We start from the raw sequence: 72,089 nt of genomic DNA, 5'->3' as shown, positions 1-72,089 counted from the left end.
AATTTTAAACAGATAATTTAAATAACCCATGACACCTTTTGTATAACTCCTCAAAAAAAGACAAGTCTCTTCACTTCTTTGGTACTTGGTGGCCTGTTTTACAAAATCATGTTGTTGGGAATCACAAATTGATTCAATTTGCTTTTCTAATCTTATCAAATGCTATTGCTCTTTCAACACTCTTTGGCCAAACTGGCCATGTTTGTATTCCTCACAAATAGCCAATACTTTGTATTGGCTTTCTCCCACTCAGCTGTACCTTTAATGCTGGTCTTTGCATCCCTAATTTCCTTCAAAGTTCAGCTCAAGCATCATCACTGCTATGACTTTCTTGTCCTGTTTCCTTTCCTGCTCCACCCCAGTCTCATGACACTTACAGAAACATCCACATCCATACACATTCACATGTAGTATCTTCTGATAGAATATAAATTTATTGAGAGCAGGATCTGTTTCATTTTCATCTTTGTATTCCCCCAGGTTCTTAATAAATCTGTAAGGACACATGATTTCCATGGTTCATCCTTAGACTAGTTGGGGAGATTGTGGGAGGAAGCTTGAGTTTTTCCACATTTCTGTGTTCTGGGAAGTAGAAGGAGTCTCTGACTGAGAGAGTCATTTAAGAGGAAGTGTTTCTTTCACAAACTAACAAGGCAGGAATTAGAGGTAACCTGAAAATTCTAGGAGGGGTGGAAAAGGAGAATCCGTGACTTGAGCTCTTAGCCCCTGCTTGTTCTGAGGCAGCATTCATAGCCCAAAAGTAGAGAAAATGTTAAGTTGAGCTCTTCTTACCTGTTTTGGAGTTGAGCAGACTTCTTAACCAGGTCCTTCATAACCTGCTTAACTTGCTGGTTTCTGAGGTAAAGGGATTCATGAGGAGGGCAATAATTGTATTGATCAGTGACACTCCCTTGTTGAGATCCACCCCTTTGCCTGGGGAGGGTTTGACATACATGAAAAAACAGCTGCCATAGCACATGGAGACAACAATAGCATGAGAGGAGCAGGTGGAGAAAGCTTTCTTCCTCTTTTGGGTTGTTGGGATTTTTATGATTGTTTGGATGATCTGGACATAGGACGGGGTGATCAAACACTAAAGAGGGTTGAGGAGGGCCACCAAGGTCAAAGTGAAGTCAAATATCCCCAGTACCTTTGACCCACTACAAACCACTTCTATCAAAGGTGTGTAGTCACAGAAGTAGTGGATGATGTGAAAGTCACAGAAGAAGAGTTGAATGGTCAGGACCAGAGGGATGATGAAGACAGAAAAGCCAGCTACCCAGTAGCGGAGAATAAGCTGTGTCCAGATTTTGCTGCTCATGAGGGTTGGGTAGTGAAGAGGCTTGTAGATGGCAAAATAGCCATATCATATAACATGGCAGTGAGAAGGAAGAATTCAGTGTCCCCCAGGAATATATGGAAGAAATCTTAAGTGATAGATACAGCTAGCAAAGCTAATGGTTGGCAATGTTGACCAATATTTTGTGGATGATGACTGTCTGGAACCAGATCTCTAAGCAGAACAGGTTCCAGAGGAAGAAATACATTGGAGTCTTTAGACAGGTGTCCAGTAGTATCAGAGTGATAATGGTCAAGTTGCCAGAAATAGTTACCCGATAAGATAGCAGCAGATGCAGGAAAACTACCATCTGCAGGTCTTCAGTATCTGTAAGTCCTTGGAGGATGAACTCAGTTATTTTGCTTTCATTGCCTGTTATGGACTTTGGTCATTTCACTGTCATGTACAAAACAGAGGACAAATGAGATAGGTCAAAAGTTCTTGCCTCCTCAAACCTTTCCCCCTCCTTTAACCCTCACTGCCAGTCAGGGAATATTGATTTATTTGGATTATTAACATCAAGATCTGCAGAAAGCAAAAAACAAAATCATTATTAAAACAGGACAAGGAAATTCACATTCCAACATTAACATTAACATTATTCTTTAACTTCTCTGTAAATTCTAGTGTATGGAAAATACTATTACTCCTTTCACATAACAACTTTCCCCATCATGATTTCTATATACAACAGGTCTGCATGATTTTTGGGAGTTTTGCAAGTATAGCCAATGACATAGAAAAAAGCTTTGAAATTCAGAAATGCATAAAATACATATATAATATGTATAATATAATATAAGCACAGTTTATCTTTTAATGCTATAATAATTCAGACTTCCTTTCTGAAATGTGAATTTTGTGTATTTTCCAGATGGGGGATGTCACACCCTGCCCCCCATGATGTGGAATGAATAATTGTAGATAAACTTCAAGCAGTTACAGAAATAGAAAATATGTAAGTATTGGTGTGTGTGTGTGTGTGTGTGTGTGTGTGTGTGTGTGTGTGTGTGTGTGAGAGAGAGAGAGAGAGAGAGAGAGAGAGAGAGAGAGAGAGAGAGAAGTCTTGTCTTATTCTACTGACAGCCCCATTCTATTCAGGAAAAGTTATTTGGAACTAAACCCCAAAAGAAAAAACAAAACTGTAGAAGCTGAGGTTTCATTGTAAACTCTTCCTGTTCAATATCCAAATGTCTGGAGTAGCTAGATGGTGCAGTGAATAGAGTACTTGCCCTGGAGTCAGGAGGACCTGAGTGCAAATCCAGACTCAGACACTTAATACTTGTCTAGCTGTTTGACCTTAAGCAAAGTCACTTAACACTTATTGCCTTGCAAAAAAAGCAAAAAAACAAAAAACAAAAATAAAATACCCGAATGTCTCAATGGGTCTTATAAGGAATGCTGATGCTGAGCTGCACTGAAGAATTGAAGTAGTATTTTAGGTGAAGAAATGCCACTAATATTCTTTAGATCCTGTCCTATGTATCTCAAAGCCCAACTTTTTCTGTAATCTTTGCACTCTAAAGAAAATCATAATGTACCTTGTTATTTAGGGAGAAGAAATGTGGTTACATGGGCTGAAGCAATGTTCTTATAGCAACGGGATTCATTTGGGCATCTTAGCATCTGAAACTTCTGTACAGGAGGCTTTATAATAAATGGAATCACAATTGTTTTATCTCCTCTGATCATTATAGACTAGGGATGAAAGAGGGTAGGAATCAACTGAGGAATAAACAAGCAACAGCCTGGGGACTAATTTTCAAAATTCTCTAAGGAAGGTTGTGTAAATATCTTGCACAAGATAGGGATAGTCCCCAAGGGGTTGGGGGCAAAGAAGTGGAAACTATCGGGAAATGAGGAAAATTGAATGTTTTCCCAACAAACTTATTTCTGAGTGAATTTTTGTGTTTTTGTGAGTTTTTTAATTGGCATTTTATTTTTGTGAATTTTTAAATGATATTTTATTTTCTTCCCCAATTACATGTCAAGACAATTATTGAGCCTTCGTTTTTACAAGATTTTGAGTTCTAAACTTTTTCTTCTTCCCTTCCCGTCTTCTGAAAATATAGGCAATTTGATATAGGTTTATATATATATGTGCTATCATGTAAAGCCTATTTCTGTATTAGGCACAGTTGTGAAAGAAGAAAGAGATCAAAAGGGAAAAAAACCCGTAAAAAAGAATAAAGTGAAATAATATGCTTCAATCTGCTTTTCAGGTGTCTTATAAGAAGGTTCCTTGGGAAACCTTCTTATGTATGGAAGATTTTCTTTTTTAGGTTTTTGCAAGGCAAATGGGGTTAAGCGGCTTGCCCAAGGCCACGCAGCTAGGTAATTATTAAGTATCTGAGACCGGATTTGAACCCAGGTACTCCTGACTCCAGGGCCGGTGCTTTATCCACTGTGCCACCTTAGCTGCCCCATGTATGGAAGATCTTAATAATAATTCATTACAGAGATCTTCCAGTACTATATTTTATTTTCAGTGACAAGTCATCTATTATGACTTACAGTTTAATTACAACCTTGAAGTCTTTTATATATCTCAGATGGTTGCCATCAGAGCTGGTGATTTATGTACATATATGTCTGTAAGTTCTAGAAGTTCTCATGCTTTCATCACTATTCAACAGAGTATTTCCAACCAATCCACTTCAAAAGATAACTGGGAAGTAGTAGAATCACCAATGCCTTTCTCAGTAAAATAGAAGATAAGGAAGGTCTCCTTTTCATGCCTGAATATTTCTTGTATGTTTTATCAATCAAAGAGTTTCACAGTATCATAGTATCATCCGAGATCTAGAGCCATACAGGTGGTCAGTAGTTGAAACATAGTTTAAATCCAGTTCCTCACCTTGAGCCAGGGTAACTTCAATTACACCATGATTTTTGATCACTTCCCCCCAGCTCCCTTCTCAGAATGACTACTAGATGTGTGATCTTGAGTAAATAATACGTTTTTTATAAAAGGGAGCATGAAGGAAAGAGGGATGAATAGTGGGACCACATGTTATATCTGTAGAGCTGCTGAATTTCTATATTATGAAATTCAGTGTTAAGAAGTTTGTAACCCAACATGATATTAATGAACATAAGTCATTGGTGACTCATCCTACCTAAGATTTCTCTCTCTCTCTCCCTCTCTCTCTCTCTCTCTCTCTCTCACACACACACACACACACACACCTCTTTACTTTTGCTTTCTCTTCTCTCTCTCCCCTCTCTCTTTCTCTATTTCTCTGTTTTCCTCTCTATTTTCTGCTTTTCTATCTGTCTCTGAGACCACTTTTTAGGGAATTACCATCATCTATGCCTCTTTTTCTCTTTGTCCTTTCAAGGTAGACAAGCTTTAGGTGGATTTTATATCCTGAACCCTGGAAGAATCAGAGAATCAGAGTCTTGGAGAAGAGGGAAAGGTAAAAAGAATTTATAGATTCACTTTCATATCTAAGCTATAGTTAACATGATCTCCACAAGAGGGACACAGATCTTTTCTTTCCTTCCCTGATGATGTTCTCAAAATGTTCTTTTAAAAATGGGAGATACTCGGGAATTGGCATCAAAAACTTTCATATTTCTAAGGACATGAAGTAAAGAACCATCATTGGAATCCAGCAGATATTTGTAAAGGATAGTAAAAAAAAACAATTTTAAGAGTTCAATGAAATCCAAAAAATGAGGGGGATTGTCTTACTTGCTTTTGATTAAGAAAAGCAGAATCTCTTTTCTTTCAGAATTTTAAGAAGAACGTAAGTAATATTTGAGAATATTTGAGAAAAAAGGTTTTGTGAAATTTCCTTAGAAAGAAGTTGAGACTCTAAATGGAAAACAAAATAAAATAAAACAAAAGGTTTTTCTCCAATATTGACCATAAAGGAAAAAATTCAAACATATATGTATATATACATACACATGCATAAACAAACACATATGTTTATGTAAGTATGTGTGTGTGTGTGAATGTGTGGATATCCTTTTCAAATTTATAGTCTTACACTTTCATACAGCAACCCTTATGATTTAGACAGAGTGCAAGCTACCTGAATGTAAGGACTATTTGTATTTTACCAGATGTGCTGATTAGAATGCTTTATGTAGAAACATAAAGATCTGAGTTTGAATCTTTTTTTAGTCACTTGCTAGCTAGGCAGATCATATATACTCTCTGAGATTCAATTTCCTTGTATGTAAAATGATGATGAGAATATCCAGTTTATGCGGTCGATGTAAATAATCAAACAAGATAATATATATTATGTTCTTTATGAAACCTTAAAGTACCAGTAGCTATACTTGTTATTTATTTTACTTAAGGCAATGGGGATAAATGACTTGTCCAAGGTCACATAGCTAGTATCTGAGGTCAGATTTGAACTCAGGTACTCCTGACTTCAGGGCTGGTGCTCTATGCATTACTCCACCTAGCTGGCCCCTCCTTCTATAATTCTTTGTACAAGTTGTGCAAAAATCATGTTGTAAAAAGAGAAATGGAACCAAAGGTGAAAAAAACAAAGAAAGAGAAAATAGTATGCTTTAATCTGCCTCTAGGCTCCATTAGTTCTTTCTCTGGATGTAGATGGCATTTTCCTTTTGGAATTTTTAGATCATTGCATTTCTGAGAAGACCTCATTCAATCAGAGTTGATCACTGAACAGTGTTACTGTGTTCAATGTTCTTCTGACGGTTCACTTCACTCAGCATCATGTACTGAATTTTAAAACCTTTGATTTTTCATTTCTAAAATTTGAGGGTTAGACTACACAACCTCTAGGGCTCAAGGTTCAAGCTTAAGAGTAAGAGTTCTTTAACTTCAATCACATACTCTGCATAGATTTTAGGGGGTTTTGAACTTTCATGGGAAAACAATTGCATCTTTATTTTCACATTACGTTGATTCCCTTTGTTATTTTATGCTTTTAAAATTATTTTGAGGAGTCCATATTCTTCAACAGATTGCCAATGGGTCTTTTTTTTTGTTTGGAAATACTGATATTTTATTTTTACAAATACATATTATAAAAGTTTTTCAACATTCATATGCATATGTATTTTTTTTAATTGCAAAATTTCCTTCTACCCTCCCTTTCCACTCTCCTCCCCTTAGCTGTGAGCAGTCAGGTTAATATTGTACATACATATTTGTGACAAACATGTTAATAGCTTAGTCATTTTCTGTATGAGGAATTAGGATTAAGGAAAAGAGATGCATAAGAGATATTTTTTTATAAAGTGTTCATCAGATTCTGAACTTTTTCTTTTAATTTTTTTTGGATTTGTTTTGTTTTGTTTTTCATCCTCTGGATGGGGCTAGCATTGTCCATAGTTGGTCTAATATGGTTGTCCTAGCTCTCTGAACTGCTGAGAGGAGTTGCTTCAATGAAGGTTGATCACCTTACAATGGTGTTGCTGTTAATATGTTTATTGTTCTCTTGTTTCTGCTCCCTTTGCTCAGTATCAGATCCTGTAACTCATTCTATTCTTTTCTAGACTCTGACCATTTATGGTTTCTTAGAGAGCAATACTATTACATTATATTCATGTACCATAACTTGTTTAGCCATTCACCAATTGATGGGCATCCCCTTGGTTTCCAATTCTTTGCTACTACAAAAAGAGCTGCTATGGATATTTTGGAACATGTGAGACTTTTCCCATTTTTTTATGATTTCTTCTGAGTATAGGTCTAGAACTGGAATCATATTGCCAAAGGCAATGAACAGTTTTATTACTCTTTGGGTATAGTTCAATATTGATCTCCAGAATGGCTGAATCATTTCACAACTCCACCATGCATTAATGTCCCAATTCTCCCACAACTTCTCCAACATTGATCATTTTCCCTTTTTTCCATCTTAGCCAATCTGATAGGTTGAGGCAATACCTCAGAGTAGTTTTCATTTGTATTTCTCTAATCAATAATGATTTGGAGCATTTTTCATATGATTATAAATAGCTTTAATTTCTTCATTTGAAAACTATCTATTCGTATCCTTTGACCATATATCAATTGGGGAATGACCTCTAACCTTATAAATTTGATGCAATTATCTATATATTTTAGAAATGAGACCTTTATCAGAACTCCTAGTTGTGAGGCTTGTTTCCCAGCTTTCTGCTTTCCTTCATATTGGCAGCATTGATTTTATTAGTGCAAAATCTCTTTAATTTAATAAAATCAAAATCATTCATTTTGCAGTCTATAAGGTACTCTATTTCTTGTTTGGTCATAAATTTATTCCTTTTCCAAAGAGTATTTCTTGGTCTATTAATGTATCTATGGTGTTGCCCTTTATGTCTAAATCCTATACCCATTTTGTCATAATTTTGGTATAGGAGGTGAGATGTGAGTCTATAACTATTTCTTGACATACTATTTTCTAGCTTTCCCAACAATTTTTGTCAAATTGTGAGTTCTTATCCCAGAAATTAATATCATTAGGTTTGTCAAACAGTGGGTTATATTAGTCATTTACTACTGTTTATTTTGAACCTATCCTAATCCATTACTCTGTTTCTTAACCAGTACTAGACAGTTTTGATGATTGCACTTTATAGTGTAGTTTTAGATCTGGTAGAGCTAGGCCACCTTCCCTTATATTTTTTTCATCAGTTCCTTTGCTAATCTTGACCATTTTTTGCTCCAGATGAATTTTGTTACTATTTTTTCCTAGTTTGGTAAAATAGTTATTTGGCATTTTAATTGGTATAGCACTAAATAAGTAATTAAATCTGGATAGAATTATCATTTTTAGTATATTAGCTCTAACATGAGCAATTAACATTTTTCCAGTTATTTAGATATGACTTTATTTAAGTGAGAAGTGCTTTATAATTGTGTTCATACAGTTTCTAGATTTGTCTTGGGAGGTAGATTCCCAAGCATTTAATGTTGTCTACAGTTATTTTAAATGAATTTCTATTTCTATCTCTTGCTCTAGGGCTTTGTTGTTCATATATAGAAATGCTGATGTTTTATGTGGGTTTATTTTATGTCCTACTATTTTTGCTTAATTTATTAATTGTTTTAAGTAATATTTTAGATGATTTTCTTAGGTTCTGTGAGTATACCATCATATCATCTGCAAAGAGTGAAAGCTTTGATTCCTCATTGCCAGTCCTGATTCCTTCAATTCCTTTTTTCTCTTATTGCTAAATCTAACACTCTAATTCTAAGTTGATTAGTAATAGTGCTAGTGAGAATACTGGATCTACCCCTGATTTTATTGGAAATGCTCTGATTTTATCCCATTACATATAATATTTATTGTTGTTTTAGACTAGATACTATTTATTATTTTAAGGAAAAGTCTATTTATTCCTAAACTTTTGAGTGTTTTTTAATAGTAATAGTTATATGTTATCAAAGGTTTTTCACCATCTATTGAGATAATCATATGACTTCTGCTATCGATATGTTCAATTATGTTAAGTGTTTTCTAATATTGAACCATCCCTGCCTATCTGATATAAATCCTACCTGATCATGGTGCATTATCTTAGTAATAATGTGCTAGCATTTTTTATCATCATTTCATTTTATTTTTTTTATTCTCATTTTGTATAAATGGTTTTTTTACATTAATAAAATATTCTTGTTTAAGAGTAAACAAAATACCCCCTCCCCCCATAAATATAGACTTGCTTGAGCAATAAAGTAAAAGGGAGAGAAAAAAATTAAAATTAAGAAAAAATAATAGTAATAATTGTAGGTATAGCCAGGTAGCACAATGGACGAAGCACCAGCCCTGGAGCCACAAGCACCCGAGCCCACATCCAGCCCTGTAGACCCAACAATCACCCAGCCGTGTGACATGCAAGCCACCCAATTCCTACTGCCCTGCAAAAACCAAAAAGAAGAAAAAAAATACCCAAAATAAAATAAAATAGTAATAATAGTAGGGGTGGCTGGGTGGTGGATGGAGCATTGGCCCTTGAGCCAGGAGCACCCAGGTCCAAACCTGGCCTCAGACAACCAACGATCACCCTGCCATGCGTCTCCAAGCAGGCCACCCAGCCCCATTTGCCCTGCACCCTCCCCCCAAATAATAATAATAAAAATGTGCTTCAGTCTTTGTTCCAACACCAACAACTCTGTCGTGGGTGGATCACATTCTTTATGGTAATTCCATCGCAAAAGTTACTTCCATATTTTTCCAGTGTTGCCACTGCTGATTGCAACTCCCTCCTTTCTTATTTCTCCACTACCATGTACTATATTTTCTCTCTCCTTTCACTCTGACTCTGCTGTAGGGTAGCTGAGTGGTGCAGCAGACAGATCCCTGGTCCTGGGGCCAAGAGGCCCTGAGCCCCCATACCACCCCTTAGGCCTAGCATCCACCTGGCCCTATGGTCCTGGACAGGCCTTCCAATACCAACCCCTTGCAAGAAGTGAAAATGAAATTGTGATATATCTGATCACTCTCCCCCCATGGTCCATCCTCTCCTCCATGACTCATATCCCTACCCCTTCCCCCTGCTCCCCCTCCTTCTTATTCCAGATGTCTATACCCCATTGAGTATATATACTGTTTCCTCTCCTAGCCACCTCTGATGACAGCAAAGGTTCCCTCATTCCCCCTTGCCTCTCCCCCTTCCATATCATTGCAATAGCTCATTCTAATAAAGAAAAATCTTATTATATGAAATATCTTGGCCTATTCCCCCTCTCCTTTTTCTTTCTCCCATTATATTTCCCTTTTTTTCTATTGACTCCATTTTTACACCATATTTTATCTTTGAATTCAGCTTTCTCCTGTGCTTCAACTATAAAAGCTCCCTCTACCTGCTCTGTTAACTGAGAAGGTTCATATGAGTATTATCAGTGTCATTTTTCTATGCAAGAATACATGCAGTTCATTATCATTAATTCCCTCATATTTTTCCTTTCTCCTCCACTCTCTATGCTTCACCTGAGTCCTGTATCTGAAGATCAAACCATCTGTTCAGCTCTGGCCATTCCAAAAGGAACATTTGAAATTCCCCTGGTTCATTGAAAGTCCATCTTTTTCCCTGGAAGAGGATATTCAGCCTTGCTGGGTAGTTCATTCTTGGCTGCATTCTAAGCTCTTTTGCCTTCCGGTATATTATATTCCAAGCCCTACAAGCTTCCAATGTAGTTGCTGCTAAGTCCTGTGTGATCCTGACTGCAGCTCCAAGATATTTGAACTGTGTCCTTCTGGCTGCTTATAATATTTTCTCTTTGACTTGGGAGTTGTAGAACTTGGCTATAATATTCCTAGGGGTTGGTTTTTTGGGATCTCTTTCTCAGGGGGATTGGTGGATCCTCACCATTTCTATTTTGCCCTCTGCTTCTAGAATATCAGGGCAATTTTCCTGTAGTAATTCTTTGAAAATGATGTCAAGACTCTTCCTGGTCATGACTTTCAGGTATTACAATAATTTTCAAATTATCTTTCCTAAGTCTGTTTTCCATATCAGTTGTTTTTTCAATGAGATATTTCACATTTTCTTCTAATTTTTCATTTTTTTGGTTTTGAAGTATTGATTCCTGATTTCTGGTAAATTCATCAATCTCCCTGAATTCTATTCTTTGTCTGAAGGATTTGTTCTCCTCAGAGAGTTTTCTTATCTCTTTTTTCCATCTGGCCAATTTTGCTTTTTAAAGCATTCTTCTACTCAGTAATTTTTTGAACTGTTTTATCCATTTGACCTAAGCTGGTTTTTAGCATGTTATTTTCTTCAGCATTTTTTTGGATTTCCTTGACTAAGCTGCTGACTTCATTTTCATGTTTTTCCTGCATCTCTCTCATTTCTTTTCCCACTTTTTCTTCTAACTCCCTCATTTGATTTTCAAAGTCATTTTTGAGCTCTGTCATAGCCTGAGCCCAATTTCTGTTTTTCTTGGAGTCTTTAGATGCAGGAGCTTGTGCTTCCTCATCTTCAGACTGAGTATTTTGATCCTTCTTGTGCTCATTTGCAAAATATTTCTCAATGGTGTTCCTCTTATTTCTCTGCTTGCTCATTTTCCCAGCCTGGGCCTGGTTTGGGAGTGCTTTCTGAACTTTTGGGACACTTCCACAAGGGTCTCAGTGTGTGAGTCTCTCTCCTCCCTCCTGGTCTGTGAATGACCATAAGCACCCCCCTCTGCCACGGGGCTGAGGTGGGGGGGCCTGCTGTTCTATGGGGGGGCCTAGACTGGGATCAGGATCTGAATGTGTTCAGAGCCCCAGAGTCCTGTTCCAGGGGCAGAGGACAGAGCTCTGTAGTCTCTCTCTTCAATGGGCTCATGCTCTGGGGGCTCCTGCTTACCAGTTCCGCCTGCTTCTGTTTCTGGATCTGGGCTGCAGAAAGACCAAGCTGCTCTCTCTGTGCCCTGAGGGCTGGGCTCCATGTGCTAGCTCTGGCACAGGTCCCCCACTGTTCCCCCACTTTGTGCACTGTGCTCCCTGGGGTGTAGCTCAGGAGACTCTTCCGCTGCTGTGAGCCATGGCTACCAGTGCCCTGGGGCTGCCTCCAGGAGGAATTTTTCAGGTTATATGGCATGAAGAGTTTATCCCCCAAGAATTCAAGTATGCATACATCATCCATATCTGTAAAGGAAAAGGAAATAGATTTGTCCTGTGACAGTCAGAGGAGTATTTCTCTTTTGTTCATTGTTGTTAAGATTCTTTCCAGAGTCTTTCTCAATAGACTGATCTTTCCCCTGAAAGATGATAAACTTTCTGAGAACCAGTATGGCTTCAGAAAGGGTTGAGAAACAGTCATTATGGTGTTTGCTGCCTGACAACTCCAAGAAAAATCCCAGAAGCAGAAAAGAGGTGTGTATACAACATTTATAGTTCTGACCAAGGTCTTTAATATTTTTAGGCTTGAGGGTTTATGGAAAATTATATCAAAGTTTGATTGCCCAGGAAAGTTCATCAATATTGCACATTAATTTCATGATGATATATTTGCCTAGGTTCTGGATAGTGAATGATGCTCTCAGGATTTCCCATTCACCAATGGAATGAAGCAAGGATGTGTCCTTACTCCCATGCTTTTTAATCAAGGTGTTTTCAGCCGTATTATCAAGTGCCTTCATGTACACAGCATCAAGGTCAGCTACAGCATTAATGTTAAATTATTCAACTTGAAAAGCTTCAAGCCAAGGCCAAAATGAAGGGAGTGTTGGTGTAATATCTTCTGTTTGCAGATGATTGTGCACTCAATGTAGCTTTTAAAACTGAGAAGCAACAAACTATGAATCGATTCTCTGCTGCTTGTGTTACTTTTGGTTTAACAATTAACACTGGAAGAAATTAAAGAGATAATTCAGAGCTTCTTTGCTGAACTGTATGCCAATAAACTGGACAACTTGAGTGAAATGGATGAACATTTACAAAAATACAAACTGCCCAGATTAATAGAGGAGGAAATAAATTACTTAAATAACCCCATCTCAGAAAGAAGAAATTGAAGAAACCATCAATAAACTCCCTAAGAAAGTCTCCAGGTCTAGATGGATTTACATTTGAATTCTATCAAACATTTAAGGAACAATTAATTCTTATTCTATATAAATTATTTTTAAAAATGGGAGAGAAAGGAATTCTGCCAAACTCCTTTTATGACATCACATGGTGCTGATACCTAAATCTGGAAGAACCAAAACAAAGAAAATTATAGACCAATCTCCCTAATGAATATTGATGCAAAAATCTTAAATAAAATTTTACCAATGAGACTACAGGAAGTTATGACCAGGATAATATACCATGATCAGGCTGGATTCATACCAGGCAGGCAGGGATGGTTCAACATTAGGAAAATACTCAATGTAATTCAACATATCAAAAACTAGGAATAGATCCAGCTCAGATCCTATACCAAAATAAGGTCAAAATGGGTATAGGATTTAGACATAAAGAGTGATACTAAAAATTAATTAATAGACCAAAAATGCTTTATCTATCTGATCCATGGAAAAGAGATAAATTTATGACTAAACAAGAATTAGAGCACATTGCAAAATGAATGATTTTGACTATATTAAATTAAAAAAATTTTGCACTATTAAAATCAATGCTGCCAAAATTAGAAGAAAAAACAGAAATCTGGGAAAAAATCTTCACAATCAGTAATTCTGATAAAGGTCTCATTTTTAAAATATAGAGAGAATTGCATCAAATTTATAAGGTCACAAGCCACACATTTTCATCAAATATAATATTTGTTGATGGTTTTGACCATTTGATAAATGATCAAAAGATATAAACAGACAGTTTTCAAATGAATAAATTAAAGCTATATATAAGTATATGAAAAAATTATCCAAATCACTATTGATTAGAGAAGTGCAAATTAAAACAGCAAAGAGGTATCATCTCATACATATTGGAAATGAGGAAAAAAAGGAAGATGATGAGTGTTGGAGAGGTTGTGGGAGGATTGGGACATTGATGTATTGCTGGTGGAGTTGTGAATAGATCCAACCTCTCTGGAGAGCAAAATGAAACTGTGCCCAAAGAGCAATAAAACTCTTCATACACTCTGACCCAGAAATTTCAATTCTAGGACTATATCCAGAAGAAATTATAAAAACTGGAGAAAGTCCTACATCCAAAATATTCATAGCAGCTCATTTTGTTGTGGCAAAGAATTGGAAATTGAGGGGATGCCCATCAATTGGGGAATGGCTAAACAAGTTATGGTACATGAATCCTATGGAATATTATTGTTCTATAAGAACACATAAATGTTTGGACTCTAGTGAAGCATGGAATGACTTAAAGGATCTGATGCTGAGCGAATGGAGTAGAGCTAAGAGAATAATGTACACATCAACAACATTATGAGATGAATAACCTTGATGGAAGCAACTCCTCTCGACAGTCCAGAGAGCTAGAATAACTGTATCAGACTGGTAATGGTCAATATTCACACCAACCAGAGGAAGAAAAATAAAACAAAACACACAGGAAAAAAATGCTCCTACCGAATCTGATGAACACTTTATAAAATTATCTTTTATATAACTCTTTCCCTTAATCCTAATTCCTCATGCCAAAAATTACTAATTTTTAAATATGTTTAACAAAATATGTATGTAAAATGCTACCCTGAATGTTCCCTACTGAAGGAGGGGGCTGGGAAGGAAGGGTGGAAGGAAATTTTGTTACTTGGAACTATGCATGTACAAATGGATGAAAATTTAAAAATAAATTTAATATATTAAAAAAGCAGGGGCAGTTAGGTGGCACAGTGGATAGAGCCCCGGCCCTGGAGTTAGGAGGATGTGAGTTTAAATCCCGAGCTCAGCCACTTAATAATAGCCTAGTTGTGTCACTTTGGGCAAGTCACTTAACCCCATTGCCTTGCAAAACAAACAAAACAAAAAACAAACTAAAAAAAAGCAGTTAACACCATGAAAACATAAGTGCTCCATCAATCAGTACTACACCATCCATATGTGGAACCATCAGTTACAGGAAATGGAGAAATGAACAGTCACTTTAATGACTGAATTAAAGATGGATTGGAGTATGGAGTGACTTGAGGGAGGCTTTCTCCCACCCCTTCCTCCAGGCTATATCAAGGCTTAAAGTGATGAGGGCCCACACTAGATTGGTAGTAGTATCAGTGGAGAGAGTGGACCTATTTTTTTTCCCATCCTTCAAAGAAGTTTTCACTTCTTGCAAGTTCTAATTCCATATTTCCCTTTTTCAGTCAAACTTTTAGAAAAGTAGTTTATACTTATTGTCTCCTCTTTCTCCTCACTCACTTGCCAGTCCTCTGCAGTTTGACTTTCAGTCACATCTTTCAACTAAAATTCTTCTCTCTGAAGTTACCAAGTTTCTCTTAATGGCCAGAGGTCTTTTCTTAGTCTTCAGCTTTCTTGATCTTCTTGTAGTCTTTGGTTCTGTTGACTACCTTCATCTTCTGAATAATCTGTTTTCTTTGGATTTTTGTGAGACTACTCTACTTGTTTTCCTTCTACCCTTCTGACCATTCCATCTCAATATCTTTTGCTATATCATCATTCATATCCTAGTCACTAGTTATGGGAATACCTCTAGGTTTTTTCTTGAGAATTCTCTCTAATCTCTCCCTCAGTGATCTCATCAACTTCCATTGATTTAATTATCAACTTTATGTATATGACTCTCAGATTACACACACACACACACACACACACACACACACACATATATATTTAACATATAAGTAATGTATATTAAAGGCAACTAGATGGTATAATGGATAGAATGTCAGAACTGGAAGACTCATTTTCTGAGTTCAATTCTGAGTCTGCCAAGAAAACTCCACCAAATGAGTCATCAAGAGTCAAACATGATTGAACAAAGTTACAAAATACCATATTTGCCATGTATAAGACACATTTTAATTTTGGGGCTTGAAATTTGAAAAATAATTCCATAAAGTTATTGAACTCATTTTATTCATCATACAACTCCTCATTGCTGATGAAACTCCCATCCTTTAGCTTGTCCTCAAATGTGTTTGATGACAAATCACTGTCTTAGGAGAGTCTCTGACTGCTCTCCTGTCTGGGCTCTGATCTGTGGTTGACCAGAAGTACTTCCTGGGGAAGTCTGGTGTATGGGCATGTGCTTAGTCCATTCTGTTTCTAAACAAGAAGCACTAATTTTGTCCTTCTTTGAAATCAGTAACTTCTATTTCATCAGCAATTCTTCTTGTCTCATACTGAATCATCTTTGTGGAATTTCAATTGTCCTTTGCTCTTCCATCCATATCTTCAAATCCTCTAAATCAGGCCATTTGGCTGCTTTGCCTCTCATGACCTTCTTCTGCCTTGGCATTTTCAGTAGGATTTTTTCTTTCCATAAGCTAGTCTCAAATTATTTTCTTAATTGAAGAAGGACCAAACTGACATTCAGCAACACGATTTCCATTCACTTTTGTAAACTGTATCACTTTAAACTTGAATTCAGCACTGTAGGAAAATCTTTTCTGATTCATTTCTGGGCAGAACATGGCAATTTGTAACCTAATATACTGGTAACAAATGTGAAACAATAAGCTCAAAGACAAGAAATGCAAAAAAGTGGGAAATGCAAATAAAAAACTACAACCCCTATATAAGATGCTCCCAGTTTTTAGGCCCCAATTTTTTTGAAAAAAAGGTACATTTTATACATGGGGGAATATGGTATATATTAACATATTATATATTAAGCTACAGTTTAGTTTGATTTACAGACTATATATGATTCCTATGCACACATATTAAGTTCCTGCCCAGTCTTAAAATCACCAACTAGCTACTGAAGTTTTCAATCTAGATAAACATCTCAAACTTAAAATGTCAAGGAGTGAAATCATTTTTTTCCTCTCAAACTCACCTTTCCTAAATATCCATATTTTGGGGGGGAGAACTATCATTTTTATTTTCTCACACATCTGTAATCTTAATTAGCCTCATTCTCTACTCTTCCTTATTCTATATAACCAATCAGGTGCTCAGCATTGCCTTTTCTACTTCCCACAGCATACATTCAATTATCTGCTGCTCAGTACTCCTACATTGACCACCTTTTCAGACTGTGCAAGACCCATCATGGGCTGACAATTTGTGGCCTGTGAGTCAAATCTAGGGCCTTCTAATTAGCCTCCCAGCCTCAAATATCTGATAATCTAATTCATCTTCCATATCAGGGGAATAATAAAAATAGCTAACAATTATATAGTATTTTCAGGTTTGCAAAGTACTTTACAGATATCTCATTTGAACCTTAGAATAACTCTGAAAGGTAGGTGTTTTTATTATCTTCATTTTATAGATAAGGAAAATGAGGCATAGAGAGGATAATCACTTGCCAGTGTAACATAACTAATAAGTGTGTGAGGTTGGATTGTATTCAGTACTCCCTGACTCCAGGCTCACTGTTCTTGTGGGGAATATTCCTTATTATTTATTAATAGTTTGAATCTAGCCAGACTAGAAAAATGTCAAAATCAGGTTTTGTAGGTCACACTAACCATACTAACCAGAGATTCTTCAGGGATGTCATCGATTGATACAAGGGATATTTAGATTGGAATGTCACCTAAAATCTTGTGTTTTAGCTTCATCTAAATCTTATTGTATGGTTAGACTTAGCTATATCTCATATAAGCCATGTGATCTTATTTGGAAACAGTCAACATGCACCAGTATTTGAACTCTTTATAATGTAAAACTTAATGAGGTTCAGGGCAGGCACCTGCATCTTTTCCTGGCTCTCCCTTTTACCAAGTGATTTAATAAAATCATTTAGGTTTGGAATTTGTTTTCAACTAACACTAACACTACACAACTTTAATGACTGACTACTCAATAAACTGTTTCCATCATAAAACCTAAATTCGTTTGTTTGACTTCTAAAGCCCTTTACACTCTAGCCCTAATTATTAAAATTTTTTTTAGTACAATGCTCCCATTTTCTCTTCATACTTTTGTGTCCAATGCATTCCTCATAGAATTTTTCAGTTCCTTTAAGATGAAGCTCAAGCACCACCATTTGCATGAAATTCTTCTTGGTCATCCCACTACTTAGTGCTTTCCTTACCTAACTACTGTTTATTTAACTACCTTGTACTTTGTGTTTATCTGTGTATATTTATTTTGCATATGTGTATGTTACTCCCACTTAATTATAAGCTCCCTGAAAGCAAGAAATAGTTCATTTTAAAAAAAAACTTTATATACCTAGCACTACCATTGTGCCCAGCATACAGCCAGTACTTAATTAATGCTTTTCAATTGATTAATCCTCATTCTGTTTATTTCATATTATGAAATAATATGAACACTAAATAATGGGTTATTGGAAGATTAGTACTTGTTCACACATTCTGAACATTATAGTGCTCCAAACAATAATTTATATTTTCAGATCATGTGTGATGCATAGATTCAGAAAATTATTGAATTCAGTGATTTTTCAATTACCTCTAATAGCTTCCTGAACCAAGCTTTTTCACCTTGTGAGAAAGTTTTTCCTTTTTTTCTTCAAATTTAAATTGATTTTTTTAGCAAATATAGATCTTTCTTCAATTTTCAGTTTTCCTGTTTACATTCATATTTTTTCATTAACAAATCTTTCTACTCCTATCACATAAATATAGTTATTTCCATTGCTAAAACTAGCTTTGAGCAGGCGCTACACACAATTGAAGTTGGTTTATATATGATGAACAATTTGGAAAGAGATAGCTCAAAATATGAGGAGTATTCAGAAGCAAATAGGCACATTTTTTAAAGTTTAGATTACAAATGTATCTTTTACTGAATTCAAATCTGTTTTGATACCTTATTTGTTTCTGTCTAGGTGTTCTTAATCTTTTTTTTTGCATATCTCTCTCTCTCTCTCTATATATATATATAGATATATATTTGGCATTGTGGTGAAACCTATGAACTCCTCAGAATAATGTTTTTAAATGTATAAAGTAAAATGCATAAGATTACAAAGAAAACAAATTATTTGAAATACAAAATATGTTTTAAAAATCTGACACAACTAGGTTAAGAACTCTGTGCTCTGACAAGTGGTTGGCAAACTACAACTGAGGATCAAATTCAGCTCACTGCTTGTTATTTCTATCACCCTGAGACCTAAGGATAGCTTTCATATTTTAAAATACAATATAACCTTATTTAAAAATGGAAAAACCAACAGAACCAAGATAGAGGAGCAAATGTTAGAACTTATATGAAGTCTCCCAATTTCTCTCCAAACAACTTTTTAAAATGACTAAAAGTGAATTCTAGACAGGGAAAACCCAACAGAAGGATGGGTTAAAACAATTTTTCAGTCCAAGACTATTTAGAACAATAGGAAAGGTCTCTCAAACAGACTTTCCTCCTATTGAGTGAGATACAAACTCTCACCTTGACTCACCTAAGTCAGTGTAGGCTGCCCCTGTCAAGTCAGAAGCAGATCCTGAAGGCCACTGAAGTGACAGCACCAGCTTCCAGAGCTCTCAACCCCCAGATAGCAAGAGAGTTTGACAGAAGAAGATTATAGGGGATACTTTGGTGATGCTGACTGTAGGACACTGTTGCACTAATAGTTCTGGGTTGCAGCCTTAAGGTGCAGAGCAGAACTAGAAAACAAGAGTATATGACTGCAAAGAACAGAGATCACAGAGTGGAAAAGAGTGCTTGTGTTCATTCTCAGACTAGAGAACAGATCAGGAGAATAGCATCTCTCCTTAGATCCTGCCACCTTGAAAGGATTTAGTACTTATGGATCTCCTCCCTCTGCTTCCCTCCTCCCCAACCCCAATGACTCTGAAAAGAAAATCATGGAAAACTTGAAACTTGGAAGAGTAATCTTGTCATTCTAGGAGCAAAATCAAACTTTAATATAAAGACAGAAGTTGAGAAATAGATGGGAAAAATTAACAAACAAGCAAACAAAAAAGAATTTGACCATAGAAAACTATTATGTTGACTAAGAAGATCAAAACAAAAATTCTAGAGAAGACAAATACAGCTATATGGGAGGCCTCAAAGAAAATAAGAATTGGTTTCAGGCCCCCCCCCCAAAATTTCTAGAATAGCTCTAAAAGGATTTTAAAAAACAAATATGAGAGGTAGAGGAAAAATTTGGGAAAACAAATGACAGTGATACAAGAAAATAATATAGAAGGGTCAATAGCTTGATATAGGAGGCACTAAAAATACTGAAAAAAACTAACAATTTAAAAAACATAATAGAACAAATAGTGAAAGAGTTACAAAAATTCATTGAAGAGACCTTAAAAAGTAGAATTAACTAAATGGAAAAAGTGATACAAAATCTCATTAAAGAAAATAATTCTATAAAAATTAGAATTGGGAAAGTGGAAGTTAACAATTTCACGACAAATTAATAAACAATACATCAAAAATGGGGACAACTAGGTGGCACAGTGGATGGAACACAAGCCCTGGAGTCAGGAAGACCTGAGTTCAAATGGGACCTCAGACATTTCATGCTTAATTAGTTGTGTGACTTTAGGAAAGTCAATTAATCCCATTAACTTGCAATTAACTTGGAATTTGTTTTCCACTTTCAAATTTGTTTTCATCCCCCCCTCCCAAAAAAACCCCCTGAAGTCCAATAGAACAACATCAAAAGAATGAAAACAGAAGAAAACATGAAATATCTAATTGGAAAAATAACTGACCTTGAATACAGATTGAGGAGAGATAATTTAAGAATTATTGGACCATCTGAAAGCCATGTTCAAGAAAAGAGCCTAGACATCATATTTCAAAAAATTATCAAGTAAGACTACCATGATATCATAGAATGAGAGCATAAGATAGAGATGGAAAGAATACACTGATCACCTCTTTATTATGAAAATGAAAACTCTCAGGAATACTACAGTCAAATTCCAGAGCTCCCAGATCAAGGAGAAAATATTCTAAGCAGTCAGGGAAAAAACAACAGTAGGAATCACAAATGATTTAGCAACTTCTACATTAAAGTTTTGGATTACATTGGATGTGATATTCCAGAGGGCAAGGAGCTAGGATTACAATCAAGAATCATCTACCCAGCAAAATTGAATATAATCCTTCAGGGAAAAAATGAATATTTAATGAAATAAAAACTTTGAAGCAATCCTGCTGAAAAGAGCAGAACAGAATTGAAAATTTGAGTTTCAAATACAAGACTCAAGAAAAGCAAGAAAAGCATGAAAAAAACAGGAAGAAGAAAACATAAGGAATATAATAGTTAAATTGTTTACATTTCTACATGGGAATTTGATACTTATAACTCTTAAGAGCTTGACATTATTACGACAGTTAAAAGGAGTAAACATAGAGAGAGAGCAAGGCTGTGAGTTGACTATGAAGGGAAGACATCTAAAAAAATAGAATTGTGTTGAGAAAAAGAATGTACTTGGAGAAGGGTGAAGGGAGAAAGGAGAATTATAATGCAGTAAATTATATTACATAAAAGAGTTTATGTAATGAAAGACAAATGTGTATACCTTATATTTATCAGAATTAGTTCAAAGAGGGAATAACATACTCTCTGTTGTATGTAAAAAATGTATCTTACCTTAAAGGGAATTATGAAGGTGAAGGGACAAGTGAAGGGGGGGTTGATAGAATGGAGGACTAATTAGGGAAGGCAGTGGTTATAAATACTTTTGAGGAGGAACAAGATGAAAGGAGAGGGGGAGAAAGATAAAAAGGGGAAAAATAGGATAGAAGAAAATACATAATAAACATTATGGAAAAAATTTTAGCAACTTTCTACGCTAAAGCCATCATTTCTCAAATATATAGAGAACTGCCAAATTTATAAAAATATGAGAAATTCCCTCATTGATAAATGATTAAAGGATATGAACAGTTTTCAATCAAAGCAATTAAAGCCATCTATAGTTAAATGAAAATTGTTCTAAATCATCATTGATTAGAGAAATTCAAATTAAAACAACTTCATGTATATTAGATTAACTAATATTATAGAAAAGGGAAATGAGAAATGTTGGAGATGATGTGAGAAAACTGGAACACTAAAGTATTATTGGTGGAATTGTAAACTGATTCAACCATTTTATAGTGCTGAACTATAAAAGTATAAAACGAACAATACAATTGTGCACAACTTTTTACCTAACAATACCACTACTAAGTGGTTTGTATATTGAAGGGATTCAAAAAGGAAAAGGACAAAAATGTGTGCAAAAATATTTTTGTGCTAGTTAAGAATTGTAAATTGAGGGTATTCCCATTAATTGGTGAATGACAGAACAAGTGTGGTAGAATTATGATGGAATACTAATGTGGTAGAAAAACTGATCAGCAACATTTTCCCCCTTTAGTTCTGATTCTTATTTTACAATATAACTAATGTGAAAATATATTAAACATAATTGTATATGTATAACATATATCAGATTACTCTCTCTCATATGGAGAAGGAGAAAGGAGGGGAGGGAAATAGAAAAAGATGGAACTCAAAAGTTTACCAATAAATGAATGTTGAAAATTTTATTTGAATATAATTTTAAAAATACAAAATAAAATAACATTCAAAGAAAGAAAAAAGAAATGATGATCAGGATGTTTTCAGAAAATCTTGGAAAGAATTACATGAACTGTGGTAAATTGGAGTGAACCAGACCTGGAGAACAGTCTAGTAATAGAAATATTTTATGATGATCAACTGTAAATGAATTAGCCATTCTTAGAAATGCAATGATCCAAGACAGTTCTGAAGGACTTATATATGAAAAATGCTATCCATCTCCAGAGAAAGAGCTGGTGGAGTCTGAATGAAGAGCAAAGAATAGTTTTAGAATTTTTTCCTTTCTATCTTTCTTTTTATTTCTTGGTCTGGATTTTTTCACAATATGACTTATATGGAAATATGTTTTGCATGAACATACATAAATAGACTATATCAAATTGCTTGCCTTCTCAAGGAGAAGAATGAGAAGGGAAGAAGAGAATTTGGACTTAAAATTTTAAAATATGAATGTTAAAATTGTTTTTACATGATATTGAGGAAATAATGTTTTAAAAATGTAAAAAACAATTCTCATTTAATGGTCTAGGAAGCAGATTATATTTGACCTTATAGTTTCATTATTGCTGTCTTGGATTACATTTTCCTGTCATGCACTTTATATCCTATGTCTGTGACATAACAGATCTATACTTATTAATCTGGAACAATATTGTTTCTGTCCCCTGCTTTTATTGTATTGATTTTATTATGCTGATAATTGACACTCTTTCCGATGATAATCATTCTCATTTTTCAGGCCTCTTACTATGCCCAAGGTTTTCCCTTTGATCTGTCCCATTTAAGGTGTGCTAGTTAGCATCACAGTCTATGCCACAGAGGGAAAAAAAATTCCTAAATAACTTCACTCTTTGCCCTTCTTTCACATGGGAAAGAATATATCCAAAGGAGTGCTTTGACGAGTGGTTTTCTTTTTAATGGTCATACTTTGAATAGTGAAATATATTTGTCTTTGTTGGAAACCCAGTCTATATTCATTATAAGGAACTATTTCCTAGAGAATACAGGCTTAGAAAGAGGAAGCAAATCAATATTTGAGTGAAAAAGCATTAAATAAGGGCTTATTGTGGTCCAAACACTGTGTTAAGATTGAGAACAAAAATACAATGCCAGTCCCTACCCTCAAGAAACATATTCTTTTTTCCTGGAAAGGCAAGGGTCACACAGCTTTTTTTTTTTTTCTGGAAAGGCAAGGGTCACACAGGTAGTAAGTATCAAGTGTATGATGTCATATTTGAAATTAGGTCCTTCTGACTCCAGAGCTGGTGCTCTATCTGCTATGCAACCAAATTGCCCCCCAAGAAGCTTACATTCTAATAAGAAGAAGCAAAATATATAGGGATGTAAGACTAGGAATTGACACATATTTCAGAGAGTACTGCATTAACATTTTCTGAGTTGATAGGGGAGAATATGGTATGGGTGACTTTCAAAAGATTTGGATTATAGAATTGAAGGATTTAGGGATAAAGGAGTAATATGAAATGTCAGGAGGGAGATTATAAATCTTACATATTTTATTTTGATTTTTTTCCACTAAGATTTGAATTATGTCTGTCATCAAATACTCATGATTTTTTGGGTCATGTCCTTGAATGCTTGTATCACTTGCTTGTTTCTTAGAGTATAAATGAAAGGATTAAGTAAGGGGGCAACTGAGGTATTAAGTACAGCTACTCCTTTGTTGAAAGCAACATTTTCCTGTGATGATGGTTTAACATACATGAAGATGCAGCTACCATAAGATAGGGAGACAACGATCATGTGGGAGAAGCAGGTGGAAAAGGCTTTTTTCTTTTGCTGGGCAGAGGGAAACCTAAGTATTGTCTGGATGATGTTTGTATAGGAGAGAATCACAAGCACAAGGGTTGTTATCAGTGTTACCAGTGCTAGAATAAAATCGACTATCTCTAAAAGGGTTGTGTCAGAACAAGAAATCTTCAAGAGGGGCCCATAGTCACAATAATAATGGTTAAGCACATTGGATGCACAGAAATCCAGATGGCTTGTCAGGATGATTGGTGATAAAATAATTAAGAATCCAGACAGCCAAGAGCACAAGACAAGTAGATTGCAGACTTTGCTGTTCATTATGGTAGTGTAATGTAGAGGTTTGCAGATGGCCACATAGCGATCATAGGACATGGCAGCTAGAAGGTAAAACTCTGTTGCTCCCAGAAATATAGCAAAAAAGTACTGAGTGAAGCAGCCAACAAAACTGATAGTTTTGTTTCCTGTTATAAGACTGAACAAGAGTCTGGGAGTAAAAACAGTTGTGAATGAAATTTCTAAGAAGGAGAAATTGCGGAGGAAAAAATACATGGGGGTCTGGAGATGGGAGTCCAGCAGGGTAAGGGTGATGATGGTCAAATTACCAAAAATGCTGAACAAATAGGTGAAAAAGAGGAAGAGGAATATTGCAACTTGTAATTCAGGGGCATCTGTCAGTCCCAGAAGGGTAAACTCCGTTAGTATGGTGAGATTTTTCATTGCTGTCTTTGCTAGATCTAAAGATGAAAAAGAAAGAAATCAGTAGAGAAAAAAGTGGAAGGAGCTACTAGAAACATCTCATTTGTATTTTCCCTGCTTACTAATCACATTTCTCTTAGGATGTATCCCTTGTACAGGATAGCTTGTTCCTAAGGACCTTCCTGTTCCTAAGGACTTTTCCATGCTATAATGTTCTCATACATCTTTTATCCCCTCTTCCCAGGGTGACTAATGATTTCTTGACTTTTTTTACATGCTCATCATTTTTTATTCCTTTTCCTTTTCTTTTTCTTTTGTAGACATTTGTAGTTAAGTGATTTGTCCAGAACCATATGTTCCTGACTGCCTGGTCCATGATCTATCTTTTGTACCATTTACCTGTCCCTTTCTTTTCATTTTCCAAACATAGACCACTATATTCTGATTCTTTATGACTAGTGACACAGTAGATAGAGCTTTGGACTTTGAATCAGGAAGATCTTGAGTTCAAATCTTCTCTTACTAATTGTGTAGCCCTAGTCATGTTACTTAAACTCTTTCAGTTTCAGTTTCTTCATCAGTAAAATGGAAATACTAATAGGATCTACCTCACAGAGTAGTATTGTATTGAATAACATCCCCAAAATGTTTTGTAAACTTTGAGATTCTATATAAATTCTAACTACTTCTGCTGCTCCTTCTCCTGTTACTAATCTACCTTTATGAGGTCCATTTATGTCTCTCAGAAATCTTTGACTTCTTTCACTCCAAGCTCAGAATTTGTAATTTTTCCTGTTAAGCCTTCTCTGAACTAATTGATTGGGAAATCATCTTGTTATTGCATATCTGGGTAGGAAAGAATCATTAACTTGAAAGTAAATACTGCCTATGATCTTTTTAAAGTCACGTTCACAATTTTTGTTCCCATTTTCATTCCTGGATAATTTTGCCACTTGACTCTTATTTTCTTAATATATTGATAATGGTGACCCAAACATTTTCTAATATTCATAGTTTTACATTCTCACCTCCCCAATTATGCTATAACTCAAACACCTACAGTCATTGTTGCACACTGACCTTTTTTTTTTTTTTTTTTTTTTTTTTTTACTAAATGATGATGTTCCCACTGGTATATTAATTTGTTTTTTTCATATATACAATGAACATTTGTCTGGAATTATAAACAGTCCTCATAAAAAAGTGTTTTGAGTATAATGTTTTGGTAATTTCAATCTCTCTACAAAATGACCTGTTATAAATTTTTCTTGTCATGAATAAGACCTTCATTAAATTGTGCTTACAAGACTAAACTAAGGACCTAAAAAGATTAAATGCTAGTACTTCACATACCTCTGCTCAAATAGAAATAGGCAGTGTAATGTTTAAAAAGTTCAAGAGACAATTTCTGAGTAAGAAGTCATTTTATTAAAAAGGCTAATATTTTAATAAAAGAGATCAGTGGCACTTTCAAATGGCAAAGACCTTCATGACAATAGACTTAAAGTTTATCTTGTAAAAGTGGGCTTCTAGGGGTTGACAGTCAACTCTGATCTGTTAACAAGTATTAAGAGAGGATAAATAATGAGGGGCTAGAGCTTTTCTAATAAACTTTGATTATGATATTTACTTGTAAATTATTCGCAAGTTGGGGGCAATCTAATCAAAGAATTTATTTCCACCCAAACCTGAGTACAACACAATGGGATTAATCTTTTTTCAGGTTAAGTAGGATCTGACCAAGACTGAGGAAAATTAATTCAATCTCATTACTAATGTGATTCAAGAGAATAAACTTTGAAATGAAGATTATAGAATAATGGGAACTGGATCTCCTCAATTCAATGATTATTAAATCATTTTTCTTAGCAGGGAACTTGTAATTTTTCCTGTTGAGTCTTCTCTGAACTAATTGATTGAGAAATCATCTTGTTATTGCACATCAGGGTAGGAAAGAATCATCAAGTTGATAGTAAATGCTGCCTACTGGATTAAAAAAGGTCATAACTATTTTCATGCTGGCAAGCATAAGCATTACAGATATTCGAATTTCTCTTCCAAATGATAAAGAGGTGGAAAAACAAAGAGAATTTGGAGAAAGAGGTACTGGAGAAGAAATTTTACCTTTTATTCTGTCATCCATGTGAGTTTTTTCTTTTTCTAATGAAGACAAGGAGAGTCCTGGGTAGCAAGAAAATGGAATCCTACTTGCTAAGAAGGAACATCAGTGGCAGCCAGAGAACTTTTGTTAGGGAACTCATAATAAGCATCATGAAAGAAGTTACAAAGACTTTTTGATAAAGCTTACCTTAAACTAGCTTGAACCTCTGGAAACTAGGAATAAATTTTGGAGTAGTGTAATTCAAATGGAGGAATCTAGGGTGAGTGAGGAAAGAAGACTTTTGTTCACATTCTGTGAAAGAAAATCAAGATTAGATAAAGGATGATATTACCTAACAATCATCTCTACAATAAAATGATCATCTATTCCTTAAGGAGAGATGGTATTGAAAAAAACATTTCTTTGGAATCTCACTTCCTTGAGTAGCACAGTGCATATCTATAAAATAGTGAACATGTCTGCTAAATGAAGACATGAATGAATGAATGACTTTTTTCTCATGCCTCTTCTCTTTTATTTCCTTTTCCCTCTATACTACATATCACTACACTACTACTCTTCTTCTAGTTAAGTTTTCTTGCTTTCATCTTAGCATCTTAGAACTTGATCATTATTATTTCTTTTGATGAGAAAACTGAGGCTCAGTGAGAGGAAGTGACTTTCTTTCTTTTTTCATTTTATTTTTATTTCTATTTCTTAATTCAAAAAAATTTTTATTGATGCCTTTTCCAGCATCATATTTATCTTTATGTATATCATCTTCCTTCCTCTATGAGTTATCAGTTCTAATAAACATTAAAACAGAGGAAAAATAAGCATTTCAGCAAAACCCAACATATTATATGTGTAATATTCTACACAAAAAGTCTACCAACTTTACAGTGAATGAAAGAAGACATATTTTCCAAACTCTTGCTTTGAGTTAAGCCTGGCTAATATAATTACCAAATGATCAGTTTCATTTTTTATATTATATTATATTTTTCCTGGTTCTCTTGTTTCACATGTATTAATTCATGTAGTTCTCATTTATTACAGAACAGCAAGAATTCATTCCATTGGTGTACCAACTTTATTATATATTATTTTCTTTCCTCTGCTTAATAGATCAATGGTCTTTCTGTAGTAACAGGTGCCTTATCTCTTGTTTCCTGCAAATTTCTATTCAAACTGTACCTTCCATAGGAAGCCTTTCTTGATCCCCTGGGCAACTTAATATCCTCTCCATTCCCTTCTAATTCATCTTGTATTTATTTTATGTATACTTATTTTATACATTTTGTCTCCTCTGTTAATATATAAACTCCCTTAGCACAGTAACATTTTTCCTCACAATATCTCCATTACTTAACACAGTGTAGGAACATAGAAGGGAAGTACTTGTGGAGAAGATGGTACATTGATTTATTTTTAGTCACATCATAACAGAAACTTTCACTTTGTTTCTCTTATTTGTCACAAAAAATGCTGCTATAAATATTTTTGTTTTATCAGAAGTCACTGGGGAGAAGGGATAATCAGTATTTGGTCTCTGCCTGAGGAGACTGACCTTTCTTAAAATAAAGCGGTATTGTTAGGAAAGGCATTCAGGGCCCAGAATCCCTTTAGCAGCTCCATCTTATCTTGAGCTTGTAGAATCCCCAATTCTACTTGCAACCCTGTGCATACCTAACTAGAGAACAAGACTCTTTGGTATAGATTGTTTTTACTGTTTTCTCTTTTGTGGCAGTGACAGTCACTGTTCTGACAAATATGGATTGTAACAGCAATTTACCTGGATCTTATAATAGTTTTGATTCCTCTTGCCATAAACCTTGAGTCTTTGACAGTCAGCAGAGCATTTCCTTTTAGAAATCCACTTAGATCTTTGTTACCATGGTCCTGAGAGAATAATATTTGGGTGGGGGGGAAAGGGAAAAGCAATAAACTGGGAACATACTAATATTCCTCAGAACCTCAATACAATCAGTGGGGATATTAATCCTATGTGCACTGAGTGGTAAGAAAAATCTGAGTGGTGCATTGATGACAAGATGTCATCAAATGTACCATATTTTTCTTTATCTCCTTCTGAAGCATATACATTTTCAGGGATCTGCTAGAAAAGAAATTGAGTCAATTGAATTCAACAAAATTTTGAGATTAAGTCTTATGGACATTATTAGAACCTTGCTCCTCACAATTAATCCAACATTCAGCTGCCTCAGAGTTGGGGAGTCAAGTCTACTCAAGGTGGCAAATAGATGCTGTTAGAGAGAAAGAAGATTTTGAAGAAGAAATTATTTTTGAACTCTGTGTTCTGGGAAAATTGATGCTCATGTCCTCTGCAGGCAGCCTCTAGACTCCCTGGCAGGTCCATGCTAACTAAAGTGGTTTCTGTTTTTAATCTATTTTTGGAATATGCATTAGGGGATTCATTGAACAAAGAAATGAAAGTGCCTTGGGGAGGTGTATTTCAAAGATATTAATGAGTCTCTTTAGTTGACAACTTTAGGGGAAAAAAACAACAAACTAAACAAGTGGGTCCAGAGAGACTGTTGAGGAAGGTCCCAGGTCATTAATTGATTTGGTGCTTGATGTGAGGAAGGAGAGTTTTTATTATAGTACCCTTGAGCAATCTTAATATTTCTTTAAAAATTAAAAAAAATTCTTCAATGATCAGTTTTTTCCTTTTGTTCTTCTCTAATTCGTCTCCTCCCATTGAAAAAAATAGAAAAACAATACCCTGTAACAAAGATAGAAAGCAAGTAAAACAAATTCTTTCATTGACCACATACATGAATGTATATTGCATTCTGAATCCAGACAGTGTTGTGACTATTTAAATTGTTCCTTTGCTTGTTTTTATTTTACTCTGAATCAATTCATACAAGTCTTCTCAGTTTTCTCTGAAATAAATAATTCCTTTTGTCATATCTTACGGTATGACAGCATTCCATTCTATTCATATACCATATTTATTCAGACAAACCCAATTGATGAATGCTCTCTTAGTTTTGATTTCTCTGTGTTTTGTTTTCGCAAGGCAATGAGGTTAAGTGGTTTGTCCATGGTCACACAGCTAGGTAATTATTAAATGTCCAAGGCTGGGTTTGAATTCAGGTTCACCTGATTCCAGGACTGGTGCACTTTTCAAGTTTTGATTTCTCTGCCAAAAAAATTATTGCTATAAATATTTTTTTTATGGTTTTTTTATCCTTTTTTTCCTGGATTTTTTTGGGGGTTAAAGGATTACTAGTAGTAGTGTCAGGTCAAATAGTAGATAGAGTTTAATGACTTTTTGACCATAACTCCAACTTGGTTTCCAGAATAGTTGGACTAATTCACAATAAAGGGGTGCATTAATATGTCAGTGTTCTCACATTTTTCCCTTAACCTTAATTTTTATTTAATTTGGAAAAAAATAAATTTCAAGTTAGTGTTCATGAAGTAGTTGATGAACTAACAAATCTACCAAGAAGGATAGGTAGGAGAAAAAAGCACTGCCCTCAAAATTCCGAGATCATCAATTTGGAGTTGAAAGGGATATTAATGACCATCTTGTACTAGCTCCTTATTTTATAGATAAGAAAAATAACTTGCCTAAGTTCATACAGGTAGTTAATGGAAGAGTTAAATCCTTTGACACCATATACAACACTTACTCCTCTCTGTCTTATGAAACAAAGAGCTTAAAGAGTTCGAGAGGAGGTCAATAGATTTGCTGACTGGTTCATTAGTAACTTTGTAGAGAACAGTTTCATCTGGGTATTGAGGTCAGAAGACAGATTACATGGAATAAAGAAAAGAAGGAGGAGGTAGGACACGGAATCACCAAATATAGGTAAATTTTTTAAAGAGTTTGAAAAAATGGTGGGGTGATATAAAAATGATAGTTTTTCAGGAGGGTACAGTCTAGTGAAGGTTTTTTAAAAAAAGGATTTGGAAGAATTCAGCATGTCAGCATGGAAAGGAAAGAGACAAAGAACAGCCGAGAAAGAGTGAGGGATCATTGTTAGATAAGCTGTTGGAAAAGACAGGAGGCAACAGAATCAAGGACAGATGTAAAGAGTTACACTTGGTGAGGAGAAAGGTCACATTTTTATCAGAGACTGAATAAAAGAAGAATGGTGGGATAAGACGTTAAAGTCACAAAATGGACAGGAGATATTTTTAGGTGAGTTGGAGAGGAAAAAATGGAAAAAGATATGAGGGCATCAACTGAGAGTCTAGGACAAAGGTAAAGTTGATGGTTGGAGGTTTAAAGAATGAAGAGAAGATTTAGAATAATTGTAGAAAGTAAAATAAAGAATCAACTAGAGGGGAGTAAAAGGATTGTATTGTTTCAGTGAAAGTCCTATTAAGATTAGATTATATTATTTTTGTAGCAGATTTAGTCATAATGATTGTAAGTCTTTTCTGGTTTCATTCAGCAGCACATGAATCAGGGGAGGTACATGGTGTGATTATTCCAGGACTGAATTTTGCTGAGATGTAAGTGGTGCTAAAATAAGTGAATAAAGGATGTACTGTATTTATACTATGTATAAGACACTCTCATGTGTAAGATACATCCTAATTTGGGGGCCAAAATTTGAAAAAAAATATTACATAAAGTTATTGAACTCAAGTTTTATTCATCATAAAATTCAAGGACCTTCTGCTCATAGCTTTCAGGCATCTTTTGGGCAAGTCGGGTTCATGCATGCATGCTTAGTCCATTCCATTTCATGAATCTGAAGCAACAACTGGTGCTTCTTTGAAATCAGTAACTTCTTTTTCATCAGTAATTCTTGCCTCATCTTGAAACATTTTTTGAACACAGGAATTCCAATTGCCTTTTGCTCTTCTATCTATCTCTTCAATTCCCTCTCCAAATCATGCTGTTTTGCTGATTTGCCTCTCATGGTCTTCTGCTGTGGTATTTTCAGTAGAGTTTCTTCTTCCTGTCGTCAGTCTCAGATTGTTTTCTCATTTGAAGGAGGGCCAAACTTATGTTCAGCAGTATGATTTCCATTCACTTTTTCAAAGTGGATCACTTTGAACTTAAATTTGGCATTGAGGGTGAAGAATGATTTGGGGAGGACTGGATCAGATGATGCTTAGTGAAAAGGTGTGGCAATTTTTGTTGGTAATTGGAGTAGATAAACAGTTGATCTTGCTCATCAAAAGCAGATGGAGGAATGTGGATGTGAAAGTATTTAAGGGAATATCAACATATGTATTGAAATTCAATAATATACAGACAAAAATTTGAGTGAAGTATACTCTGATCCAGGCAACAAACTCATTGAGAAAGAGTAGAAAATCATAGGTTTAAAGCTTTTGAATTAAAAAGATTTACAGACCATTGAGTCCAAGTCTCCTACTCTCTGTGAGGGTGTGAAGCAGAATTGATGAGAATGGAAACTTCGGTCTATTTTGAGACTTTTGAAGCTTCAAATCCTCTTTGGGACTCTTCAAATTTCAAGCTGTTTAGGGTGCTTCTGAGTTTTAGCTTTCAGAGAGAAGATGAAATAGGAAGGAATAAAAGGGGAGAAGAAAAAAAGACAAACTAGAAGAAGAAGAAAGAAGAAGAAGAAGAAGATGATGAACAAGAACAAGAACAAGAACAAACAGAAATAATAACATTCTGCAACATTGGATCCCCAGAAAGCATACTACTTCACAGAGAGCATGATATTTATTAAACAAAACATTCTATTAAAATCATGGTTCACTCCTTCCATAGCTTCTTTTTGAGGAATAAACTGCAATTAAACCATAATTGTAGTGAGTTATATGTGTAAGAAATAGGGGTGACAAAGATTTAACTTAGGACACCAACTCTGGAGTTCTTCTTTGTAGATGCCTTATTCAGAATTCATTGTTATTGTTATTGATCTATTGATTCTTCATTCTTAAAGAAGACCAATGACAACATAAACTTGATGCTTTGACTTGTATATAAATTGGATTTAACTGTGGCAGAATTATAAACATTGATTCTCTCCTTTGGAGTCACTGGAGTTCAATGGAAAGACAAAAGTCGAAACAACTGGTTATGTTGTAGATGTAGTGGATGTCCTTGACCTTTCTGAATTAGGTTTTGCACAGGCCTCAGTCTGTCTGATGTAATTTCTATTCAGTCACTCAGGACTAACTGAAAATTGAGACAAAGGATGGTCTAATTTTACCATCACAAAAAATGGGATTCAAGAAAGAGAAATAAGAATAGTGTTGCCAGAGGAATGTGATGACCTGTGAAAGAATTGAAGAGTAGATGAAGAATTGAAGAGTAGATGGAATGGAGGTCAGGGTGCAGATGGAAAACAGATTAAGGGATGATAAAATACTGAGGGAACTGTATGCATCCTGATCATCTGAGACAATTTTTCTTTACTGTCTTCCTTCTCACCTTCCCTCCACAAAATATGCCTTCTCTCCCCTCCACTCTTAGGTCATCAAGACATTACAGAAACACTCCTAGACTTTGACAAGTCTGACTTCTTCTATGACTTCTAATGATGTTCAGAGAGGACACAAATATAATCTTCCTATAATTAAATATAAAAAATTTATCTTTCTTTAGTTTTTTCTTTTCATGTTTTATATATTTTATACTATTAAAATAATCTTGTAAAGTAAAAATAAATCTCCCTCCCCTCCCAAAACATAGAGAAATCTCAAGAGAAATGAAGTGAGAGTGGGGGAAAAGTGTACTGTCTGTGTTCAGATTCTGTGGACTCTGTCTCTGTGATGAATTCCTTTCTTTATCATAAGTCCATCAGAGAAGTTCCTTTAATATCTTTCCCCACAATCACTATTACTAGCTTCATTTCCCTCAATTCTATTCCTCCCTACTCCCATTTATTCTATTCTATCTCTCCCTTCACCCTGTCCCTATGCAGAAATATGTCATATCTGATTACGCTCTCCCAAGATTTTCCTTTTTTTCTATACCTACTCTCCACCCCATCCCCCTTATCCTATCCCTTTCCTTTTATTTTTCTCTAGGGTAAGATAGATTTTTCTACTCTATTAAGTCTGTATATTACTTCTTCACTGAGCCATTTCTGATGAAAATAAGGCTCACTCATTCCCCTCGTCTTGCCCCCCTTCCACTCCTTTGCAAAAGCTTTTTTCTTGACTCTTTTACATTTCCCTTTCTCCCAGTACTTTCCTTTATCACCCTTTGACTCCAACTTTATACTGTATCTTACCAATATATTCAACTCCTCCCTGTGCTTTGTCCATATATGTTCCTTCTAACTGCTCTTATAAATGAGAGGGTTCATATGAGTTATCAGTATCTTCTTCCCATACAGTTCAACATAACTAAGTTCCTCATAAAATTATTCCTTCTCGTCCATCATTTCTATGCTTCACCTGGGCCCTGTACTTAGAGATCAAACTTTCTGTTCAGCTCTGGTCATTTCAGCAGGAAAGTTTGAAAGCTCCCCCTTTCATTGAATGTCCATCTTTTCCCCTGAAAGATGATATTCAGTTTTGCTGGGCAGTTGATTCTCAGTTGCAAACCAAGCTCTTTTGCCTTCTGGAATGTCTGGGAAATTGTATCACTCAGTCTTTCTGGATTTTCTGCACCTCTAAATTTTGGCTAGAGTCATAATTTGATGACTTTTGGAATTTTTTCAGTCCGAGTTCTGGGAATTCCTGCCCTCTTGCTGCCATCTTGGCTCCGCACGTATGTTTAGTTTTTTAAAATCATTGTTCATTCATAATTTCTTTTTGATGTTTTCTTCACTCCTGCTATCATTTCAAAGTCTCTTTCCATTTCTGGTCTTTTCATCTCGAATTCTTGGAGATCCACTAGGTTACTTCAGTTTCAATCAATTAAAGGTCCATTCTCCTCCTCCACTCAAAATACTATATCCAATTTTTCTGGGTAAGTTTTTTTTTTTTGGGTAATAAGCCTATATGCTTTGCCTTCTGGAATATCATCTTCTAAATTCACTCCTTTCTGGTGATGGCTGCTAAATCTTGTGTGATAATAAATGTGGTTACTTGAATTTTTTCTTCCTTGTTGATTTCAGTAATTTTTCTTTGTCCTGGAAACTGTTTTTTAGCTATGATGTTCTTGGGAGATTTCATTTTGTGGTTTCTTTCAGGAAGTGACTGTAGATCTTTTTTCCCCACTTTGCCCTCTGGTTCTAAGAAATCTGGGAAATTTAAAGATTTCTTGAAAGATGAAAACTAGATTTTTTGTTATGGGATTTATTTAGATGCCTCAAATATTCTCAAATTTTTTACCTCAATCCATTTTCTAGAGCAGTTTTTACTAAGAGATACTTTATATTTTCTTCTGGTTCCCCTTCCTCCCAGACTTTTGACTTTGAATATTACTTCTTTTCTCCTAGAATCATTGACTTCTATTTAGTCTATTCTGATTTTCAGGACACTGGGAATTGTTTGAATCCCTCTTGTGCCAAGTTATCATCCCTCCCCCACCTCTGAATTCTTTCTTCCACAGTTCTCTTTTCCATGCTTTCTTCAAATGCTCTCATTTCATTTATGAAAATATTTTAAACTCTTTCTTCACCTTTTCTGGGAATTATGGTTGAATTTTTGCTCAAACTATATTTTTCTCTAAAATCATTTGGAGTTATTCTCTTATTTTGGGTTTATGTTGTGAGTTTCCCTGTCAATTTATTAGTCTTTTATGGGAGGATTTTTTTTGGTTTGCCCATTCTTCTAGCCTCCCTCCTGATTTCAGATTTGATGTTAGGAATAGGTTTGGCCACATTTTTGGAGGGACTGTCTAAGCTAATGCTGTAGCTGTTTTCTTGGGTATTGAATGTTGATTTATTACAAGATCTTAAGGACAAGTCCAATATGGGAACCTGCAAGCTTTTATTATCTTAAAGTATTGTGTCCAGGGCAAAGTCTGTTGCTCCTCTGTAGTCTAAATTCTTCAAATTTTTAACTGGATTTGCTTCTGAGCAAAAGTAGAATTGGCAACTAGGTGGCAGTGTATAAAGTGCTGGGCCTGGAATCAGAAAGACCTGAATTCAAAGGCAGTCTCAGACATTACTAGCTGAGTGATCCTGGGTATGTCACATGACCATACGCACTTGCATTTGCTGATTCCAATGCCTAGTGCTCTATTATCTGTGCTACCTAGCTACCCATTCCTCCCAGGGTACTACTTTTCTGTACAGCTATAATGTTTCAGAAATTTTTCTTAACTTTTTAATTGGTCAGACCTTCAATTTTGTTGGCATAGGGAAGTCTTGGTGAGGAACTTATACCATTGCAAATCAACACTTTTTCTGCAACTTACATCCTTAGAGAAGCTGTAAGTAATAATTGTTGGAGAGTTACTTCCTGAGTCATTAAGATCTTTCTTCTTATCTGCTCTTTGACACATATTGACTATAGAATGCAATGAAAGTGACCTAAGGAAACTCTTTCTCTCATATTAAGTATAAATTAGCTTCTTTGCAATGTTCATTTGTATAATCTGATTTAGTTATCCTACTGAATATGAGAAGACCTTTCAAGGTGATCCAAAGGAGATTTCTAGGAATACACTTCATTCTTAGTTTCACTTTAATGATATTTTAACCAGATTATTTTTAGTCTCTGAATTTGGTTACTTTACCTTTTCCCTCAGCAGTGTCACCACCATTCACATTTGTTCTCCCAGTTCCCAAAATCCTGAATTTTTATCTCTCAGAAACAAATGTACTCAACCCCCTTCAGAGATGAAGAAGGAAGAAGTCTATTGCAAGGAGACAGGATTGTTTTTTTGACATCATCATCCTCCTGTCTTGTTTCTGAAGTATTCCCAAGGCAAAAGGCATATTACTCTCATTTTCTTGCTCTACACTTCTAGTTAGAAATGAAGTACACTCGGAGTTTTTCTGTTGTGTCTCTGTACATGAATACTGATGATACTGGTCAAACACTCTGGGACTTGAAGGGAATATGCCTCTAGGTTGCTGCAAGCTTCAGGCCCATGAGTTCCAAAGGACCAATTTCCAACATAGCCTTTCAATGTAGGACTTTGCATTCACACCCATTTTCTGTTCAGAAACTACAGGAATTGCCCTACTCTGATTTCCCCAAAATTCTTATCACTTCTCCAAGAAAAATATTATATCTACAGAAGTTTAGTAGAAAGGTGATAGATACCTCCTATTGTCTCATGCCAGTATTGTATACATTTGCACCATTTATCCTCCTGGCACTGATATTGAAGTGAGCAAATAGGTATAATTAGTAGGAAAGAAGGGGATTTACAGTTAGAATATATCTGACCTCTGTTTGTTCCAGAAGGAATGGTGCTAATGACCTTTGCAACCATTCTGTGACTTGTCAGAGTGACTCAGATTTTATCAGTTCTGTTCAGGGCAGATAGTAAGGGATCAATTGAGTGTCCAGATAAAAGGTACTGTCTGAAGAACTGATTTTGAAGGTAGTAATGAATATTTTTGACAAGCTTGGAAATAAAGCTATCAACAGGTTATAAGAGAGGAAAATCCACAGAAATTGGCAAAGAAGGTATGAGGAGAGCTTCTGAAATCTGGTAACAGAATCAAGAAAGAGTTTAGGAAACTGTTTCCTATTTTGCTGCTGGTAACCTCAGCACTGCTCAAATATCTGTCATTTAAATCAGGAATCAAATTTTTCTTGGTCATGATTCATCACTGTGGGATGTTTCTTTCTATCCTATATGAAGGACAGGATGCTAGAATATACTGATTTAGTATTATAGAACTACTGAATTTATCATATGAGGAAAATGAGACCAGGATGCTATGCTAAGTGGCTTATCTATCTAACATTTTATCTATCTATCTATCTATCTATCTATCTATCTATCTATCTATCTGTCTATCTATCTATCTGTCTGTCTTTCTAATCAGTTGAGTGTGATCAGCATTTCATTTTCCTTTATATTCCCTTACTGAAAAATTTCCTTCCTGAAAGTGTCAAAGGCTCACTTTGATTTGTGTCAGTGATTACATGTAATAGAGTTGCCACAATTTTTTTCCTAAAATTGTTGTGAACATTTATAACAAATACAATTTCTTGATTTTGGGGCAACATTCTAAAAGATGAAGAGGAAATATAAAAAACAGAATAAAACAGAATATGAATCCATGATGAACAGTGAGCTTTCAATGTGTCATCTTTTCTTTAAAACATTCAGTACTTTTCTGTATTTCCTACTACTCATACCTATTGGTATTCTAGACTGTAAATTTTATTGACTTTTGATTCTACCTTTAATTTTAAATTTTCCTATCACCTTTGTTAATGATCATTTTGCATTGTAACATCCAGTCAGATTATTGATAAGTATTTATTGCTTCATACTTCTCACATTGGTGTGTGATCACCTTCTTACTTGATCATCTAGGTACTTTCTTAATAAGGGAATAAATAAGTTGTGATTTGAACTCATATCTTTAACACCAACTCCAGTTCATGTAGTTTCATTAATAGTCATCCTGTATATTTCAGGAGAAAAAATAATTGCTACAATTATAAATCTGGTACAGTCATTTTCACATTATGTGTTCTAAAGAGCTAGCAGTTTATTTAAAAATTTTTCCCTTTAAGTTAATGGCTAACTATATTGAAAGCAAATAAAATGAACTTAAAAAGGATTGCAACCAAGATACTTAAATTCAACTTTTATATAATGTTAATGATCCAATATTTAGTGAATATTTTAAATTCAAGATTATAATTATTAATAGGAGAACCCATTCACAATCCTTAGTAACTGAGATATAACTGGAAATATGAATATAGTCTTTGGTTATAAACAGCATCCAAAAGAAGTCAAACTTGAATAAGCTAGTTGGTCTTTAGAACATACAATATAATCAATGAAATCATGTAATTTTTCTTTCATTCATAATATTTCTCTTATATTAAATTTCTGTTGCAAATTTTTTAGGGTATCTATCAAGACCGATGGATTTTTTCCATTTTGTTTTGTAGTGTTCTTAATAATGAAGTAATTCTACTTATTTTTTATGTAATGAAATCTTATGATCAAGAAGCAAGATGCTTAAATCTAAAACAGTATCATAAAAACACTGAATCAATATTTAGTGGAGTTCTTGTTCATATTAGATTTTTGCCAGTAACTAGAATCATGAAAACTGTAGGAGAAACAAGATAGTCTTTAGTGGTCTAGGTATGTAAGTAAACATGTAGTACATTCCTTGAATTAAATACTCATTTTAAAGGAAATGATTTTGCTCTTCTTTGCATTGAATTGTTCTCAATTTATATGATCACTGTATTTTGAACTAATAAATAAAATATTTTTTCAAGGAACCATAAAACTCAAATTCTAAATAGTAAGTCAAGAACATAGAGACATTATTCAGTGAAGATTTGCAGTTTATGTTAATTCTTGACAAAAGTCAGAATACTGAAAATCCTGCTGGTCAAATTCAGGATAGAGTTCTACATGGAAGAGGAATAGTGCTTCAGTTGAGGCCTCTAAAGAGACAAACTGTTGATATTGTGACCACTGCCCTCTATAATATTATAACATACTTTTAATATTTGAAGAGGACCTTGTTATCATATACTTAATGATGATTTGCACATTATGTAGGTTTATTGTGAGGAGAGTGCTGTGCAAAGATATTCTTCTCCCTGTCTTTTGTAGAACCATTTGGTCTGATTTGACAAGAAACAGGACTTTTATGACATCTGGGTGATGTAGGAGTCCTTAACCTTAGATTTGTAAGCAACTGCAACAGTATCTAATTGTCTTTAAACCTTCAAGTTTCATTCTTGATTAATGAAATGTTCTTGGCAAATGATTTTGTTCTGGTCTATCTTATGTTGGTCCATGAATTTGACCTCAAATGGCATAAAATGAATGCCCCCAGTCATCCCTCTTAATTGTGGCCACAATTCCAAACACACAAAAAATATAGAATCAAGATTCTATTCCATTATTCCTAACAGCAGATCCAGGGAACTTGGGCTCACTTTGAACACTCTTAATTTTTTCAAAGTATATTCCTGACATTAGTGGACTGGGAAAAATGTGTACATAATGATTCTTAAGATTGGCCTTTTCATCTTAGGATGCCAATAACAGAGTAAATGTTCTCTAAATTTCCTTTCTATAGATGACCTTCAACCATGATGAGAATTGGTGACTATATCAGAAGCATCATTTTCTGACTTGTGGACCTTATATTCTTGAGGTCACTCTTTTTTTTTTTACCATTAGTGCTTTATATCATGAGACTCACAATAAATTACTAAGATCTTGTACTATGAACCACCTGGAGAAGGTCATAAAGATCCATTGATCAGTCTCTTTAAAAGGTAGATAAAAAAGTAGATAACAGAAGCTTGGCATATCTTGTTTATTTTTGTCCATATTCATTCAGTCCTTATATAGCCTGTATCTCTTTTCTATTTTTTCTATTTTTGTTTGATTTGCAGGAAGCTCTCTATCAAGTGTTTCCTATGTGATACTTCTGGCATCCCTGACAGCAGAGATATGCAATAATGGCCATACAGCCCTTTAGGTAGTACGCTGGAAGATCTTTATCATTTGGCCAAAAAAGGATGCTCTGTCCTAGGAGCAATATTTATTCTCTACATAGGAATTGTACCATAGATATACCACTGTGTCCAACACTTTAATTTCATAGTTGAAGAAACAGAGGCATGGAGTGGTTAAGTGACTTGTTAAGAGTCATAAAATTAGAGAGTGTCTGACATGGAACTTGTACCAAGGTCTTTTAGTCCAGGGTGCCTCTTAGGCTACACTCATTTTTATGTAAAACATGTTAAGACTGTCCTTGAGACTTGGTTGGTCTAAAGGATTAAGGTTCAATTTAGAGATCAGAGCTTAGTAAGAACATTTAAATTCTCATAACTATAGCAATGCTTTCATTACTGTCCAGGTTGTTTGTGCTTCCTTCTGAACTTACCTCTTGAACAGTTTTCAGGGAATCATACGATTCTTTTTCTTTTCTTTTTTTCTTGTTTTTAGGTTTTTGCAAGGCAAATGGGGTTAAGTGCCTTGCCCAAGGCCACACAGCTAATTTTTAAGTGTCTGAGGCCAGATTTGAACTCAGGCACTCCTGACTCCAGAGCCGGTGCTCTATCCACTGTATCACCTAGCTGCCCCAAATCATATGATTCTTAAATTATCTCTGACTGACCTGTTTTTCAGAACATGAAGTTTCTGAAGGAACACTTCTTTCCTCCCCTTCCATGGTAGCCCTACATCATCTGTCAGTCACTCCAGTTGTTCAAATGCTTTATATTTCTATGCTTCTTTTGATTTGGGGGGTGATGTTTTTGCATTTTAATGTCTCTATACATCATATTAAGAATATCTGAAAATCTTTTTATCCATTAAATATCTATTTTTTCTCATATGAAGTTATACTCAACTTTTCTGGTTGATTCTTGGTTGTTAGCTTAAATCTTTTGCTTTCTGGAATACTGTATCTCAAAGATAGCCTATCATTTATCACAGAAGCTACAAGAGATAGTCTATCATTTATCACAGAAGCTACAAGGTCTTTTGTAATTCTGACTGTGTTTCTTAGCTAGTTGAAGTCTTGGTAGCTTGTAGTAGTTTTTCTTTGAACTTTTTTCCTTTTGAGGTTTCTTTCAAAAGGTGATTGATTAATTCTTTCAATTGTCACTTTGTATTTTGACTCTAATATATCTCGGTAATTTTTATTTATGATTTCTAGAAATCTAGTGCTATGAAGAGAAAGAGACAGAGACAAAGAGAGTGTGATAGGAAGAGAGAGAGAGAGAGAGAGAGAGAGAGAGAGAGACAGAGAGAGACAGAGAGAGACAGAGATAGAGACAGTAACAGATAGAGACACAGAAGAGATGAATCTAATAGTAAATTATTTAAGTAATTTTCAACTAGACAGCAAGAGGAAAAAGACCATGAAGCAGTTGACTGCCAGAGGGGAAAATCAGGAAAGAACAGCATCAAAGAAACTGAATAAGGGATATGTCAATAAGGCAGAGATAGTCACCATTGCTAGATTCCATAGAAAGGTCAAGAAGGTAGATGAATAAAAAAATGTCATTGAATATGGCAATAAAGAATTCATTAGTTACCATGCAGTTGCAGTAGAAATAGACTGTAGGATGTTGAGAAGTCCATATGAAATTAGGAAATGGATGAAGTAAATGTTTATTATTTTTCTGAGGAATTTATTTTTAATTAATTATTTAAAATTTATCGATGTATCTTGTTTGTACATTACATAAATTTACAGATCATTCCCACTTTGCATTGTTATCCTTGTTCTGCTCTTTTCACTCTTTACAAGTTAATAAAAGCCCTAAAAATTGTTGATTTATATAATATTGATCTTATAGCATTCATTATTCTGGTTCTGAGAATTTCACTCTGCATCAGGTCATATAAGTCTTTTAACTTCTTTTGAAAATTATTTCCATATTTCTTACAGTACAATAGTAATCCCTCTAGTCATATGTCAAAATTTATTCAGTTGTTCCTCAGTTGTTATCTTGATTTCCAGATTTTTGTTACCCCAAAAAGTATTTCTATAAATATGTTGTGCATGTTAGAACTCTTTTCTTCATTCTATGATTTTTTTGGGTAAAACAGGTGGTGCAGTAGATAAAGCACCGGCCCTGGAGTCAGGAGTACCTGGGTTCAAATTCGGTCTCAGACACTTAATGATTACCTAGCTGTGTGGCCTTGGGCAAGCCACTTAACCCCATTTACCTTGCAAAAACCTAAAAAAAACAATGAATGTACTCAAAAAACTTGCAAGATATAAAATGAATCCATAAAGATTAATATTTCCTCTAGAAATTCAGTGAAGTGCATAGAAATGAAGTGGCAAATGAAGAGAAGAATTTTTCCTTCATTAGAATAAAGAAGAATTGAACATGATTGTAGAAAGATGAAATAAGTCAATTGTGTATGAGCATTCTGAAACAGAAGAGAGTAAAAAAAATGAGAAAAAAGGCAATGAAATCATGGAATCTCCAAATTAGAAGGCAAGTCAGGGGTCAACTACTTTAATCTCTACCTGTGGCAAAAATTCTATCCATACTATCTCTGAAATGTTTTGGACAGACTTAATTCTTTGGAAGTTCTTCCTATTATTGAACCAAAATCTTTTTCTGTCTTGGTCTAATAGCTATTATCTGTGTTTAAGCAGAATAAGGCTAAGTCCTCTTCTACATAAAAATCTTTCACATAGTTTTCTCCTTCTTTCCTTTTCTCTATTTAGTCAAAGTGATGGGGTTAAATGACTTGCCCAAGGTTCCACAGCTAGGCAATTATTAAGTGTCTGAGGCTAGATTTGAACTGAGGTCCTCCTGACTCTAGGGCCAGTGCTCTATACACTGTGCCACCTAATTGCCGCTCCTTCTTTTATAGGTGTTATACTTCCCCAAACATCTTAAGGTCTTCTAACATGGCCAAACTTTCAGATCCCTTCCCTTACTGATTACCACATGACTTAAGTGATCATACAAAGGCTTACACAGCTATTTAACATTTCATATGCACTCTTCCTTCTTCAAGATTTTTTAATGCAGGTTTGAATTCTTCATCTTATCAAAGACCCATCATATTTTGGATCAGGTCCTTGAAAGCTTGTATCACCTGCTTGTTTCTCAAAGTGACCTCAAAATGAAGGGATTCATCATAGGGCTATTGAAGTACTGAGCACAACCACTCCCTTGTTGAAGGAAACATCATCCTTTGCTGAGGGTTTGATGATGCAACTTCCATAAGAAAGGAATATGATTATCATGTGGGAGGCACAGGTAGAAAAGACTTTCTTCTTTGTTGAGCAGAAGGAAATCTGAGAATTGTTCCGATATTTGCTTCTCCTTTACTTTATTTCACTGTTTCCAGTTTCTATGGTTTATTATATATTCTCACAGTACAACTGTGATTTCTTATTGCAGTCAAGTTCTCCATCATCCCTCCTCTAGGGATTAAAAAGTAGAAATTCCCTAAATAGATTGGGAAGAAGAACTGGAAGTCACATAGTGATAACTCTCAATGCCTTGTTTCTCTCACAGAGAGTTTTTACAGTGAGCTTGCTGATAATATGACCAACTGAAAAGATTTTTGGACATGGTCAATTTAGCTGAATTTTGTCCTTTAGGACTTCATTATCTATTTGAAGTAAATGATCATTGACTGAAAATCACTTTTAGTGGTTTCATGGTTTACCTATTGCATTCAGAATTTCCAGAGAACTTCAGAGTTCAGGTTGACAGCAGATGCTTAACCTTGACATAACTGAGGATTCAGAAGAATCAGAAGAGAGTGAAAAATTAAAAAAAACCCAATGAAATCATGGAATTTCAAAGTTGGAAGGCAAGCTTGTTGCTAAATACTCTGAGCTCTACCTGAATCAAAAATTCTTTCCATATCTCCCTATACCATTGACAATAAATTCAGTCCATAGCCTATCTCCCTCTTGACAAGGAAAATACTGGACCCTTTGAGGAAAAAGTAGCTACTTGTCCATCAAGGAATCATAAAGTAGAACAGCAGAAGTTAGCAGGTAAGAGAACACAGTAAAAGTCAGAGAAAGAAGATGAATGGTGGTCATTAGGTATTTATTGACAGGAGAATAAGAAGAAAGACACCTGCTTCTCCTAATGCATGTACCCAAGAGAATATACCAAAGAGATGAGTGATTTTACTACTGGTGATTCACAGAGATACAAATTAATGCTTTTATAAGTGATCTAAAAGTATTATTAAAATCTTGGGGTGACTAGGTGTTGCAGTGGTTAGAGCATGGGCCTTAGAGTCAGGAGTACCTGGGTTCAAATCCAGTCTCAGACACTTAATAATTACCTAGCTGTGCGACCTTGGGAAAGCCACTTAACCCTGTTTGCCTTGCCAGAACATAAAAAAAAATTTGGGGAAAGGTGCAGAAGATCAAAGAATGACAAGTTATGTGTTCCTTATAGCTGACAAGTGAATATAAGGGAAGCAGACAAGGACAAGGTATATCTAAGAATGAGTGTTGAACTTTTTAACTTTTTTTAAAATAACAGGAATGACAGATTCCTGACCAAGAATTGCAGTTCAGTTAGCATAGTAATTTCTGCCTTTATGACTTTAATTTTGGAAGAGATATTGAAGTGGTTTGCCCTTCCCTTCATTCTTAGAGATCAGGAGATGGAGGCAGGCAGGGTTGAGTGACTTGCCTAGGATCACATGGTCAGTACGAGTCTGAGTCTATATTTGAACTCAGGAAGATGAGTCTTTCTGATTAGGTTCAGTACTCTTTGTACTAGTAGACACTCACCTGCCCTAATAAAGGACTGATAAGAATAAGCAAAAATTCTTTCCATAATATCCCTAATCATTGGTAGATCTTCCTTCCCATGTAATTCCATTTTGGACAGACTTAGTTATTAGGAAATTCTTCCTATTGTTGAACTAAAAATTCTTCTTAAATCTGATTCTTTCCTGGTCAAATAGCTAATGTCTGTGGTTAAGCAGAGTAAAACTAATCCCTTTTTCACATGATAATATGAAATATTTGAAAGTTTTTCACTATCTTCTTTTCTATGACTTATATTTTCCCAGTCATTATAAGATACCTTCAAATTTCTAGTTGCTCCTCTGGATATCAACAAGCTTATTCATTAATACCCCTCAATCATTTGAAGGCTTACATAATTATTTAATATTTCATATGTGCTTTTCTTCTCAGGTTTTCCATGCAGATTTGAACTCTTCATTTTATCAATGACCCATAATCTTTTGGGCCAAGTCCTTGAAGGCTTGTATTACTTGCTTGTTTCTCAGGGTATAAATGAAGGGATTCTTCAGAGGGCTTATTGAAGTAGCCAGCACAGCCACTCCCTTGTTGAAGGAAATATCATCCTTTGCTGAGGGTTTGATGTACATGAAAATGCAGCTTCCATAAGAGAGAGATAGATAACAATCATGTGAGAGGAGCAGGTGGAAAAAGCTTTCTTCCTTTGTTGAAGAGAAGGAAATTTGGGAATTGTTCTAATGATGTTTATATAATAGACCATCACAAGCACCAGAGTTATTACAAGTGTTAGTACTGCCAACATAGAGTCAACCAGCTCTATAAGTCTTGTGTCTGAGCAGAAGAGCTTAATAAGGGGAGCTGTATCACAGAAATAATGGTTTATGACATTGTTTGAACAAAAGTCTTGGTGCTTTGCCATGATAATTCCTATTAGAGAAATGAAGAATCCAGCCAACCAAGAGCAGAAGATAAGCAGGACACAGACAGTACTGCTCATGATGGTTGTGTAATGTAGGGGCTTGCAGATGGCAATGTAGCAATCATAGGACATGGCAGCCAGAAGGTAAAACTCGGTGGCTCTGAGAAATATAGCAAAAAAGTACTGAGTGAAGCAAACAGTAAAACTGATGGTTTTCTTCCCTGTTGAGATACTGTGCAGGAGTCTGGGGGTAAAAACAGATGTGAAAAGAATTTCTAAGATGGAGAAATTCTGAAGGAAGAAATACATAGGCGTCTGGAGGTGAGCATCCAGCAAGGTGAGGGTGATGATGATTGGATTGTCAATGATACTGAGCATATAAGTGAGAAAAAGAAAAAGGAAAAGTATCACCTGGTATTCAGGAGCATCTGTGAGACCAAGGAGCATGAAATCAGTCAGTGTGCTGAGGTTTTTCATTGTGAACCTGACTGGATCTGAAAGTGAAAAGAATAACGATCGGGTGAGAATGGAAGAGATGGGAGTCAGCTTGGGAGTGGACTGTTATTTATAACTTAATAAATGTTCTTTCTAAACATGATAGTCCTGTTCACTTCTCACAAGCTCCATTTCCTTCAGGTATTTTATAGAATAATTGGGCCTGAAAGTTCTTATCAGGGCTTTCAAATTTTACTCCTCAAATGGCAACAAGTTTCTATTATGTCCATCTAAAACTCATAGTTGAGCTATTTCATAGCAGTGTAAGTAACTTATCCTGGATTCTCTTTCTTTCTTCTTCCTATTCTTTTTCAGCTCTCCTGTTAGAGAAATTCTTCCTTTTAATTTGTCTGCCTCTCCATGTGTTTAATATTTTTTGTTGATGGAGGTGCATTTCTATATCAGATTCTTATGTGTATATGCTCAACTCTCCTTTTTCTATTTTGGATAAGAGTGAGGTTAATCTAATGCCAGCTTCTCTCTTTCTTCCATTTTGCATGCTTTTCTTAGGCATACCAATAATGAGAAAAAGTCAACCTCATTTCCTCATTTCTCCTTTCTATGATAGTTTTTCTTTTTTCTCTTTCCCTTAATGACATTCTCAGAATAGACTTAATCTACCTATGATACCTAATTTTCTTATTTAACACCCTTAATAGCTCTTCCGAATGTACATATTTCTTCTTTCTCTTTCATAATATAAATACTACATTATCTTATGGCTCATTACAACTTGTCAAATAAATTTACCTTTCTAGGGTTCCTTGTTTTCCTTTTGAGTTGAACACTTACTATTCCACACTTATTTTTTTTTATCAGAAATATTTAGGGAGCAGTTAGGTGGCATATGGATAGAACACCCACCCTGGAGTCAGGAGAACCAGAGTGCAAATATGACTTCAGACACTTAATAATTGCCTAGTGGTGGAACTTTGACCAAGTCACTTATTTTTTAAAAAAAAATTAAAAATTTTATTTATTTTGAATTTTACATTTTCCTCCTAATCTTCCCCCCTCCCACAGAAGGCAGTTTATTAGTCTTCACAATGTTTCCATGGTATACATTGATCTAAGTTGAATGTGATGATGAGAAAGAAAGCATATCCTTAAGGAAAAAAATAAGTATAAGAGATAACAGAATTACATAGTAAGATAACAGCTTTTTTCCCTCCTAAATTAAAGGTAATAGTCTTTGGTCTTTTTTAAACTCCACAATTCTTTCTCTGGATACAGATGGTATTCTCCATCACAGATAGCCCAAAATTGTCCCTGATTGTTGCACTGATGGAATAAGCAAGTCCATCAAGGTTGATCATCACCTCCATGTTGCTGTTAGGGTGTACAATATTTTTTCTGGTTCTGCTCATCTCACTCAGCAACAGTTCATGCAAATCCCTCCAGGCTTCCTGGAATTCCCATCCCCTCCTGGTTTCTAATAGAACAATATGTTTCATGACATACATATATGACAGTTTGCTAAGCCATTCCCCAATAGAAGGACATTCACTTAATTTCCAATCTTTTTGCTACTACAAACAGAGCTTCTATGAATATTTTGTACAAGTGATATTTTTACCCTTTTTCATAATCTCTTCAGGCTACAGACTGGCTATAGTGTAAGCACATTTTTGTTTCCCTTTGGGCATAATTTCAAACTTTTCTCCAGAAAGGTTGGATGAGTCCACAGCAATGTATTAGTGTCCTAGATTTCCCACATCTCTTCTAACATTGATCATTGTCCTTTCTGGTCTTAATGGCCACTCTAAGAGGTATGAGGTGGTATCTCAGAGATGTTTTAGTTGGGCAAATCACTCTTAAACCCATTTTCTTAAATAAATAAAAAAAGAGAAATATTTGGATGTTATCTATTCCATTAAAAACCAATTTTCCCCCTTTTGTAAAAAATAAAAACAATACAAAAAACCTACAACAGCCCAGTTTTTCACATTAAGTTATACTTCTTCCTCTTCCTATATATTTTATTTGGAGTAGAGTATTTCTGGATTTCCAATCATTTTTACAATAGTTTCCTCCAGGGATTTTTAAAAAAATCTCGATTATACTCTGTTGTTATTTTAAATATTTCTTCCCAGACCCTTATATCTTTTCTTTGATGTGAGACCTCTGGACTTTTTCTATAACATTCTTAGGACTTCTTTTGGATGAGTTCATTTTGGGTAATGATTGGTGAAGTCCTTCTATTCTTACATTGACTTTCGATTCTGATAGAACTGGCTGTTTTCTATGATGACTTTTTGTAACATGTCCAGATTTTATATTTTTTCTCTGGATCATGGTTATCAGGGAATCTAGTGATTTAAAAAAATCTCTCCTTGACCTATCATCTAGGTCAGTGAGTTTTTTTGATATCACATGTTTTAAATTTTCTTTTATATTTTCAATATTCAATTCTATTTTTTTCTATTGTTTGTTAGTCACTGATTTCTTTTTGGTCTCTTCTGGTTTTCATGGAACACATTTCTTTAGGTAAGGTTTACTATTGTTTTGTCTAAAATAGTTACTCTAATTTTAATTATTTTTTCTAGCTCTTGAAATTAAAAAAACTTTTTAACAAAAAAGATTTTGAAAGCTTTTATTTATTTCTTTTTTGCTTTATTTCCTCTAGTCCTTGTGAAAAGTCTGTTTGCCTTTGAAGATCTGCTTTCAGTTGTTATGGAATTAGAGTTGCATGAATTTTTGATGCTGCATGATGTATTTTTAAAAAAAAATTACTCACCTTTTGATTTTAGTTCCATGTGGATCTTGGACTTTGTTCCATGGCCAGGTTCTTTGCCTGGCTATGTGTTTTGCTGTAATTGTTATATCTGATTGTGCAGGAAACCCTGGGGTGACTCCCCCTGCCCCCCAAACTCTATCTTTAATGTCCAAAGTGCTGTACCTTTCAGAACCTCTCAGTATAGAGTGCTCAGCATCTGGAGCTCTACGCCTAGCTTCCCAAGTCTGAGAGGTATGGCCCAATGCAGGTCTCTCTAAGGATTTCTGAACATTCTGTAATTGAAAAAAATAATCATATAGGCTACAAGTTTCTCAGATCATTTCTGATTATATTTGGAGGACTTGACATTAGTTTTACTGGAAGGATCTTCCTTTCCTATTATCTTCTGGTCTTCTGTTTGATCTCTTGTACCATTTGGGAAGGAAGAGGTCATAATTCTCATCATATTTTCTCATCATTATTTAGTCTAATGTAAATATCAGGGTTTTGCTGGTGTAGGTATGTGGGAATCTGGGCTACCTGCTTACATTCAAGCAGATATACTGTCCAGAAATCTATTAATTTATTGGCTTCTCTTTTCCTTCCTTTTCCTGCTCCCAAATTCCTATAGATTATGGTACATTTGTTATCATCCCAGACCTCATTCTTCCTTCCTCCAGCATGAAGATAGAAATTTCTTAAAAATAGGTTGTGAAGTGCTGAAAGTTACAACATAGTGATTCCTCTCAGCTCCCCAATTCATTCACAGAGAGACATAGCATTTTGCTGTATATGTCACCATGCCATCTGAAAAGATTCTGGATCATGGCCATCTGGGATGGCCACCTTGGGATTTAAGTACATTTGAGGCAAATCATTACTGAATGAAAATCATTTATAGCTATTTCTTCATTTACCTGTTGCCTTCAGAGTTTCCAGAGTTCAGGGTCACGTCAAGAGGATATCTATTCCAGTCTTTGCTTTAATTGACAATCTATTAAACAAAATCTCCAAGATCATGGTCATTTGTCCTCCATTTGAAAACTTCCAATGAAGTGCAACTCAATGCCTCTTAAAGAGCCCATTCCTTTTTATTTTTATTATATTTTTGCATAACAAGTAATTGGGATACTTTTCCTCATAAATTTTGACTAGACCTCTGCTTTCATTGGTGCAGGGAAGTCACATTGAAGAGACCTTAACTATGTAAATCAACATCTTTTACACAAATCATACCCTTTGAGATGCTTCATGTACTAATGGCTATAGATTTGACTTCTGATTCATAAAGATTTGGGGTCCAAAAATACCCCCTTACTCCATGACTTTAATAACACTTTCCTTCGTATTAAAAATAATCATCCTGAATCAACCTCATGATATGATTATACTTCTTAATGGGAAGAGACCTTACAGTGCAAGCATGTAGGAATGATTTTTCCCTTAGTTTCAGTTTCTATAGGGATTTCTAGGGAAAATATTAAAACCTGTGGATCCTCCTATATGCCCTGTTCCTCCTGGTCTCTCAGATCTTCCTCATCTCTAGTTGTTCTCCTATTTTCCTGGATCAAATTACTATTGATCCTTCAGGTAAAATTATAGACCCTTTCAGAGTTTGGGAAGAGACACCCATCTTATGGACATATCATTTTCTAGAAGGTAAATAAGGTTTCAGGAAAGGTGCCTCAGGATCTATAGTTCCTGGCATCTTTGTCCTGCTCTGTTCTGAAGTATCCCCAATAGAAAGGAAATATCAGCCAAGTTCCTTTTTTTAATCTACAGGTCTAGCAAGAAAACAAGGTCATCTAGGTTTTTCTTTTTGCATCCCTTTACATTAATGTCACAAAAATTCTTCTGATACTCTGGACTCCTAAGGGAGTAACCAATATCTCCAGTTTCCTACACCCACCAGTACCCATATAGCACAATTCCCTGTACAGCCTTTCCATCTTAGAATTTGCAGCCACATATATTTTCTTTTTTAAAACCATAGAAAGAAACTATTTATTCTAAACATCTTAAAAAGTCTGGTTACCTTTGCCTAGCCTTACCTAGTCTTTTGTTTGTCTTGTGGACATTTATATCTATTTTCCTGGAAATGCTACAAAATCAAACTAAGAGATAGGCCTACTTGAGTGAATAAATAGGTGTATATGGAAAGAAAAAGGATTTTGAGAGTAAGAATAGGTCTGGGCACTGTATGTTGCAAAAGGACTGATGCTGGTGATCTCTCCAAGCAGTCTGTGGATTTTTTCTTGGCCAGTTCTACAGTAGCCAGTATGACTTAGGTTTTGTCCACTCTATTGAGTACAGGCACTGGGGGATTAATTGAATGAATAAACAGAAGATACCCTGGGGAGCCAGTTTTGTAGATATAATGAACATTATTCTTTGGCAACTTTGGAAGGAAAGTCATTAACTGATGGTTAAGAGATGGTGGTCCTAAGAGATAGAAAGTAAGCAAAGTATCAGGGGAACATTAGGTATAGCTTTAGAGTTTGGCAAGGTAATCAAAAAATTAAAATTCAGGAGCCTGCTTCCTACTGGACTGCTGATGTACTCAACAGTATTCTAATATCTGACATCTAAATTGGGAATTAATTTGTTCTTGGTTAAAGGCAGTCTTTGGGGCTATATTTCCTATTTTCCTGAGGAATTGAGGGAAAAAAGAATATAATATATTCATATCCTAGAATTTAGTGTCAGAGGGGGTCATAGTTGTTTTTCCTTCAATTGACAGATGAGGAGAGGTCAGGATGCTCAATGTCTCATTCATACATAAACAGGAAACCAATGGGAGAGCCGGGGTTTGATCTTTGATCTTCTGAATCTATATTCTGTATTCTATTAAACTATGGTATTCTCAGCAGTGTATTTCTCCTCTGTAAAGGAATTGTATTCTTGCAAATTGCTTTTTTAAGTGAAAATTACAGAAGTATTGGTTAGGATATCCTTTCCACAATCAATCTCCATCTCAACTTCTTTGATCTTGCCTCTCAAGGCTCTCTTATGGCTATACCTTCACTCCTTAATTCTCTCAGACCACAATGACATATTTGAATGAGAGCTCTAATTTGCCATCAGAGGTATACTTTCTCTTTGAATTAAAAAATATTTAACTTCAGTTTGTTTGAGTTTCTTCTTCTGTAAAATTGGGATGTTAATTATAGCACCTATCTCTCAGGGTTCTTGTGAGGGTCAAATGAGCTAATATTTGTAAAGGACCTAACAGAGTGCCTAGTCATCTTAGCTAGTATATAAATGCTAGCTAAATTGTCATTATTATTGAAGGAATATTAGGTTTTGTCAAATCTATGAATTCATGTGGATAGAAGCCTCATGGGCTAGAATGGAGGAGTTCCATATGACTACCACCTCATCAATTTCCTTCTATTACAATTCATTGTGGTATGTAAATGCTCCTGGATTCTAGAAATCTCTTCCAGTGGAGTTTAAAAACTTGATAGGCTCTTCCATGATGAATGGTTTCAAGTATTTTTTAATCAGAAAAATGCTGGTAAGTGTTTATCAACTAGCTCTCTTTCATAAAAGACAAGTGTGTGCATTAACTACCTTTAAGCTTGATCTGAATTAACATTTCCTCCTTCACTTTCTTTTTTAAAATGCTTTATTTTATTTTATTTTTCTCCAAAACAAGTTTGAAATTCATTTTTTTTTAAACTTTGAATTTTGAATTCTTTCTCTTCATACCATCCCACTTCCCCTTATTGAAAAAGTAACTTATCTGATATAGGTTAAAATGTGCAGTCATACAAAACATTACAACTATGGTCATGTTGTGAGAATAAATAGCCCTTTGCCCCAAGAAGAGAAACATCAATAAAAATAAAGTTAAAAAATATGTTTATATCTGCATTTAGACACCATCTGTGGAAATGAATTGTGTTCTTTATCATAAGACCTTCAGAGTTGTCTTGGATCACAGCATTCCTGAGGAAAGGTAAGTCATTCACTGTTGATCATCCTGCAGTATGGCTGTTATTTTTTATGTAGTACATTTCCCTTTGCATCTTACTCATGTAAGTCTTTCCAGGTGTTACCAAGAGCATCCTGATCATATCTTATAGAATAATATTATTTCATCATAATCATAAATGATCATTTTTCAACCATTCCCTAATTGATGGGGAAGCCCTCAATTCTAGTTCCTTGGCAGCAGAAGAGTTGCTATAAATAGCTTTATTTATATAGGTCCCTTTACCATCTGTTTTTCATCTCTTCTGGTATATAGATTCTTTAAGGATAGTCAAATTGCTCTTCAGAATTGTTGAATGATTTCAAAATCCTCCAACAGTGCATCATTAATTCCTCATTTCATATATATATATATGTATATATATATATACATATATATATATATATATATGTATGTATGTATGTATGTATATCCTCCAACATTTGTCATTTTCTCTTTCTGTTCTATTAGTCAATCCAGTAGGTAAAAGGTAGTACTCTCAGAATTGCTCTAATTTAAAAAAATATGACCAAAAATGGCTTTGATAACCTCATCTGAAAACTGTTCATATCTTTTGATCATTTTTCAATCCCTCTTCTTAATTCTAGACAAGCAGAATAGCAAACTCTCATTTGTGGATTTCTGAGATATAAATGCTCAAACTGTAAACTGAATCTTTTGGCTCAGTAAGAGTTGACTCCAGGACACCACTGGGTTGAAGTAATCTGCTTTCTGAGACCAGTCTTACCTGAGCATGTAGAGGCTCATTACTAGAAGACTAAATGATGACTTCTTTGTCCATGCAACTCAAAGAAAGAAAAATACAAAATATTCATCACTTTTGTATTTTTTTAATTAGAACAACAACTAAAACCCCAACTTTGAAAATATGTGACATGGAAAATGCCTTTGCATCTTACTCATGTAAGTCTTTCCAGGTGTTACCAAGAGCATCCTGATCATATCTTATAGAATAATATTATTTCATCATAATCATAAATGATCATTTTTCAACCATTCCCTAATTGATGGGGAAGCCCTCAATTCTAGTTCCTTGGCAGCAGAAGAGTTGCTATAAATAGCTTTATTTATATAGGTCCCTTTACCATCTGTTTTTCATCTCTTCTGGTATATAGATTCTTTAAGGATAGTCAAATTGCTCTTCAGAATTGTTGAATGATTTCAAAATCCTCCAACAGTGCATCATTAATTCCTCATTTCATATATATATATGTATATATATATATATACATATATATATATATATGTATGTATGTATGTATGTATATCCTCCAACATTTGTCATTTTCTCTTTCTGTTCTATTAGTCAATCCAGTAGGTAAAAGGTAGTACTCTCAGAATTGCTCTAATTTAAAAAAATATGACCAAAAATGGCTTTGATAACCTCATCTGAAAACTGTTCATATCTTTTGATCATTTTTCAATCCCTCTTCTTAATTCTAGACAAGCAGAATAGCAAACTCTCATTTGTGGATTTCTGAGATATAAATGCTCAAACTGTAAACTGAATCTTTTGGCTCAGTAAGAGTTGACTCCAGGACACCACTGGGTTGAAGTAATCTGCTTTCTGAGACCAGTCTTACCTGAGCATGTAGAGGCTCATTACTAGAAGACTAAATGATGACTTCTTTGTCCATGCAACTCAAAGAAAGAAAAATACAAAATATTCATCACTTTTGTATTTTTTTAATTAGAACAACAACTAAAACCCCAACTTTGAAAATATGTGACATGGAAAATGTACCTGTAGTAGTTAGAAAACAAAAACAGTACAAGATAAACAAAAACTATACCTCACATTTTCTAGAATGCTGTTCAAAGGAATGCAGCAGACTTTGGAGCATCATACTGAAACCATGAACAGATTTCAGCAAGTGATTCACTATACAATGCAGAGATGTTGACTGTCTCCCTGTGTTTCTCTTGAAAATGTAAAACATTCTTAAGGTGCTCAGCCTTAATGTGTAAAAACTCACAAAGCTGGTTCTCTTTGGGCACTATAGCCCAGCACATCAGGTCCATCTATTCACTCTCCAGGACTAATTTGCTTACCCTGTGTAATCAGAACTGGACTCATATCAAATTATTCAGAGGGACTCTGGGCAACACAAAGCAGCTCAGTTTACTGCAAGATCTTTGGAAAAATCTCTCTACCCAGAGGGGAGCAGCAGCTGACTGCTCTGAGATGCTTTCCTCTATTAAGCTCTAGGTCACCCTGAAGGACAATAATTGGATCCCCCTAAACCACCTTCTTCACACTTGTCTGTTATTTGTATTTGCTTAGTACTAGCTTGCATGTAAATCTTTTTAGCCAAAAGGTCCAACTCTTGGTTTATCTAGATACCTCTGACAAAGCTGCTTTTAGATTCATTTTCCTCTTCTATGTATCTTTAACATTAATTTTGGTCTTATAAGCATTCTTCTGCCTGTTTCAGATTTAAATCTGAACTTCTTGGAATTCTTTAATTCCCCTTTCTCTTAGGAGGTAACAATTCAACAAATTTCCTCAATGAAATCACTAGTCCTTATTTTGTAATTTTCCTATTACCAAATAGTTATTTGACTTCTCATCTGTTTTCCTGAGTTTTATCCTACTTGATCTTAAAACATGCTCACATGCAAAAGAGAAAAAGAAAGAAATATATAATACTTTATTCATATCATTTGATAGATACAACCCTTTTTCTTTATTATAAAACTGAATTTTTTGGTCTACCCCTTTTAGCATCAAATTTTTCTGTCTGAAAAAAAGTTTAAAAGGAAAGCACCATACACATTTTTTAATTTTACTAAAGATAGATATTTTATAAGATATTCCAGATCTTTCTTTAATGATACTATACTTTCATTTTAATTTTAATTTACTGTCTTATGTTAGATCTCTTCATTTTAGGGGGAAATAGTTGAGGGTAATTTGCTTTTTCTTTCTGAACTTTTTAGTAATTTGTATTTTTTCATCATATTGGAAACTTTATTTTGTTTATTTACTTACTTGTTATTTCTTATTTTTCATTTTCAGTAATTATATCCTTTGAGTATTGCTCCCCTTCTTTTCTCTCTTTATTTCTTTAGACTTTTCTAATTTGGGAAAATTTTTATTTCTACAAAGAAGATTGAGGAGATAGTTAACTCCTTATCATAAAGTAATACTGCTGAAATCTTGGGACAAAATGCAACAGTTAAGGAGTGACCTTATTTTAAATTGTTTGCAACATTACATCTATTCAACACCCTCCTTCACTTCTGTTAAAAAAAAATTGAGATTCTACTCTCTATCTCTCTCCCTCTTACCTTTCACCCCATTAAAAAAGAGAAATATAAAATTTTGTTACATAGTAAGAAGTAAAATGATTTCCTTTAATATGAAGTATATGTACATATATCTGCCTATCTATAGACCTTTCTGTATTTTAAATCATATATATATATATATATATATATATATATATATATATACCTCTGAAACAATGAATGTTTTTTATTGATCATGGTTCTTAACAATTTTATAGTATTATTTTTGTATATATTGTTCATTTTAACATATAAAAATGCAATTTTGGTTCTTCCTTTCTTAATCTTCACAAGTTTATAAAATTCCTCAAAATTGCTCACTTATATAATACTGGTATTATAGTATAAATTATCCTTCTGGTTCTGTTACTTTCATGCTATATTAGTTTATATATGTATTTCCATTTCTTTTGGAAATGATTTCCTTAATTGATTTAGAACACAAAAGTTTTTCTACTAGTCATGTGTCAAAATTCTTTCAGTTGTTCCTCAATTGTTAGACATCTTGATTTCTAGTTTTTGTCACTATGAAAAAGGTGCTATATACATTTTCATGTAACTGGAAACCATCTCTCTTTCTACGATTTTTTTGGGGGGATATAATGATGACCATTTTCAGCAAAATTGTAGTATATATAATGAAACCATAAAAAAGTCATCAGGAGTTCTAGAAATTTAGAGAAGAGAAATGAAGAGAATTGGCAAATGGAGAGAAGAAAGATTTTTATTAGAATAAATATCAATTGAAATATTTGAAGGAAGATGAGAAAAAAACAATTGATTTCACTGAACTGAAAGAATCAGAAAAGAGAGAAAGAAAAAAACCCAATGAAATTATGGATATTGAGTTAGAAGACAAGTCCAGGGCCAACAACTCTAATCTCTACCTGAACCAAAATTCTTTCCATAGTAACCCTGTATATTGGTCATATGGTCCATTCTGAGTTATGTTATTGTGCTTTTGCACAGATTTAGTTCTTTGGATGGTCTTACTATTATTGAAATAAAATCTGTTACTGTCTTGGTCCTAGATATTTTCTGTAGTTAAGCAGAAAAAGGATAATTCTTCTTCAATATAATCCAACTTTCCATGTATTTGAATGTCTTTCACTGTTTTCTTTTTTAAGGGTTATACTTCATTAATCATTTGAAGATATTGTTTCATCCAAAACTTCTAGACATTTCTTCATACTGGTTATCCTCCTCTGGATACCATATAGCGTATCCATTAGTAGCCCTTTAATGAGTCTAAGGTGTTGCCAGCCGTTTAATATTTCATATGCATTCTTCCTCATCCATTTTTTTCCTGCAGATTTGAATTCATTTTATCAATGACCCATACTCTTTTGGATCAAGTCCTTGAAGTCTTGTATTACTTGCTTGTTTCTCAAGATATAAAAGAAAGGATTCATCAGAGGGCCACTCCCTTGTTGAAGGAAATATCCTTTTGCTAAGGGTTTGATATACATGAAGGTGCACCTTCTATAAGACAGGGAGATGACAATCATGTGAGAGGAGCAGCTGGGAAAGACTTCCTTTGAGGTGAAGAAGGAAATCTGAGAATTGTTCTGATGATATTTTTATCAGAGCATCACAAACAAGCACCTGGGTTATTACAAGTGTTAGTACTGTCAAAATAGAGTCAACTAGTTCTATAAGTCTTGTGCCTGAATAGGAGCATTTAATAAGGGGAGCTGTATCATACCAATAATGGTTTATGACATTGTTTGAATAGAAGTCTTGCTGCTATGTCATGGTAATACCTATTAAAGAAATTAAGAATCCTTCCAAGAAAGAGCAGAGGATGAACAAGTCATAGACTCTGTTGCTCATGATGGTTGTATAATGTAGGGGATTGCAGATGGCAATGTAGTGATTACAGGACAGGTCAACCAAATGGTCAAACTCGATGGCTCCCAGAAATATAGCAAAAAAGTAATGAGTGGAGCAGGAAGCAAAACTCATAGTTTTGTCTTCCATTGAGATACTGTGCAGACATTTGGGAGTAAAAACAGATGTGAAAAGGATTTCTAAGATGGAGAAATTCTAATGGAAGAAACACCTGGGGGTCTGGAGTTGGGCATTTAGCCAGGTGATGGTGATGATGGTCAAATTGCTGATGTCAGCATGTAAGTGAGAAAGAGAAAGTGGGAAAGCACAATCTGGTGTTCAGGAGCATCTGTGAGATCCAGGAGGGGTTTACATCTGAAAGTGTAAAGAAAAGCAATCAGGATTGAGAATGGGAGAGGTGGAATTCAGGTTGCAGTGGAATGGAATAAGTTCTTAAAAGTTCATTTCAGGTATCATATTCACATAGTTTTCTTTAAAACTCCATTTACCTCATGTTCTTTGTAGGAAAAATAGTCCTGAAAATCCTTTACATGGCTTTCAAATTTTACTTCTCAGAAGACAATAATATTACATGCTTATATGACTGTTTTTTTCAGCAATTTCCTAGTTGTCTAAGGAGTTTGTTCTGGATTCTATTATTTTCTCCTTTCATTTTCCTCTTTTTTACCTTTCCCTTTAAGATCAAGTACTTTATGTTGCTAGCAGTTATTTTCTTTCTTAATGTCTACCTTTCCCTACCAGTTTGAAGTTTTCTGTTTTGGAAGATGTATTTCTATACCATATTCTTAAGTCTATGTCTATGTGTGTGTATCCAAATCCCCTTTGTCCATTGTGGATGGGTGAGGTCAAACCAATGCCCAGTTCTCTACTCTTTCCTCTCTGTTTGTTTGCTTTTCTTAGGCACCCCAATAAAGAGTAATAGTAAATCTCACAGGCTCGTTCCTCCTTTCAATCATATTGTTTTCAATTTATTCATTTTTCTCTTTCCCCTCATAATAATCTCAGAATAGAACTAATCTCCAAAGTTTTGTTTTTTCTCATTTAACAACCTCACAATCTTTTCATGACATCGACCTTCTGAAAGAACACTCAGTATAATTTCAAATAAAATAATGAAGAAAACAGAAATTTTATTTTCTAGCATTACCAGATTACTTTACCATATTACAAACTGGTGATCATCATATTGGTATTAGCTAGAAAATTTAAAAAAGGAGATCAGTGGAAGAGATAAACAAACCTACTAGTCTTTCATAGTTTTTTTCCTAACTGGGGACTGTTCTTTCTTGATTTACATTTTTATACTATACCTTTCTGTAAGCAAATTAACTTAGAAAGGTCATTTGTTCCAGTTTCAAAAAAGTGGGTCTTATAATTATTTAGCAACAGCATGTTTTCATTTTAGGGTCATAGATTAAAGTGTTTAATTGATAACTTTGATGAATTTTGGACTCTAAAATAAAATAAAAAATCCCCAGTCCTGGGCACTTCAAAGGCAGAGCTCCCACCAACTATTTTAAAGACATATTTTTTAAACTAAGGAGATAGATGTATTTCCTTGGGATCTTGAAGGCAGGATTTCGCATTTAGGCCAGAACTCAGGACAAGCTGGGAAATCAATTCCTCACTGAGAGGCACTACACCATTTGTGGGGGAACTGAAGGGAAGGAAGACACTCACACCTATTTTAATAGAGAAACTATGCAATGTGCCAATTTGCAGACATCTCTCTCCAAAATAGTCATTATTTATGAAAAAATCCTGTGTCCTGGTGTGACTAGCCATAACCAGACACAGTTTCCATTGTCCCCAACATTGTGATATCATTTTGATCTTCTTTAAATAGAAAGGACAAGTAATAAAAACGTCATAACTTATGTCAGCCATTCCATAATTGATGGAGCACTCTCTCCAATTCCATTCTTTTCCATGCAAAAAGAGCTAATACTTTGTTTGTATATCTTAGAGTTTGTTTTGTTTAAGACTAATCTTCCCTCTCTCCTCATTCCTCCTCTCCTTTCTTCCCGTTTTCTCCCATTCTCTGATTGTATGAAAAGTAGCTCCACACTTCATCCTGGACTTCAATCTGCATGCATGTATGCATTTCTTCTTCTTTTGATTGGTTCAGATAAGAGTCAGGGTTAAGTATCAGTCTCACCCTTCAAACTCCTCCTCCTCCTTTTTAGTAGAGATATCTGCTTGTGCATCTGATAATGTGAGACAATTTTCCTTAATTCCTCCCTCCCTCCTCCCCAACATTTCTTTCTTTCCATTCTTAGATAAACAAGAGAACCACTATCAGATCTTATTGGTTTGGACTTGATGATGGTCATGTTCAGAGGGGACACAAATATCATCTCCCCATTTTTGAATATAGGCAATTAATTTTTAATGTTCTTTGTCATTATTCATTCATGTTTACTTTTTAATTTTTTTCTTCACACTTGCATTTTCATTTCAGTTTCTTTGCATCTCTTGTCTTTTCATCATGAATTCTTGGAATTCTATTTCATATCTGTCAAGTAAAGAAATAGACTTGAAAAATGAGCAAATAGAAAAATGTCTGATTATAGAAAGGTACTATGGTGACAGAAAGATCCAAACACATTCTCAGAGACCAACAAAGGCTATGATTATGGTCCAGATAATGTATTGGGTAAAGGCTGTGCTAGTTAATTTTCTCAGCTTAGTACCAGTAGATTTGTCATTATTTGATTGTTCATGGCAAATAATGAAACCAAAGTAAATGCAATAAGGATCAAAACATTCAAAAAACATAAAAAGTTCAGATTACAATGAAGTGAAAACTTCTGCATCCAAAGCCTTTAAGAAATCTCTTGTTTTCAGATCATAGATTTTGAAATCAAGTTAAAGAAGTAGAAGAAAAAATGGGAAGAGAAATGAGAGTGATGCAAGAAACTCATAAAAAAAATTCTTGATAACAGAGGTAAAAATGATACTGAAGAAAATATGTAGATTCTGTGAGGCAGGGAGGGGAAATTATCTAGTATAAACATGGAGTCTTGCAAGAGGAACAAAGAGGACAAGTTCAGAATTCTGCTTTGAACTGTATCTCCATCATTGACTTGCCTTTTCTATTAAGAATTAAAAAGATACTGGATAAAGTCATTTTCTTTGGTGTGTGGTGTACTTTCTGGTATCTTATAGTAGTATTATGATATTTAGAGGTATAATGGGATATTATAATCTATCTAGCTCAAGTTTTTGAATTGAGTAAACTGAGGCTATATAAGTGACATACAAAAATACCCATAAAACTAAAAAAAAAAATCAAGGCTTGAATCCAGTCCTCTGAATTCATATCCAATACTGTATCTAGGAAATGATGTATCCTTATGTAGGAAACATCTCTCTTGAAAATTTCTCTTTGAGGGAAAGATGGAGCATTTCCAGTCAAGATTCCCTTTCTATGTCATTTCTCATTTCTTCTTTTCTTTGACATTTTCTTTTACTTTCAAATGTACTTGCATTTCTTTTTTTTGTACTTACATTTCAATGAAATACTTGATGTGACCTCTATTATGTACCCATTCAACTAGATACTGAAGAAATATTTAGGTTCCTTCAGATACATGGGGCTCTATGGAGACAGGTGCTTCATGGGCTTGAATGAAGAGGGAATACCCAAATCATAATAATGCTTTGCAAATGCCTACTCCTATAGTTCATCACGGTATGAAGGTACTGCAGGATTCTGGAAGCCTCTGCCAATGGGTCCTAAATTACATCAGATTGCACAATGACAAAAAATTTTAAATATGGTTCAGGTAACTTACTGGGTTAGGATTATCCAAATTGATTTTTCTGGGCTTATTGCCTGTAGATTGATCACTATTTGGTTCCTTTTTCATGGCAATTGATGAAACCAAGACAAATACAAATGGCCTCACAACCATTTCTTCTATGATGTTGTTAGATGGATAGTAAAAGGAAAATATCAAGTCATACTATTTTTATACCATCTGTTTCCAAATAATAACTCTTTTGTTGCTAATAAGAATATGAGATCATTATCAAATAAAAGAATGAATAAACTGTATAATCTATACTGCATAAAAAAGAACCAAAATACTTAGATCCAATTATTGCCAAATGATGTTGATCCCAAATTCAGTGCAGATTTTGAATTCAAGTTAGATTGCTTCCAATAGCAGTAGGGGGAAACACATCACTATCTTTAGTAATCAAGATAGGTGGCTAGAAAACGGAATGCCATCTTTGTTGAACAACAGAACCTACAAGAAACCAAACTTGATAAACTAATTAGTCTTTAGAACATATATTAAAATAAATGAATGTAACTGATATATATTCTATATCTTTTTGACTACATTATATTAGATTTTTACTGCAAGTTTTTAGGAACTGGATTGCAGCTTTAAATATGAGGTCAAGACCAATAATCCATTATGTTTTCTATTGATTTTAAATGAGCTAGGTCCTACTTTATTGTAGAACAGAATTTTATTACAAGAATCAAAATCTAAATTAAATCTAAAACTATTATATGAGAATACTCATTAAATATTTAGTGGAGAGTTCCAGTTCATATTAAATTGTTGAAAGTAGCTAGGATCTGGGGCGGCTAGGTGGTGCAGTGGATAAAGCACCAGCCCTGGAGTCTGGAGTACCTGGGTTCAAATCTGATCTCAGACACTTAATAATTACCTATCTGTGTAGCCTTGGGCAAGCCACTTAACCCCCATTTGCCTTGCAAAAATCAAAAAAAGTAGCTAGGATCTTGAAAACTGCAGAAGAAGCAATATAATCTTTAGTAATATAAATATGTAAGTAAATATATGGTCCATTACTTGAGTAAAATATGTGTTATAAAGAAAAAAATTGCTCTTCATTGGTTTGAATTGTTATTAAAGATGATCATATATTTCAAACTAATGGAATAAAATCATCTTTTAATTAACTAAGATACTCAAATTCTTAACAGTTTTTCAAGGGCATAGATGCATTAATGAGTGAAGAGTTAAAGTTTATGTTAATTATTGACAATAGTCAGAATCCTTAAAAATCTAGCCTGTCAAATTCAATATAGAGTCCCACATACAAGAAGAGACACAGTTCTTCTGTTGATTTTCATAAAGAGGCAAGGATTTTATATTATGAACACTTTTCTCTATAAGGTTCCTGATGTTAATAGATTGAGAAATATTTGTACAAGAGCTTCTGAAGATTGACTTTTTCACTAGGTGAAGCTACTTGTACTGAGGTTATATATTCTCTTAGTTTCCTTGCTACAGATGACCTTGAATTGATAAGAATTGGTGACTATGTCAGAAGAGTCATCTTCTGAATTGTTTGCCTGTTATTCCTGATGTTGCTCCTGTTTATCAATAGTGCTTTAAATCATGAGACCCATTACAAATATGTTGTACTATTAAATTCCTCCATATTCAGTCTTTCATGGTGATGTTACATTGATTTTAATCCTTTTATATTCTTTATATTTTTGTTTTTTTCTGTAGTACACTCTTTGTCAAGTACTTCCCATGTTCTGGCATCCCTGTTATCAGATGTGTACATTAGTTGCTCCAAAACTATTTAAGTTGTACTCTAGTAAACCTTTATCACTTAGTCACAAAAAGATGCTTTCCTCTAGGAACAACATCTATTCCACAAATAAGAACTTTAGGTCATAGATTTGTAAGGATAAGGGTCTTTAAAAGCCATTGTGGAAAAATAGAAGCATGGAGTGGTTAAAAGATTTGTTCAAGTTCTGAGATGAAATCTGAACCTAGCTCTTTTTGATTCCAAGCCTTGTCCATTGTGTTCTATTCCAGGGTGCCTCTTAGACTGGATTAGTTTTCATGTAAAACATATTAAAATTATCCTTGAGACTTGATTGGTCCAGAGGATTATGTCTCAAACCGAAGATGAGAGAAGCTATTTCATTACGTTCATTGATGTCCAGGTTAATTGTGTTTCCTTTTGAACTTACTTCTTGCAACAATCTTCAGGGAGTCATTTGATTCTTAAATTATCTGTGATTGAACTATTTTTCAGAACTATGAAGTTTCTGAAGGATCTCTTCTATTTTCATTACCATACTGGCAGGATATCATTGGTCAGTCCTTTCACTTGTGTAAATGCATTTATCTTTCTATGTTTCTTTTGAATTAATGATTTTGCATTTTGAAATTTCTATTCATGTCTTATTTTTATCAAGATACCCTTTACTTTTTATTAAGATATCCTTTAATCCATTAAATATCTATTTTTATATAAAATTATACTCGACTTTTCAGGGTGAGTTATTTTTGGTTGTTAGCCTAAAGATTTTGCCTTTCAGAATATTATATCTCAAAAATAGTTTATCAATTATAGCAGAAACTACAAGTTCTTATGTAATCTTGACTGTTTTCTAGGTAGTTAAAATCCAGGTTGTTTGTGATATTTGTTTTCTTTGAAGTGGAAGCTGTGGAGTTGACTATCAAAATTCTTTAACCTTTTCTTTTTGAGGTTTTGTTCAAAAGGAGATCAGTTAATTCTTAATTTTCACTTTGTCTTCTGATTAATAAATTTTGACAATTTATATTTATTATTTTTATAAATGAGGTCTTATGGAGAGGGAACTGGAGGGAGAAAGTCAGATAAAGAGTGAGGGAAAAGGGGGGGGAGAGAGAGAGAGAGAGAGAGAGAGAGAGAGAGAGAGAGAGAGAGAGAGAGAGAGAGAACCAACAGCATATTATTTGAGTAATCTTGACCTAGGAAGCAAGAATAAAAAGATCAAAAAAAGAGTTGATTGATAGAGAGGAAAATCAGGAAAGAATAATTTCAGTTTCATAGAAATTGAGTGAGAGACATATCAAGGAGATGAGAATTATGTTGATTGATGCTATAGAAAGTCAAGAAGAAAGATTACCAGTGAAAAAAGCCATTGAATCTAAGAATTAAGAATTCATTGGAGAGAACATGCAATTGGAGTAGAGCTAGATTATAGAGTATGGAACAGTCCTTAAGAAATTAGGAAATGGAGGAAGTGTTACTTATTTTTTTTGAGAAATTTATTCTGTTATTTAAAAATTTTAATCAAGCATCTTTTATTTTACATTGCATAAATTCATAGATCACTCTCATTTTACAAAACTTCTACAATAGCAATTTACAATGGCTAAGATGTGACCTTAACTGAAAGTGCTTGGAAAATTTCACACACGTTATCATCCCCCCTTACATTTTTGTTTATAAGTAAGTTACCTACTATCCTTTTTCCTTCTCAACCCTCATCCCATTAAAAATAGAAATTTCTTGTCACAAATATTTATAATCAAGGAAAACAATTTTTCATTAAAATACAAATCATGTACATATGAATGTGTGTTTCTCTAACTATAGGCCTTTCTGTACTATATATCCATCATGACTTTGAAATTTGTAGCATATTTCTCTCTCAATCCATGCATGTTTGTTATATTGATCAAAGTTCTTACAGCTTTGTAATCTTATTTTTGTATATATTCTTATAGATTATTACAGTTTGTTTCTTATAAATTATTTTCCTGTCTGCTTTTCTCTTCATCACTTTGTAAAAAGTTCTTAAAATGGCTCATTTATATAATATTGATATTGTAGCACATATTATTTTTGTTTCTGCTAATTTCCTTCTGCATAAGTTCATGTAAAGTCCATTTTTTTGAGAAAATATTTTCTCATTTCTTGCAACACAATAGTTCTCTCTCTCTGGTCATAAGGCACATTTCATTCACTTGTTTCTCAATTGTTGGACATCTGAGTTTCCCTTTTATTTGTCACCATAAAAAGAATTATCCTTTCTCATCTCTTTATTATATTTCCAGTGAAAATTCTGATATCTTTTGTGGATTCATTTTTATATCCTGCCTGGTTGCTGAAAATATTCATTATTATATCCAACAAAAACATATTTCCATTTAAATATCTTATTTCATTTTATCTACTCCTTGTGAAAAGTCCATTTTTCTTTGAATCTCTGCTTTCAGTTGTTATGGAGTTAGAGTTGCATGAATTTTTAATTTTGCTTGGTGTACTTTTGTTTTTTTAAATTTGCTCACCTTTTGATTTTAGTTCCTGATCTTGGACTTTGTTCTGTGGTCAGGTTCTTTGTCATGCAGTGTGTTTCAGGGCAGTCCTTGTATCTGATTGAGTTGACATTCCTGGGGAATTAGAGTCTTCTCTATCTTTGAGGTCCAAAGTGTTGAATCTATAGTACATTCTTAGTACAGAGTGTTTGGCACTTTGGAGCTCTAGGTCTAGGCTGCCCTTGTCTGAGATATATGGCCCAATACAGGTCTTCATGCTATGAATATCTGATCTCTCTATAGGTTTCTGAGCACTCTGTACTTTTGGGGAGCCTTATGTCTTTGCTGTTTGAAAAGAGAACCTTATGGTTACAAATTTCCTGGATCATTTCTGATTGTTTTTGGATGACTTGGTATGGGGGATTACTGGAAGGCTCCTGCTTTCCTATTGTCTTCTGACCTCTTGTGCAAATTGGAAGGAAGAGGTCATAATTCCAATCATATTTTTCATCATTATTTAATCTAATTCAAATATCAGGGTTTTGCTGCTGTAGATATGTGAGTATCTAGGCTTCCAATTCATGCAGTTATATTAGCCAGAAATCTATTAATTTATTTGCTTCTCTTTTCCTTCCTCTTCCTGTCCCCAAATTCCTATAGATTATAGTAAATTCCTTATCATCCTAGGTCTAAGTCTTCCTTCCTCCAGCTTGAAAGAATTTTCCCAAAAATGAGTTGTGAAGTCCTGGAAATCACAACATTCCCATCTCCCCAGTTCATTCATAGAATGATTTGCAGTGATCTTTGCATGTTATTATATCCATATGAAACAGCTCTGGGACATGGCCAATTTAGTATTCTAGAATTCTGTGTTTTGGGATTTAAGTATATTTGAGGTAAATGATCAATGAATTAAAATCATTTATAATATTTCTTATTTTACCTGTTGCATTTGGAGAGTTTCCAGGGTTCAGGGTGGTTTCAGAGCATATCTTTTCCAAGCTTGGCTGAACTGACAATACATTAAACAAGATAATCATCATTTATTCTCCATTTGAAAACTTCTAATGAAGTACAACCATATGCCTATGCCCATTGCTTTTATTTTTGTGTAATCACTGAATGGGACACTTTTCCTCATAAATCTAGATAATATCTAATTAAATATATAAATTTATAATATCTAAATAAATCTAGACCTTTGCTTTTATGGTACAGACAAGTCTCAGTAAGGAGAGCTTAGCAATGCAAATCAATATATTCTCTATAAGTTATACCCTTGCAGATGCTACATGAACTGACTAGAGCTTTGACCTGATTCATGAGGGTCTGAGTTCTAATCTACCCCCATTAAATATGACTTAGATAAATCTTTCCCCCATATTAAAAGAAACCAACCTGATTCAATCTTTTGATATGTTTATACTTCTTAATGGGAAGAGACCTTTCAGAGAAAGCAAAGGGAGATCTGTGAGAATGATTTTTATTTTTAGTTTCAGTCTCTACAATGATTTCTAGCAGAAATATTAAAACCTTTGGATCCTCCTACTTGTCCTGTTCCCCCTGCTTTCTCAACCCAATATTATCTCTAGTTGTTATCCAGTTTTCCTGGTTCATCTGAATATTGATCTTTCTAATATAGCCTCTTTCATGGTTTTGAAAGAGACATCCATCCTATGGACATAATACCATTTTCTAGAATATTAATGGGGTTTCAGAAAAGGTATCCCAGGAACTATAGTTCCTGGTATCTTTGTCCTATGAAGTCCTTGAAGTATCTCCAAGACACAAGAGACAAGAGGTATCAGAAAAGTCCCTCTCAATTTATAGCTCTAGCAAGAAAAAACAAAATTTGGAGTGTTCTTGTTGCTTCCCTTACCATGAATGCTATAGAACTTCTTTAGAAACTAGAACTCTATGGGAGTAACCAAAGTTTCCAGTTTGCTACCCCTAAGTATTTAAAGGGCTCAGAGAAACAATTCCTATACAATCATTCCATCATAGAATTTGCATCCACACATATTTTCCATTTTAAAACCATAGGAAGAAACCACATTTATTTTGAAACTTTTGAAAAGTCTGGTTGTCTTCACTTGAAATACAACATAGATTTATAGGGGTTTAGTAAAAAAGGAAATAGACATAGCCTCTTTTAGTCCTATAGTTGTCTTGTGGACATTTGTATCATCTGTCTTCCTGGCAATGATAACAAAATCAAACTGAGAGTCAGACCTATTTGATGGAATAAATAGGTCCACTTGGAAAGAAAAAGGACTTTGTGAGTGAAAATAGATCTGGACTGTTTGTGATCCAGAAGGAAGGATGCTGGTGATCTCTGTAAGTAGTCTGTGGACTCTTTCTTGACCAGTTCTACAGAAGCCAGTATGCTTTAGGTTTTATCAGCTCTATTGAGTACCGGCACTATGGAATCAATTGAATGAATAAATGAAAGGTGCTCAGGGGAGCTTATTTTGAAGATACTAATGGACATCACTCTTTGGCAACTTTGGTAGGAAAATCATTAACAGATGGTTAAGAGATGGTGGTCCTGAGAGACAGAAAGAAAGCAAAGTATCAGGAAACATCAGATACAGCTCTAGAGTTTTGTAAGTAAATCAAAAAGATGAAATTCTGGATCCTGCTTCCCACTGGATGGCTGATATATTCAATACTAATTTAATATCTGACATCTAAGTAAAGAGTTAGCTGATTATTGGACAAAGGATATCTTTGGGAAATATTTCTTATTTTCCTGGGGAACTGTGGAAAAAAGGAACTTAATAATATGTCACCTTAGGATTTACTGTCAGTGACTGTTCCAGTCCAATCTACAGTTGAAGAAAATGAGACCAAGATGCTAAATATTTCACCCATATATACACTGGTAACCAATGAGAAAGCCAGGATTTGATCTTTGGTCTTCTGAATCCACATTGAGTACTCTATCTATTAAACCATGGTATTCTCATATTAAAGTAGTATACTTCCTCTCTCTGTAAAGGAAATGTTTTCTTGAAGAATGATTTTTAAGTGAAATTTACAGAATTTTTAGTCAAGATTTCATTTCTACACAATCATTCTCCATCCCCAACTTCCTCTCTGATCTTACCACTCAAGTTTCTTCTTGTCCCTTTGCCCTCACTCCCTAATTCACTCCCCCAGCAATAATATACTTGATGTGAGCTCTAATAGACACAATTTGACCTCAGAGACTTGCTGACTGGGTGACAGAGAATAGCATTTAACTTCAGATTGTTTCAGTTTCTTCTGTAAACTGGCGATGATAATGATCATACCTATCTCCCAGGGGTCTTGTGAGGGTCAAATGAGCTAATATTTATAAATTTATATATATATATATATATATATATATATAAATTTACATTTATAAAATATTTATAAAGTCCTAGGAGAGTACCTAATAAACCTATCAACTGTATAAAAGCTAGCTATATTATTACAATTATTATCATTATTATCATTGAAGAAATATTTAGGTTTTATCAGGTCTTTGAGGTCTTGTGGCAGGAGTCTAATGGATTAGAATAGAGAAGGAATTCCTATATGACTACTAGCCTTATTAATTTCTAATCATGGACTTCATTGTGTTATTCAAATGCTCTTAGGTTCTAGAAATCTCTTTTGGTGGAGCTTAAATACATGGAAGGCTCTACCATAATGAAGAGTTTCAAAACTTTTCCAGTCAGAAATGAGCTGGTAAATGTTTATCCACCAGTTTTCTTACAAAAAAAGAAATATATTCATTAGCCATCTTTAAGTTTGACCTGCATTAATAATATTTCCTCTTGCATTTTCTCTTTTTAAATACTTCATTGCATTATTTTCCCCACTTACAAAAACATTTTTAATATTCATTCTTTAAACCTTGAGTTTTGAATTCTCCCCCTTCTTCCAATCTCACTTCTCCTTATTGAGTAAGCAAATTATCTGACATAGTTTAAAAATGTACAGTCATGCAAAACATTACCAAAATAGTCTTATTGTGAGAGTAGTCGCTTTTCCTCAAAGAGAGAAACCTCAATAAAAATAAAGTAAAAAAATAGGTTTATGTCTGTATTTAGACACTAAGTTTGGGAAAGAATAGTATTCTTTATTATAAATCCTTCAGAATTATCTTCAGTCACAGCCTTCTTGAGAAAATGTAAATCATTGATAGCTGATCATCCTGTATTATTGCTGTTATTTTGTATATAGTACATTTCCTATTGGATCTCTTCTTCTAAGTCTTTTCAGATTCTATCAAGAGCATTCTGATTATATAGCAGAATGTTATTCCATCATAATCACAAACCATAGTTTGTTCAGCCATCCCCAACTGATGGGGAACCCCTCAATTCTAATTCTTTGCCACCAGAAAAGAGCTACTATAAATAGCCTTATTCATATAGGTCCTGGAATAGAGACTCTTTGGGAACAGAATCAAATTGATCTGTAGAATTCTTGAATCTTTTCACAATTTCTCCGAAAATGCATCAATGTCTCATTTCCCCTACATCTCCTCCAACATTTGTCATTTTCTCTTTGTGTCCAATTAACCAATCCAATAGGTATAAGGTAGTACCTCAGAATTGCTCTAATTTGCATTTCTCATATATATATATATATATATATATATATATATATGAAAAGACATTTTAAAAAATATATCCATAAATAGCATTGATAACCTCATCTGAAAACTGTTCATATCTTTTGATCATTTAAATTTCTCCTTCAATTTCTTAATTCTAGACAAACAGAACAGTGAATAAAACTCTCATTTGCTGATTTCTGAGGTGTAAATACTCATGCTGGAAACTGAATAATCATCTTTTGACTCAGTAAGAGCTGACTCTAGTACACCACAGGGTCTAGGTAACTGAGTGAACTTTGACTGTGCAACTCAAAGAAAGAAAAATATAAAATGTTCAACACTTTGGTACTTATTTTTTAACAGAGCAACCACTAAATCTCAACTTTGAAAATATATGACAACGAAAATGATCCTGCAGTAGTTAGAAAACAAAAACAGTACATGATAAACAAAAATTCTATTTCACAAATTCTAGAATGTCTTTGAAAGGAATGCAGCAGGCTTTGGAACATCATGTTGAAACCATGAACTGACTTCAACAAGTAATTTACTAGACATCCAAGAGATGTTGAATGTGTCTCCTTGTTCACTATTAAAAATGTAAAACTTCCTTAGGTGTTCAACCTTTAAATCAAAGAAAGTGCAAAAACTTACAAAGCTGGTTTCCTTTGGACAATACAGCCCAGCATATTTGGTCCATCTATTCACTCTCCAGGTATAATTTGTTCTCCCTGTGTAATCAGAACAGCAAATAACTCAGAGGGACTCTCTGGGCAACACAAAGCAGCTTAGTTTACTCTAAGATTTTTAGAAAACCTCTGCACTCAGACAGAAGCAGCAACTGGCTGTTTTGAGATGCTTCTCTTCTATTGAGTTCTAGGTCACCTTGAATGACAATAATTGGATACCACTAAAACACTTTCTATACACTTGTCTGTTATTTGAATTCTTTCCATAGTATCTCTGTATATTGGACAGATGTTCCATCCTGAGTTATCATATTGTGGTTTTGG

General features: G+C 34.5%; 2 protein-coding genes across 2 annotated transcripts; both read right to left on the bottom strand.

The window, feature by feature from the left end:
- Nucleotides 1-23,907: 23,907 nt before the first annotated feature.
- LOC141511593 (olfactory receptor 6C4-like) lies at nt 23,908-24,840 on the bottom strand. Its single transcript, XM_074220720.1, has one exon. It carries the CDS (start codon nt 24,835-24,837, stop codon nt 23,908-23,910), a length of 930 nt encoding a protein of 309 aa, XP_074076821.1. The 5' UTR covers nt 24,838-24,840.
- Nucleotides 24,841-45,644: 20,804 nt separating this feature from the next.
- Nucleotides 45,645-46,576, bottom strand: LOC141511592 (olfactory receptor 2AP1-like). The gene is given in 2 exon segments (XM_074220719.1): nt 45,645-45,836; nt 45,839-46,576. Coding segments are annotated over 2 exon segments (930 nt in total).
- Nucleotides 46,577-72,089: the final 25,513 nt, after the last annotated feature.

This window comes from Macrotis lagotis, chromosome 2, assembly GCF_037893015.1.
Source record: "Macrotis lagotis isolate mMagLag1 chromosome 2, bilby.v1.9.chrom.fasta, whole genome shotgun sequence".
NCBI classification, from domain to species: domain Eukaryota; kingdom Metazoa; phylum Chordata; class Mammalia; order Peramelemorphia; family Peramelidae; genus Macrotis; species Macrotis lagotis.
Note: the sequence above shows the minus strand (reverse complement) of the source record. Positions and strands in the feature narration are given on the sequence as shown.

Excerpts from the sequence above, each read along its gene's own strand:
- LOC141511593 (XM_074220720.1), bottom strand. The coding sequence starts at position 24,837 with ATGAAAAATCTCACCATACTAACGGAGTTTACCCTTCTGGGACTGACA.